We start from the raw sequence: 67,973 nt of genomic DNA, 5'->3' as shown, positions 1-67,973 counted from the left end.
ACAGAACACACACACACACACACAGTGTAACTTTATGTGACGCGTTGTCTGACTTGGGGGTGGCTTTGAGCCAACCATACACTTTATATTACAATTTATGTATCCTTCCTGTCCATGATTTACAACAATAACTGTAGGGCAAAAGTTACAATATGATACTAATAACACTGTTATGTACTGATACTATGACTAGTTACCAAGATACAGAGCATGATGAACATAACATGATAATGATAGTGAAGCCTGGAAGGGTTCATATCATAACTTGTGTGTTCGTGCGTATGTTACCCCGTGAGAGTTACCATGGGCCTCCATGTGCCCAGGTGGGATGGTCAAAGTATTACACTATAAGTGTGTCAAATGAGGAGTGACTGATCCACGTGTAATTTAAGGCTTTTGAAATATGTAGTTAAATTAAACACGATTTTTCATATAGTTACGCGAATGATGGGAAGCATCGTGGTCTGGCACACACACACAAGCGCTGTAAACGTTGTGTGGAGTCACTGGGTGGTTTGGAAGTATTTATTTCCATTCATACTTTCGTAACTACAACCTATGGTAATTTTTCTTCGTGTTCATATATAATGAAGATAATGCAGAGTATAACATGCCATATACAATACTTATACATAATGTCATCTATACAGCCGTACTATGACTGTGTTGCCTCGTGATAGTTAGAGTGGGCCCCCGTCCAGAAAGGACACTGTACTAACCTCCAACACAGACCCAGGTGGGCTAGAGATTATGGTTTCCGAGTGTACGTGAACCTGCTCCAGTGTTGGTCAAGTCTTGTCTTGAAATAGCTCGCACTCGTTGCCGTCACAGCACTATCTGGTAGATTGTTCCAAGAGTTTACAACCCTCACTCCGAAAAAGTTTGCCCTCACAGTTTTCTGGACTTGCGGCTTCTTCAATCTTGAGCTGTGACCCCTTGTGGGGCGAGCATCCGCCAGCTCCAAGTAAGGACACTAAACTGAGTAGTGCCCCCTGAGATGCTTATTGCCCCAGTTGGCACCAGTCACCATATAGTGTTGTCATTCAGATTTAACTGTTACCTAGTTCAGGATAAGGCCAGGCCAAGATGCAAATATTACAAGGGAAATTTCAATGGAATGAGGGAAGAGATGAGGGGTATCAACTGGCCTGACTCATTAAGGTACAAGAACGCAGACACTACGCTGAATATCATAACTAGTAAAGTGACCCATTTGATCGATAAATATATACCCAAGACCAAACCCAGTGCTTCTAGGAATACTAGGGGATCCCTACACATGAACCATGCAAAGGTCGACAAAATTTAGAAGAAAACCCAGAAATTCAAGACGTGGGTTGCGTCAAACGATGAGCAAGACAGGAGGTTGTATGCAAGAGCCAGAAACCAAGCAAAGATAGAGTGTAGAAGGGCTGAAAAGGAGTTCCAGAGGCTGGTTGCAAGCGAGGTCAAGTCAAACCCAAAGGCGTTTTACCTCTATGCAAAGTCGAAATTGAAAACCCGAGTAATGAGTATCAGACCTGAGGCTGGTGGATGGTAGTTACGCAAGATTCTGACCAGGATAAAGCTGAGGCATTGAACAGCTTCTTTTCCTCGGTGTTCACAAGAGAGGATGCAACTAACCTTTCTGCATTTGAGGACAGACAGTTCGACACAGCACTGACCCACATTGTGTTCACAGAGGAGGGTATTATAAATAAACTGTCCAGGCTAAAGGTCCATAAGAGTCCCGACCCTGACATGGTACATCCTAGAGTGCTAAGAGAGTTGTGCAACGAGCTTGCAGAGCCCCTGAAGATCCTGTTTTGTAAATGCCTGGATGAACAAATGGTCCCCAGTGAATGGAAAGTGGCTTATGTGAGTCCTATCTTCAAGAAGGGCGATCGTCATTCCAAGAACAACTTTTGACCAGTGAGTCTGACCAGCATAATACATAAAGTACTTGAGAGTATTATCAGAGATGCCGCAATGGAACATCTAATACGAAACAACCTTGTAAAGGATTGCCAACACGGTTTTATGCCGGGGCGCTCCTGCTTAACACAACTGCTCAAGGTACGAGGTGGTAATATCGACAATATTTACTAGGATTTTACCAAGGCTTTTGACAGTGTTCCCCATGAAAGGCTGAAAATCAAACTGGAAGGGTACGAAATTCGGGGAAATGTCCTAGCGTGCATAGAAGACTTTCTACATGACCGCAAGCAGTGTGTGGTGATTAATGGTACGAAATCGTCACCCGTACCTGTCAAGTGGGGTACCACAGGGCAGTGTATTGGGCCCGCTGTTGTTTGTTTGTTTCATAAATGACATGCCTGACGTTGTACACTCCTCCATACAAATGTTTGCCGATGACGCCAAGTTATTTAGGGAAATTAAGAACCAAGTGGACTGTGAAGAGCTGCAGAAGGACCTCTGTGGGCTCCAGGAATGGTCGAAGAAATGGCTGCTGAGATTCAATGTCATGAAGTGTAAGAGGATGCACCTGGGGCGTACCAACGGTAAGGAGGCGTATCATATGTCCCAACGGGATGAAGAACTGCACTAGTTGAGACTGAATGTGAGAAGGACCTCGGTGTGTATGTTGACAATGAGCGGAAGTTCTCGGGCCATTGCGAGAAGAAGGTAAACCAGGCAAATAAATTATTGGGTCTTATAAGAAGGTTTTTCAGATATCTAGATGGTCCGTCCCTCGTAACGATCTTCAGGAGTGAAGTGCTTCCCCATCTGGAGTACTGTCACCCCGTCTGGTCCCCGAGATATGCTAGGGACTGTCAGTTGGTTGAAAATGTTCAAAGGAGGGCCACCAGACTGGTGCCTGCACTTCAGCACCTGAGCTACCCTGAGAGATTGGAGTGCCTGAAATTGCCCAGCTTATACTACAGTCGGGCAAGAGGGGACCTAGTTGAGATGTGTAAGCATCTCAGGGGGCACTACTCAGTCGAATGTCCTTACTTGGAACTGGCGGACGCTCGCCCCACAAGGGGTCACAGCTCAAGATTGAAGAAGATGCAAGTCCAGAAAACTGTGAGGGCAAACTTTTTCGGAGTGAGGGTTGTAAACTCTTGGAACAATCTACCAGAGAGTGTTGTGACGGCACCGAGTGTGAGTTCTTTCAAGACAAGACTTGACCAACACTGGAGCGGGTTCAGGTACATTCAGGAGCCGGTGCATGCCCAGTATTTGCCAACAGTGCGTGACAGAGACGTGACCGATCGCCCGGGCGGCTAGCGAGCCGATCAGTGTCGAAGAGGATAAAAGTAAAAGTGAAGAAAATAGTTCTCCGTAACGAAAAAAAGAAGAAAAAAAGAAATAAAATAGAGCAACGCCGTGACTCGATCTCGGTCCTCTAGAATAGCAAATAGAAAGCATATCCACTGGACCGCAGGATTAGAGCCATTCGGATATAAATTTGACGTTTTACGTATTTTAACGTATGATCATGTTCGAAACTTCAAATGCTTCAATGAAGCATCAAAATGATTCAATGAAGCTTCGTGACGTCACTCTCAACCTTTATATATAAAGTCTCGACGAACTCATTTTCGATCCATTCTTCACTCACTGGCTGCCGCTGACAGGAAGGTAAGCTCGTCACCCCGCACCTCTTGTCTCCATTATATACGTGTAATTTTTTTCCCCGACTGTCTACAATCAAAATGGCCTAGAGAAATGTTTATTATTTTGGTTAGTGTTTAATATACTTAATTGTGGCGTAATAAATGCTGATTTAAATAACAAACTTGCCAGCCGCTTGTTGCAGTTCACATGCCTCCAAGAGACGTATCCCCAAGTTTCACTGGGCCGTAAGGCCTATGGTACCTACTTTGCAGCTTAAATAAGTACATTAATATGGTTTTGTATTATATTCAGTATTTCTTTAACGTCTAACCAGTAATTTCTTAATGTTTTAGAACTTTTAGCAAATATACCGCCAAATGAACTATGACAAACGAGCCGAAACTATAATCCGATGGCGGGTAACGAGCGTAAACTGTACATCAGTATTTACGTAATAATTAACCAGTAAGTGAGTACATTGACGAGATTGGGTTAGTTTGCTGTATTTATTTTTTAATTTCACATTTTCCCCCCTTGCTTCGAAGCCCAGCCTACTTTTGGCGGAGCCGGGTAGTCATAACTCAATAATTACGCATTTCCTTAACGTTCATCACCACCACTATATTCAGCATTAAAAACTACGCCGCTCTGACTAGGTTTAACAAAAATATAACGATGTTTTCGCGGTATTGCGATATAATATTTTTCACTGGCTAGTTCTTTGCTTACTCTTTAACTACGATTTCTGGGAGTTGAAACCGGATTTATTACGGGTTTTAGCCGGGCGAGGCGAGGCAGGGAGCCGGGTGAGGTCGAGGAGTTTCAGAATACAGTGTACTGTATATTAAATTCAGTAACATTAAGTGGACAACCATGGATTTTACCATCGGAAAAACACTTTGGCCAACAACCAAAAAGCACCAAAACTAACCTAACGTAACGTAGCTTAACCTGGAGGTTCGTTGGTTGTCTGCTTGTAAAAAAAAAAAAAGATCGGGTTCCTAAAGTAAATGTTAAGATGTATATAAAGACACCGTTAAAATGTATTGGTAAATAAGTCAGCAACCATCTAATTAACCTCTGGAAAATGTTAAAATATTTGGCTCGCCTGAAGATTCATTCCCCAGCTTATTTCAGCTGAAGATCAATTTAACCTAAGTCAATCTACGTATTACAATGTGTTTGGTGAATCTTTCTTTTTCACATCAAGGAATAACTACAGATTCAACTACAGTACAAAACCCTCTGTTATTGGTGTGGTGCAGTATGTGGTCAGTGTGGTGCAGTATGTGGTCAGTGTGGTGCAGTATGAGGACACAAGTGAAGTGTGGTGCAGTATGTGGGGACAACAGACCACGAGTGAAGCTTCTCACACTACACAGCAGTATTCCTTGAGGTAAATTTTAACGTTTTATGTGAAGGTGTGGGTGGGTGTAGCCTGCTATGGTGTCATTTAATGTTTAGTGAGGGGTTGTGGGTGGGTGTGGCTTCCTGTGGTGTCGTTTAATGTTTTTTGGGGGGTATGGCTTGGGTGGCCGGTAATAAAGTCACAGGAAAAAAGTCACAGAAAAACAGTCACAATTTTGGCAAGGAAAAAAAGTCACAATTAATTTATGGTGGCCGGTAATAAAGGTTAGGTTAGGTTAGGTTACTGAAACTGATTGACATATTAACCTTAAAAAATGTGAGAATTCGATAGTTAACTTTACTTTTTTTCCTGTGACTTTTTTTCCTGCGACTTTTTTACCTGGATTCGTGGCTTGTTGTGGTGTCATATAACGTTTTGCGAGAGGGTGTTGACACTTAGGGGGCATGAGGGAGGGAAGGCCTAGTCAGCTGTAATAAACCTTGTGTATAGTGCATGAAGCAGTGTAGAGATGTGTAGTACAGTATAGTGTAGCAGTACTGTATTGGTAAAGTAATTTGAGTAAACTAATGTGGAGGTAATGATTTATGTAAACAGTTGGGGGGACGGTTTAAGTACATGTGGTCTAGTGGTAGTTGAAAGTTTAATTTTCATTGTACGTAAATTTTAACTTTAAACATGTTGCAGGTGACAGCTGATGAACGTGAAGGCCAATGGAGAACTGACAGAACCTTGAGCAAGATATTAACACCCAGCATGTTACTTCAGCCTCATCAGTGAAGTTACTTGTACAGTATATCTTAGCTAGTATGGTTATCCAATAAACCACTCAACACTGCTCCTACACAGGGCAGTGGAGGCTGTGTGTGTGGGGGTGGGGGGCCTTGCTGACTGTGTTTGAGGCCTAATAGGTCTGTGTGTGGACCTAGTAATCAGTGTGTGAGGCCTGGCAGACACTGTTGGAAGACTGTGTGTTGAAGGGCTCTGGAGGACTATCTGTAGACACTGATATTAGAGTAAAATTAATATTAGTTGTAGTGACAGTATAAATATACAGAACTGTATGCCTATTGGTTATTAGAGAAAATTAGTAGTATAAAGTAAACGTAGCAAGTTATTGTGGGTGGGTTTCAACTAACTTTACTAACCAACTTAACCTAAGATAAACTATTCCAAAACATAAATTTAGTGTGTTTTATTAGTCACTTACGTTAATTTTGAAGGAAGATAAAATTGACTTTTGTAAGTAATTATTTGAAAAATTATGTACAGTCGACGACAGTTTAAGTACATGTAGTCTAGTGGTAGATGGATATTGTATGTTTAACATTCATTCTACATAAATAGTAACTTTAAACATGTTGCAGGTGACATCTGATGTATGTGAAGGCCAATGGAGAAGTGACAGAACCTTGAGCAACATTTAACACCCAGCATGTTACTTCAGCGTAACCAGTTAAGGTACCTATATATCTTAGCTATTGTGGTCATCCCATAAACCACTCAACACTGTTCTTCTACACTCGGCAGTGGAAGGTGTGTGGGGGTCCTGGCTGACTGTGTGATGGAGGTCTCTGGAGCACTGTGTGTGATGGAGGGCTCTGGAGCACTGTGTGTGACGGAGGGCTCTGGAGCACTGTGTGTGACGGAGGGCTCTGGAGCACTGTGTGTGACGGAGGGCTCTGGAGCACTGTGTGTGACGGAGGGCTCTGGAGCACTGTGTGTGACGGAGTGCTCTGGAGCACTGTGTGTGACGGAGGGCTCTGGAGCACTGTGTGTGACGGAGGGCTCTGGAGCACTGTGTGTGACGGAGGGGTGTGTGACAGCAGTGTGTGACGGAGGCTCTGGAGCACCAGGGGAGACGTGACAGAGGCTCTGGAGCTGTGTGTGACGGAGGGCTCTGAGCACTGTGTGTGACGGAGGGCTGGAGCACTGTGTGACGGGCTCTGGAGCACTGTGTGTGACTGGAGGGCTCTGGAGCACTGTGACAGGCTCTGAGCACTGTGTGACGGAGGGCTCTGGAGCACTGTGTGTGTGACGGAGGGCTCTGGAGCACTGTGTGTGTGACGGAGGGCTCTGGAGCACTGTGTGTGTGACGGAGGGCTCTGGAGCACTGTGTGTGTGACGGAGGGCTCTGGAGCACTGTGTGTGTGACGGAGGGCTCTGGAGCACTGTGTGTGTGACGGAGGGCTCTGGAGCACTGTGTGTGTGACGGAGGGCTCTGGAGCACTGTGTGTGACGGAGGGCTCTGGAGCACTGAGTGGACAGATTGATCTTCGAGTAAAATTAATATTAGTTGTAGTGAAAGTATAAATATACAGGACTACATGTCTATTGGTTATTAGAGAAAATTATTATTAGTAGTAGTAGTATAGTAGTAAATATAGCAAGTTGTTGTGGGTGGGTTTCAACTAACTTCACTAACCTTACTAAACCAGCCGTAGCCGGGGACGTTGAAGGCCCGGTCGGATTACACCGCCGATGACTCTCTCTCGTCTTGGAGGGGGAGCAACCACCGGTGTCCTGGCTGCCCTGCGAGAGGAGCAACCGCTGGTGTCTTGGCTGTCCTGCGGCGCCTCGACGGTGGGGGGTTTCCTCTCGTGGTGTGCAGAGGGTCGGTGACACACCTAACCCGTCTTGGAACACGGACCACGGAGTATAGCGTGTGTGGGAGTCGAGGGGCTCACTGAACCCGAAGGCGAGATGAAGGTAACGGACGCCTGGTTTGTCTTGGGTTGATCCTCAACCGGCTGCCTCTGGCCGTGCACGCGCGGCGTTTGCGGGGTTGAGACCCTTTCCCCCGCAGTGGGGAAAGGGTCTCCCCCGCGCATTGCCGCGGGAGCGCACACGTCGCCACCTCGGTTGGGTGGGTGGAGGGGCCCAAAGATGTTTGGGCGCGCCCCCGCACACGCCGTCGTCCAACAGGCGTGTTTCGCCTCGTAGTAGGTGACCGTGACCAAGCGCCCGTTACCCAGAGCATAGCACTTTGCGCCATATCGAGCAAAGGCCAGTCATTGAGGACAGGTCTACTAGCAACACAATAAACGACGAAAAGAGGCCTGGGATGATATTACTGCCTCATTCAACGCCAGCAACTCGGACCAACTCCCTCGCACAGCCAAGCAGCTCAAGAGGAGCTACGAACAATTAAAAAGGAAGTACAGTATATGCTTATTAATATACGGTGTTTTGCCATTAGGTTACTAAATTGAGTAGGATTAGAGTATTTAAGTGACGGGTCATGTGAGGAACCTCGCCTCCTACCGAAGTAGACAGAAGGAAAGCTCCCATCTCGCCTCCCCGTTTTCCCTTCCTTTATTTCTTTGAGTTGTATATGAAAATTTTTTTTGTCTACTTTCATAAATTATATATGTCTATGCTTATTGATTGATTTTTTCTCCTAAGAGTTATCTGATAAAAAAGTGAATTTATAAGGAAGGTACTGATATGGAGGGTAGAACAGTAAAAAGGTGCGTCTGCCATACTTTGTTAGGTTCTCTTGTTTGAAATCTTTAATGCCAATCTTTACCCTGACTATATACAAGCTATATGGTATCAGAACAATTGCCCCCCCTCCCTCCCATGGGACAATTACCCCCTGAACAATTACACCTCCCCCCTGAACAATTACACCTCCCCCTTGCCAGTGAACAACTGACACAAGCATGGAAAACTAAGAATTAGTGATATATTTTCATGTTTTATTTGTAGTAATAATTATATACACAAAATGACAACTCATGATTTATGGTTAAGTGGAAAAAAATGTAGATCGGTCATATTAAATATTTGGTTAGGTAAGTTAGTTAAAGTTAGGGTAGGTAAGGTTAGGCTACTAGGCTATTTTAAGTTAGTAAGGTTATTTCCATGTTTTGTGACAGCTATTCACAGGCAATGGGGGCAATTGTCCTAGAGCCAAGCTATGTAACATATAACTATATGACAACATTTTACGACCATGACTTGCATCAAGAAAAATGGGCAAGTCTGTGGCTGGTGCCCCCACACACTTGGCAAGGCCAAATATTCTGGCAAGATAAGTTTCAAACAGGTCTATGTTCAGTTTCTGAAGAGTCACCTCAAAATACTTGTCAGAAGCATACGAGTCCTCTTATCATATCTATATATATCATCATATAAGATTTTTTTGGCAGATATGATTGTTGCCTAGTAGCCTACAGTATTTTAGGCCTACTTCAAAAAGTTTTTTCTATTTGTTTTCGATCTACTGATGTAAGTGCACAACAGCATCGTAAAGTATAACCATGTTTTCGTACTCAATTTTTAATGGCAGATTTACCTTTTTTAAACTATATACAGGCTCTTTAAATATTGCTGAATTGTAAAATCCAACAAAACCGTTATATATTTCTTTTGTGATGCATATATGCCCATAGGCATTGGTGATGAAAGCATTATAAAGTCAATGCTGTTGCTATTGCTATACAGCGTTAATTTCTTCTCTTTCTTTCAAACTATAAAAACAGATATAGAAGACCGAAAGATTGAGGACCGAGTTAGCAGTGGCTGATGATTTTTACGAGACCTTCCGCAGTCACCCAGTAAATGAAGAAATAATTCCTTCTAGAATGTGCAGATAGGTGAGAATATTTATTGATTTATACAGTTGTATGCATTCCCATTGATACCATTGCTCAATCTCCTTTGGCTATCTAAAAATTAAACGGCAGCAGTGACCTACAGCTAAATATTTTATCTGATATTTTTCTTGTCACTTTTTCCTTTACCTTATACTGACTTCTTGCAGTTTTGCCTGTTCCAACCCCAAGGGCCATCAACTGTGCCTCACCAGTCATTGCTCGTGCCTCGCCGGTCATTGCTCGTGCCTCGCCGGTCATTGCTCGTGCCTCGCCGGTCATTGCTCGTGCCTCGCCAGTCATTGCTCGTGCCTCGCCGGTCATTGCTCGTGCCTCGCCGGTCATTGCTCGTGCCTCGCCAGTCATTGCTCGTGCCTCACCAGTCATTGCTCGTGCCTCGCCGGTCATTGCTCGTGCCTCGCCGGTCATTGCTCGTGCCTCACCAGTCATTGCTCGTGCCTCGCCGGTGATTGCTCGCCTGCCGGTGACTGCCGGTGATTGCTCCTCGCCAGGTGTTGCTCGTGCCTCGCCGGTGATTGCTCGTGCCTCGCCGGTGATTGCTCGTGCCTCGCCGGTGATTGCTCGATGCCTGCGCCGGTGATTGCTCGTGCCTCGCCGGTAATTGCTCGTGCCTCGCCGGTATTGCCGTGCCTCGCCGGTGATTGATCGTGCCTCGCCGGTGACCTTATTGCTCGTGCCTCGCCGTGATTGCTCGTGCCTCGCCGGTGATTGCTCGTGCCTCGCCGGTGATTGCTCGTGCCTCGCCGGTGATTCTCGTGCCCGCCGGTGATTGCCGTGCCTCGCCGGTGATTGCTCGTGCCTCGCCGGTGATTGCTCGTGCCTCGCCGGTGATTGCTCGTGCCTCGCCTGCTCGATGCCTCGCCGGTGATTGCTCGTGCCTCGCCGGTGATTGCGTGCCTCGCCGGTGATTGCCTCGCCGGTGATTGCTCGTGCCTCACCAGTAATTGCTCGTGCCTCGCCGGTGATTGCTCGTGCCTCGTCGTCGGTGATTGCTCGTGCCTCGCCAGTAATTTGCTCGTGCTACAGTCATTGCTCGTGCCTCACCAGTCATTTGCTCGTGCCTCCCAGTCATTGCTCGTGCCTCGCCAGTCATTGCTCGTGCCTCACCAGTCATTGCTCGTGCCTCACCAGTCATGCCTGCCTCGTGCTCTCGCCAGTCATTGCTCGTGCTACAGTCATTGCTCGTGCCTCACCAGTCATTGCTCGTGCTTCGCCAGTCATTGCTCGTGCCTCACCAGTAATTGCTCGTGCCTCGCCGGTGATTGCTCGTGCCTCGTCGGTGATTGCTCGTGCTACAGTTATTGCTCGTGCCTCACCAGTCATTGCTCGTGCCTCGCCAGTCATTGCTCGTGCCTCACCAGTCATTGTTCCTGCCGTGCCACATTCTAATTGTATGATAACCGATTACCATTTCTTAATGACCAAAATTCGGACAACCTATAGTGAGTGATATTCTATTTTATTGTTATATGTGAATTATTTGTGTATGGGAAATTATATTTTGTCGCTGACTAGCCGACCCACGATTTCACCAGCCTGCCCTCATGTCTAGGCCAGCAACCAGCGCCGCCTTACATGACGGAGGTCAACTATTAAGCCACGCCTATCCCCGCTATATGAGACCTCACCTCGTGGTGACCTCTCTATTTCTACCTTCAGCAAGCAAAACCTTCTCCTCCGCCCAAGCCTGGCGGCTCCCGCTCCAGCCGACGACCATGGCAACCCACAAGCTGGTCCTCCTCTGAGCACCCTCACCAACCAGCTCTCTCTACTCAAAGCTTGTAACCATGCTGTCTTCCCAGCACCAAGCTGCATTGTACAATGTACATCCAATACAACATGTATACAGAGAGCACATTGTGAGTTTCCTTTCTCCATCCCATCCTGAGTGTGAACCAATATCACGTACCCCACAAATGGTGATCCCCGGAGACTCGCACTCACACAGGATGGAGGAGAAACCGACCCCACTCCCAGTCTTCAAGCAACATGGAAGACTGGCTTATCCACACAGAGGCAGCTCTCATCGGCTCTACAGCTACTGTCTCTACACCGCAGGTTAGACACCCTAGAGCAGCTCTGCTACTCTAAGCAGACAGCCGCTCCTCTTCCTGACAGCACTTCTGCGCTAGCGAGGCTCAAATATAAATATATATGGATAGATAGATAGATAGATATCAGTGTGTAATGATCACACTGTTAAATGAAGTAAAACCCCACTGGTATATTTCAGTCCAAATACTAGGACCCTCTTCAGGGTGCAGGGGAGGATGTTTTTGAAGAATCGAGGTGGTGCATAATTAAACTAAAGGAGAGAGACTTACTCATTGTTCGATGCACAGTATCTACAGATCTCCAATTTGAAACTAATTTACTTTTACATGTGTTTTTACTTTTATCCTCTTCACCACTGATCGGCTCGTTAGCCGCTTGGGCGATCAGTTACGTCTGTTACACATTGTTGGCAAGTACTGGGCATGCACCGGCTCCTGAATGTACCTGACCCTGCTCCGGTGTTGATTAAGTCTGGTCTTGAAAGAGCTCTCACTAGGTGCCGTCACAACACTCCCTGGCAGACTGTTCCAAGAGTTTACAACTCTCTCTCCAAAAAAGTTACCCCTCACAGTTTTCTGGATCTGCGGTTTCTTCAACCTTGAGCTGTGACCCCTTGTGGGGCGAGCGTCCGCCAGATCCAGGTAAGGACAGTCGACTGAGTAGTGCCCCTTGAGATGCTTATATGCCCTTCTGTAGTATAAGCTTGGCAAGTTCAGGCGCTCCAATCTCTCAGGGTAGTTGAGGTGCCGAAGTGAAGGCACCATTCTGGTGGCCCTCCTTTGAACATTTTCAACCAACTGACAGTCTCTACCATATCTCGGGGAGCTGACGGGGTGACAGTGCTCCAGATGGGGGGAAGCACTTTACTTTTGAAGATCGTTACGAGGGACGGACCGGCTAGATATCTGAACGACCTTTTTATAAGACCTAATAATTTATTTGCCTGTTTTACCTTCTCGCAATTGCCCGAGAACTTCAGCTCATTGTCAACATACGCACCAAGGTCCTTCTCACCTTCAGTTCCAAATAGTGCAACTTCATCATATTGGGACATAAGATAATCCTCCTTACCGTTGGTACGTACCAGGTGCATCCTCTTACACTTCATGACATTGAATCTCGGCAGCCATTTCTTCGACCATTCTTGGAGCCCACAGAGGTCCTTCTGCAGCTCTTCACAGTCCGCTTGGTTCTTGGTTTCCCGAAATAACTAAACAAAGGGAACTTAGGAGCCTTAATTAATAATGCAACGACACTCAACCCTTGCCTCCTAGTCATGTGGGACTTTTAGGTATGGTGACATCAACTGAAGAAATGAAACCAACATGTTAAAGATCCGACTCACTACAGAGGGTAACAAACACCAAACTTCTTGACCTCATCATAACTAGTATGGAGGGTATGGTGGCCAGGTTGGAACACTTAGATACAACACTGCACTTGAATTATTGGAGGGACCTTGAAGCTGTACAGTACATGGCATAAGGCAGAGAGAGTATTGGACTCGACCTTCTCTAGTATTGAAACATCGGAGGATTAATTCCATGTAAGACTCCATTTCTGTAGTACACATCCAGTAGTGAAAAAAAAACTTGCTCCTGGTATAAAATGAAGTCATTCTGCTGTGTACTACAAAATAAACACAAACTAATCCATGGATGAGTCAAAGTAACAATCTTTTATTTTTTAGATACAAAAATATTGCTATTAAAATTTTCTTCAATAACCCATTTACTTGGCATGATCTGGACCTCACCTTAATCTCAGCCTTGGCATATGGACTTGGGATTTCAATTTTTTACAGTAGAATGAAATATTTCCAAGTAAATTGTTCTATATACTGTATATACTTAGTTCACAAACCATTTATTCTTCATGTAGTTATTCCACTCTTTACACTAAAGTGAAATTCTAGCTAATAATAGATGTTCGGTGCTCACAAAGTAGCCTATCGTAAATAGTTGTTAGAGTGCACACATGACTCGACTAAGACATTTAGGTGGCAGAAGCATGCAGACCATTTTAAGGCTCAGGATAAAATATATCAGTCTTATTTTTTCCTGAACCAAGTGAAATATTTATTTTATGATGTGACATTCCAACACCAGTAGACTTGATGTTGTCATTAAATTATATTTGACCAATAGCCTTGTTTAAGCATTTAAAACTGTCTTAATTTCCAGGGTGCACAGTAGATGCAGCTTGTTGTACAAGTTGAGGATGATTCCTGACAATATCTTGTAACTCTTGCAAGATAGGGAGGAACTGGTTCAAAGGATCACCACGACTCTTCTGATCTTCTATACACTGCAGGCGATAGTTTCTGTGTGTTAACAAGATGTACATAAGTATTTTCTAATTAGAAATTGAGCACTGATGATGTGGCATATCATGAGTCATTCACCATTCTGTCTTGAATTACTACAGCAATTTCTTGAGGAACCTCTTCAAGGCTCTGGTTAAAGCTAGATGATGCCGATTTATTGCATCTGGCCACTCTTTCAGTGATATATGAGTTCTAACACTCCATCAAGTCTGGCTGATATAACCATGAGTTGCCCAAAGAAGTCATAATCGTAAAAAAATAAAATCATTTACTGTACAAACTCTTCCATGAATCCCCATCTAGGAATTTTTAAAAGGCTGCTCTCAATCACTGCCTAGGAATTTTCATAGGGCCTAACAAGCTTCAGATATTTCCTTTAATAATTGTTTTGTAACTTAAATCTTAATGTGTTATCATAACTCCTTTCTTGGGTAGATCAAGGGTGTACAGAAACCACAAAGATTGGGAATACAAGATAAATGATATGTAAAAGATGAAAGAAAAAGAAATACTCATCACACAATTGTTCATATCATTAACTTGCATATTATAGCTAGCGAATATTTATCAACACAAATTTAAAATGCTTCAAAACTATATCATTGAAATCTATTGTAAAATTTACATGGTTGAACCTACCTGAGGCAGTCAGCTATATCATTATCCAGTGTACAACAAAATTGCATCTCTTCCCCAGATCTGAGTCTTTCTTCTTTCTTGGGGTTATTGATATATGCATGAAGAATGGATCCTTTCTTGGATCCTGACAGAATGGGCCAGTACTTGGATCCTAACTTTGAGTGAATTTTGTCAACATAAGACCTCAAGCCTGGACAACTAAGGAACAAAGATTCAGTGAGGTAGACGAGTTCCAGGCGGGAAGTAAGGGAGTAGAGTTTGGCATCATCTACCACTTGCTGAAAAATACCAATAAAATTAGTCTCGCATATTATCATCATCATTGTTACTGCTTACTATATTTATAAATATTAGCCTATACTATGGTTATTTTAAGTGTTAAAGATAATTATTGAAAAGTTAATATATTATATTAATAGTAGTTTTCCAATCAGTTCATCATAACAGCCTACATTTAGTTTTTCTCAATTTCTGTTCTTATCTATCTGCAATTGTGTCCATATACAGTATTAATAAATAAAGATCTCAAAGGGGTAAAAACAAATATTCAGATGCAATCAAAAATAATTATTACATATTCTCATGATCACTTTCGACACGTTTAGTTTTGGCATTATATGGGGGATCAAAACCCTCTGGGCGTAATTGGTGAGGAATTTGAGGTAAAAGTAGGCCTCCATCTGGGGTCGTCTTGAGCCCTTTCTATTTATAATGGTGCTGGAGGCAACATCACGGGAATTTTAAGCCCCGTCCACACGATCAACAGTGCCCGGCCTGTGTGTCGTCGTACGCACGGAGGTGCTGGTTGGCAGCAGTCACACTTTGACGCTGGTACCTAGTAGGTGGTCGGCAGTAGCTGCTGCGGTACGATCACCATGGTGTGTCGCAGGACAGTTAAATCGAAGACTATAGCGCTGTGTATAATAATTGCTACAGTGTGCAAAAAGAAGAAAAAACAGAAAAGGGAGTGGTTATCTCAACGAAAAGTTAAGGGACGTCCTGGTACGATTTTACGTGAGCTGCAAGATGAACATGAGAAAGACTTCACTAACTACATGGGAATGGACCCCAACACTTTCTATAGACTTCTCGCTAAAATTGGAACCATACATAAAAAAAAAACAAGATCCCATTATGAGGCAGCATATCTCCAGAGGCTCGTCTAGAGGCTCCGCTCATATTTCTTTCAACTGGGTGCTCCTACACGTCGCTTCAGTATACAACGAGGATATCAAAACAAAGTTTGTCTACCATAATACCTGCAACTTGTCAAGCCATATACAGTATGAAGGTGAGATTTGTAGTATAGATAGTTTTTCAATTTTGACGGTCACGAGAGGTTCCCAAGGTGTAACATGTCTTATTATGTGATATAGTAGGGTTTCCGGTTTTTATCGATTATTAATTAAAATAGTTTTTGTAAAAGGGGATAACCCTCCATACACACGATACATGATGGACCTGTTTAGGACACAAGGTTGCTTCCAAAACGCTATACACAACTTTTATACACTGTATTTAACATAATTACATACTCCCTAGCGTATGTAGTCTTAAATTAAATATCTGAAGACCCACTCCAAACAATAAAGACATGTAAACCAAACCAACATGCATATTCGTCAATATAAATAAAATACTAGAGTATGTTTTAACAACAGTTATCACCGTTTGCCACTAATGAGGCATAGATAGTTATAATAAGTACGCGTATCCAACACCCTCATATGACCCTTACATAATAGTCGTTGAGGAGGAAAGCCTACCTAGTTTCCCCAGATAAGGGATCTCATAAATAAGTTTGAGCATGTATTTTATTTTCACCGCTCATCTGTCGAAGATCGTTAGCAACAACCTGACCAAAATCACTGTCTGCATCATTTATAATATTTTCGGAGGAAGATAATGACTGCAGGTGGTGGAGGGCCTCTCAGGATATAAGCATCGCCAGAAACCCTTTTGGTCGGTCGTTCACTTGACGGTGTGGGTGAGGGTTCACGAGTATTCGAATCTGCAGCCGAACGAGAGACAGTCGGCGTAGCCATACGAGAGACGGTGGGCGTGGCCGTGACAGTGGCTGGTGGATTATCATCAAGTCCCAGCAGTAGCGGATCGTTGAATATCTATAAATGAAAAAAAAAAATATACACAAGCCCTTTGTTAATAGTGACACACAAAAATATATACATATATATTACGTACAATACAGAGAGAGAGAGAGAGAACGCTTGCATACGTACCTCGTGATCAGAATGTACCTCAGACGTCTTCTGTAGTGTGAGTATCCATGTTTGACACATTGTCGAATTGTCACCATCAATGAGGAAATGCAGTGCATCAAAGCACCATACTTGTGGGAATATAAATGTCCTCCGTTCCAGCTCCAGACGTTTTTTTATTTTTGCATCTTTCTTAGTTCCCGTCTATGCTGATTTCGAAGTGATTGAATTTTTCTCTTCACATCACTTGTGGTAACTGTAGTCCCGCTTCTATTCATGTTCTCTGTAATCTGTCTCAGTGCCGCTGCACGTTTGTCCCTATCCCTGTACATGTCCACTTTGACATTCCATAGACAAGGGTGCTGACGATAGAGTTCAATCAACACCATGGTCTCTTCTCTAGACCAATGAATGTTTCCTTGGTCTGTGGCAGACGGAGGAACAGACATTTTCCAGTGGTGACTTGTGGCGAGACTGAAAAACTGGCAGCCAGGGTTCCAAGGTTAACTTCGTTTGTCTGGCAGGGTCGTCCATCCATACCCGGCAGCAAACGGTCAAACCACCAGGCAGACAGCCTTATCTGGTGGTTTCGCTCGACCACTGGCACAGGCACTCCGCTGGTTTGCCCTGGTCAATTTTGCCCGAACAACGGGCATTAAGCGAGTGCCCGTCGGGCAGTGCTCGATCGTGTGGACGGGGCTTTAGGACTAGTCTGCCTGGAGAATTTTTGTAGTGAAAAGTATCACTATGTATGTACTGTACACATGACTAAATAATTCTCTATTTACATTCATACCAAGCCTGTCATGTGCTGTAACTCCGAGGTAATTGACAATTTGGTTATTTTGTCATTTATCTTTATTTGTCTCAGGAATGTACCCCTTGATTTATGAAAGGTATTTACGGAACACCCTATATATATATTTCATGTAGATCCACAATGAAAACGTGGATAAGATAAATCTTAATAAAATCACACAGGGAAAAGGGAAACAATGGAGCACCTTAGCTTTCGTCTTTATTCAAGACAACTTCAGAGGCAACTGACGTTGCCTCAGAAGATGTCTTGAATAAAGGCGAAAGCTAAGGCGCTCCATTGTTTCCCTTTTCCCTGTGATTAAAAAAAAAAAATATATATATAAATATATATATATATATATATATATATATATATATATATATATATATATATATATATATATATATATATATATATATAAATAAAAGAGATGCTGTAGTGAACTCACCTGTGTGTCTGTGACTGCCAATCCAATCAAAACATTCATAATGACCAGAAAAATCAGGAAGAGGAAGAGAAGGAAGACAAGTAAGGTCGACGTGGAGAACAGGAACTTGCGAGAGAACTGCTCACTCTGGTCTGAGTATTCAAACTCCCCAGTTGCCATTACTATTACCTTCGGAAGTGTTGACCAGAAATTACTGAAGTCTGAATCCTGATAATAAAATAGGTGATATGAGTTGCGTTTATAAAATCAATTACAGTACTGCATTTACAGATATAAAAAAATAATAATATAAACAATCATATATTCTGAAAATTTAGACAAAATTATAAACAATGTAACCAAACAAACACCAAGTGATCAGAGTACCGTCATCATATCTGAGGCTTGACCACTGGTAGTAGATAGTGGGCAGCTATCAAACAGGGAGGTACTACCGCCTGGGAAGATATTGGAAGCATAATGTTTTGTCTAATGGTAGACCCTGCTGCCATATGGCATCACGAAAATTGTGACCAAGTCCCAGGTTGCTGATCTAACTTTCTGCCTCATTTACACACAATTGCAGGGCCTCAATTGTTTCTCTTAATATTGACAAAACATACATATATTGTTTCTCACTTTTGATCTTTTTTTCATTTTGTTTTTATGGTTTTATTATTTTATTATTTTGTAATGTAAATTTTATTTCTATGAATTATTACTATTATTATTATTATTACATTTTCGCCTCCCAGGCCCCGATGTGGGTCAGTGACCTGTGCCCGGGTGGGCTAATCCCCGTAAAAAAAATAAAATAAAATAAAATTAATAAATAAATAAATATATCCACTCGAAACGTTTCTGATAGTTTTTACTAATTCTCCAAAATTTTGTATCTCTGGGCACACAGTTTTTAATTTCATTCATCCATCTCAATCTCTGTCCTCCCCTGGCCCTCCTACCCTCAACCTGACCATTAGTATTTATGCTATTATCCCCTTATCCCTAATTATATGACCAAAGTATCTCATTTTTCTTTTTCTGTACATTTCAATTATTTCTCTCCAAGTATTTGCTAACCTTTGTACTTCTTCATTTGTTTTCATGTCAGTGTAGATTATTCTTACTATACAGTACACATACAACACCAAATTTTAAAGGCCTCTAATCTCCTTCTGGTGTCACCTGAAAGTGTCCACACTTCTGACCCATACAATAGTCCTTGCCATATGTATCCTTTCGGCAGCTTTTTTCTTAAATTGTTAATCTCCCTTTTCATAAGGCCTTTTAGATTAGTAAATGCTGTTTTTGCTTGAACTATTCTTGCTGTGATTTCTTTCGCACATCTACCACCACAGTTAATGTTATTCCCCAAATATACAAAATGTTCACTTGTTTAAGTTCCCTGTTGCCTACCATAATTTATATTTTAGGATTTATTTCCAAGTTGGAAATAAATTTCTTTGGACCTCTAAAGCCCTCTCACTCAAAATTTTCAAATCAAATATAGCTTCCAGGGGCGGATCCAGGAATATCAAAGGGTGCTGAGGAGGGGGGTTCCAAGAAATTGTGGACCATGGCGAGCACAGTGTGCCCACCCAGCTGTTTTATTTTTTTTTAATCTGACAAATATCTTGGGCATTTTGAGGCCATGTGCACTTTATATTAGGAGATATTCTGAGGTCAATAGTAATTACTTTTTACTATACAAAAAGCCTGAATACAATACTGCAGTAAAGAAAAAATTGCAATTTTCTGATGAAAAAGAGGGGTCCGAACCCCTAAGACCCCCCCTGGATCCACCCCTGGTTTCCCTATTTCCATTTCCCCTTCTATATCCATTTTGATCTTCAGCTATTGGTTGAAACAGCCGAAAGACAAAGTTGCCAGAATCCCCCCCCCAAAAAAAAATGATTTTCAGATAACTCTGTCTATTCTAAATTTAATTCTACTTAAAATGATGCTTAATAAAACTTTGCAGGCATGACTTTTTAGCTTATTGATCTAAACTGGGTGCACTCTTAGTCTTGACGGGTCCATCTTCTCCACACGTCCAACATCCTCTCTTCTCCACGTTCTTCTCTGTATTGCCCAGCTCTCGCTCTCGCTCTCGTTTCCGCTTGTAACAGTCCTCCTGTTTATGCACAATCTTTTCGCAATACCAACAGGTTTCTTTAAATCTCTGTCTCTTGTACTTGGCCCTTCCGCCCTGATGCTTGGTAAACTTGACCTCACATAAGATTCAAACTCCAGGGCTCTTGCCAAAGCTTCCTGTAGAGTTACAGGTTTGGAATGCTTCACCCGAATCTTGAGCTGCGTGCTGTTCAATGCGTCCGCAAACTAGTCCCTCAACAACACGGCGAGCAGATTAGGTGATGCTCCAGGGTACGCTCTATTAGCCATACTTTACAGGTCTTGAGCCAGCTGTTGCAGTGTTTCACCTCGATTACAGGTACGAATACGGAATCTGGCTCTGTAAACCTCATTTTGGTGCTTGCTTCCTTACCTTCGTTCCAATACCTTTACCAGTGACATGTAATTCCTACGCTCTTCTCCTGTCAACTGGCTGAGAACCTCCATAGCCGTGCCCTTAGGACTCGTGGCTAATTACACTGCACACTGCTTGTCGTCCCACCCGTTTTGTTCAACTAGTAACTTAAACTGTGCTTGGTATGCTTCCCATGAGACCTTGTGTTCTTCACTGGCACTTTTTGATAGTTCCCCATTTCACTTGACATAGATAGGGGTAATTCAGTTCAGCACTTCCCTTTTCCACACGCTCATCGTATTTTCCAGAATTTTCAACACTGCATTCCACTCGGAGCGTCCACAAATGATGTTTCACGTACACCGTCACAATTATAGTGGTCACTAGATCTTTGCTGATACCCTGCTGTTAGACAATTCTCCAGAGCTTCCATCCTGATACTGACTTTCTGTAGCTCACTGTTCACCTCTGTTAGCGCCCCTCGTACCTCTGTGATCTCACCACTCACTTTTTGTTTGTGGTGTTTCAATTTTTCACCCACTTCAACTTGACCCTCATGAAGCGCATCATTCCGTCTGCTACACATCGCTTGTAAAGTCTCATCCCGTTCCTAAATTTTTTTATCGATCTCTTCCTCCAGCTGCTGTAGTTGTTGAATCTATTCACATCTTCAGGGGTGAGTACAGACTGTACTCACCCCTGAAGATGTGTTGGGAACTTCGTGTTTTCTTCTTTCCTTGTGGTTATCAGCATATACCTAGATCACCTACAGTATTTATATATATATATATATATATATATATATATATATATATATATATATATATATATATATATATATATATATATATATATATATATATATATATATATATATATATATATATATATATATATATATATATATATATATCGCAATTTTACTAAATATTCATGTTCTATCATAGTATACTCTCCAAAGATAAATATAATTTTTCCTTCTTAGGGACGCTTGGCCATGTGTAGCCATGACAAGTGGGGTACAGGACAGTGTATTGGGCCCGCTGTTGTTTGTTTGCTTCATAAATGACATGTCAGAAGCTGTACATTTCTCCATACAAATGTTTGCGGATGATGCCAAGTTATTTAGGGAAATTAATAACCAAGCAGACTGAAGAGCTGCAGAAGGATCTCTGTGAGCATCAAGCATGTTCGAAGAAATGGCTGCTAAGACTAAATGTCACGAAGTGTGAGACGATGTCCCAACGGAACATTAATTGAGACAATGTGAAAAAGACCTCGGCCTGCATGTTTACAATGAAGTGAAGTTCTCGGGCCATTGTGAGAAGACGGTGAATCAGGCAACTAAATTATTTGATCTTATAAGAAGATCGTCCCTCATAACGGTCTTCAAGAGCGAGGTGCTTCCCCGCCCGGAATACTGTCACCCCGTCTGGTCCCCGAGATATGCTAGGGACTGTCAGTTGATAGAAAATGTCCAAAGGAGGGCCACCAGGCTGGTGCCAGCACTTCGGCACCTCAGCTACCCTGAGAGATTAGAGTGCCTGCAATTGCCTAGTTTATACTACAGACGGGCAAGGGAAGACCTAATTGAGATGTATAAACATCTCAAAGGGCACTGCTCAGTCGAGTGTCCTTACCCGGAGCTGGCAGAACGCTCGCTCCACATGGGGTCACAGCTCAAGGTTGAAGAAGCCGCTAGTCCAGAAAACTGTGATGGCTAACTTTTTCGGAGTGAGAGTTATGAACTCTTGGAACAATCTACCAGAACGTGTTATGACGGTACCGAGTGTGAGCTCTTCCAAGACCAGACTGGGACAAACACGGGTGCAGGTTCAGATATATTCAGGAGCCAGTGCATGCCCAGTAGTTGCCAACATCGCCCAAGCAGCTAACGAGCCGATCAGTGAGGATAAAAGTATTAGACAGCGGACCAATCGGAGGCCTCAAAGCATTGTAAGAGTGACGCGCTTTCTTCTATATACTTTCCTTGCTTTATACCCATCCCAGGTATTTGAAAGTGGTTCGATCGACCTCCCCCCCCCCCCGCCACGACAAGGTAACGCAAATTCGGGCACTAGATGGAGTTGTAGGTGGGAAAACAAAGCAATGGATGCATAAAAAAAAAGCCTACTCTATGTTAAGATACTTCTTGTTCAATATCCTGCTAATCAATTTGGGAGGAATAGAAGTACACACGGTACAGGTGGATAAGTACTGTATATGCAGTGGAGTGTAGAATAGATAACAAATTCTTATTATACTTAAAGTAACGCAACAAAATTATCAGAATAATAAACATGATAAGTAAATGACTATTTAAAACTGTTAAAGGTAATGACTTGAATTTACCTGACCATCAGTAGTAGGCTGTAGGATGATGTTGAAGCTTATAGTGAAAGCTAGGATGAGGGCACCATACAAGAAGATGAACTTCAAGAAGTTCCAGGAGGTATGTCGAACCATTGTAATGTAGATGGCAAGGGGGTAATATCGGCCAAGAATAAGCACAAACTCGTACCTGTAATTTATGCAATTAGAGTACAGTAAATGTATTTGTACATATATATATATATATATATATATATATATATATATATATATATATATATATATATATATATATATATATATATATATATATATATATATATATATATATATATATATATATATATATATATATATATATATATATATATATATATCCACCGAACATTGCCCGTTAAAGTACCTGTAAAAGAGAGACAGTGAAGCAACATTGCGACGAAGGGAAAGGGAAGAAAGATTTTCAACTAAAGGAGAGTTAATAAGACGAAATGCCTTTGATTCCACCCTATCTAACAGTTGGACAGAAGAAGAGCCACCCCAGATATGAGAGCAGTACTCCAAGTTAGGACGAATGAATCCCTTATATACTTGAAGCAAGTGCTCAGGAGTGAGGTAGCTATGGCATTTGTACAGCATTCCCAGCTTTCGGGGGGCAGCCTTAGCAATGTTGTGCATGTGTGGTTTCCATGACATATTAGAGGAAATGGTGAGGCTTAGCAGATCTATTTTAGAACTTGGAAGAACGATTGCGTCCTGAAATGTGATTGGTGGGAGATCATTTAATTTGGAAAGTGTAATTGGTAAATACTGAGTTTTATTACGACTGAATTTAACCATTTTTTTTATCTCCCCATTCGGAGATTCTGCACAGATCCGCATTGATAGATGAAATGATATCAGCTCTAGAAACAGATCTAGTTTGAGAATTAGGGGGAAGGGAAAATGTGAAGAGCGAAGAGTAGAATCATCAGTGTAAGAATGGATATAATTAGTCGTAGTGTGAAATACAGTAGAGTATATCTATGGCTTAATACACTGCAGAATGTTAATTTAACATATATGACTCCTACATTGCCCAATTATAAACATTTTACAAAACAACTAACAATGAGCTCATAGATGAAATCAACTTACCAGGCAACAATTATAGCCCAAGCAGCAAGGTGGCGGGTGACGTCGGCGCCAAGTGTTGTGCACCACAGAACGACCACAACCACAACTAAAAATATTTCTAAGTAGTTCTCAATATTCTTAAGGTAGACTTCCCTGGTGTAGAAAACTTGGAACACCTCCCTTATAATCATGTATATAGTGATTGGGATAAGGAATCCCATGAACCAATGCACTGTTGTTTGTTGACTTAATATCTGTTCTTCCAGATCCAGAGTAGTATTGGAAGATCCAGAATTGCCAGCCGTTTTTGCCTGAGCTTCAAGTACACGCAAATCTTTCAAACAATAAACATATTCTGTAAGCATAATGACAAAGAAGAAGTAAAGTCCTAGATTGAGAAGGTAAAGAGGTAGAGCCTTCCGCCACTTTGCATACAACAGACACTGTACGAGTGGATGTTTTATGGTTTGTCGGTGCCTTTTACTCCTTTTAATGTCCATCAGTGCTTCTACTTCATTAGTACTTTTTACCTCTTTCTTTATATCATCATTGACTGGAGGTAAGAGAAAATGAAAGTTCAGTTTCAATATGTAATCCTCATCTAGGACATTTTCTCGTTCACCTTCTGCTGGCTGGTGTGTAATACAGCCATCCATAGCTTGTTCCAGGGTTGCTGGAAGAAGTGAATCCAGGATATTACCTTGGGTCTTACTCTTACCTGCTATTATTTGGCGAGCACCAAGGAATGACCCCTTACACAAAAACTTACTCATGGCCTCCTGATTTTTGAAAGATGCAGCCACATGCAGTACAGTCTTACCCATCCATTCCTGGTTGACACTTAAGAGAACATCGTCTTGCATTAATCTTCGTAAACAATCTATGTGACTAATGTCAGAAGTTACTTTATGTTTTTTACCGTTCTCCATCAGTTTTTGGACAATACTAACACTATATTCTCTGAGATCTACTGAATCGTTATCCCCTTTCATATGATCAATGATACGATTGAATATAGGTAAGTGCCCTAGGTCAGCAGCACGATGAATGGGCAGTTCATGTGTTATTTCAGGTGCCCAAGCATTTGCACCAAAATCAACTAATGTTTTAACTAGTGAATTATTGCTTCTGTCAACAGCATAGAAAAGTAGAGTTTGTTTACCAAGTCGACCACTGACTATAGCACGAGCATCTTCAGCAGATTCCTTCTGCAAGAATGCCCGTATATTCTGTATATCACTTCTCTTTAATACCATATCAAGGAATTCTGATGCTGCAGGTCTTTTTGGGGCAGGGCAGGGATCACCACCCACCAGGATAGAAGGAAGGGCTCTTTTGCTTTGTAGAATTTCCTCAATAGTGCCATCCCCTCCAGTTTCCTGAAGAGAAGCACCAGCATTTACCATTTTTTTACAAAATTTGATAAGACCACCTCTTCTAGGAGCCCCGTCTCCTTGAGGTAACCTTGATGCAGCTATTCCTAATGGTGTGAGGTCTTCGAGAGGGTCATGAGGTTCCAAATCGATTTTGTATTTTTTATCTAAAAGTAAGTCTGTTATTTTATCTAAGATTTCTTCATCTTTAAAATTTCTAACCCCTTCAGATATGGCAGAAGCCAAAATGTGTAGCGCAGTCTGACCATTATTATTACGAGCGTTAATATGAGCTCCAGCATTGAGGAGCTTTTCAACAACTTCCGCCTGTGCTTCAGAGACTGCCACCAAGAGTGGTGTTCTTCCATCATGATCTGGGGCATCAAGAACATCTTTAGGTGGATTGGCATCTAATAAAACCTGAATTGAGGTTGTCTGACGGGCTGCTTGGTCATTACCAAGTGACTGTAGCTCCATTGCTGTCACAAATTGTGTCTTCTGGTTCTCAACGTCTGCCACCATGACAATGCCTGTGGAAAACAACTTATTATAATATTTGTTTATAAATTAATAAAATTATGACAAATGTTCACTGTTCATCAGCCTTGACATTTTTGATGATGAAATTTTCATTTATAGAGATTTGTACGAGTAAAATCAATGAAATACTTTATTATATTATCGGAACTGTTGAGGACCTGTATGGTGAAGTATAACCTCTTAACTCCTGCCTTTTCTTATTGCTTTAAAATCTTCTTATATATAAATACCACTCTAATGTTGTAGTTTGATAATTAAACAAATATATTATGGAAATAATAATCATTATGATTCACTATATTTTAACTAGAAATGCTTAAAATCTTAAAGAAAAAAGAATGGAAAAAATGGAGCACCTTAGCTTTCGTCTTTATTCAAGACATCTTCAGAGGCAACTGAATTACATGGGCAGAGAGAGGCTTAAGTACACAGGGTGACCTTACTAAACATGAGGTCAGGTCATCAACATGACATCCACTAATTCGCACTAAGGCTCGTCTAAATTAAGGTAATACACCCTGTATATTTTTATTTCACATTTTTATCCCTGATTTTAGCTTTGTACGTAGGTCTCTCGTCATTTTTGTCAGTTTTAAATTGGAGTGCTGTTTCTTTAAATTTTGTGGAAGGTAAATTTTCGTATAATGTTACGTATTTATTGTATATCACCTGTAATTTTAAAACTTGTTAAAAACTTTTTGTTTTCTAGGCTCTGATGATGGAAAATTATTTTTCCGAAACGTTAGTGATTAAAGAAACCCAACTTAGTCAAGATTTTAAAATATCATTACCAGAGTGAATTTAAGCGTTTTCTTTACCCATGGACCTGCCATCTTACGAAAATATTCCAACCGACCACTCGTCCATTATCATCCTCAACATCATCGTTTCATGACCGTTCTCTACGCTTGCATGGGTTAATCGAGATCAGCTGATAGCATAGTGTCCTAGTTACCACCAGGTAAATTTGAAACTAAGTTTTATGGCTGAATACCCTTTTTATCACCAACTCAATTTTACAGTGGGAAATGGGCCTTAGCTATATGGAGTACTGTACTTCCATGCACCCATGTTGGTGAGTACTGAATGAAGTTTTCTTGTGCTCCCCAAAGTTGTGTTTGGCCAAGTGTCTTCTGTAATGTTTATTATCCCTCTACCATGCAACACTAACATGCTCATCATCACACCACACCACTATCATCCTACACAGTACAACACACCATGCCACTACAGTAGATTATATATACAAAATTAGCAATGAGTGAAGTTATACGTGACAATGAAGGACTAAATGTTAATGGTAAAGAAATATTAAATAACACTATACAGATGATAATGCTCTTATCACAGATAGTGAAGAGGCATTACAAAAACTTGTTAACACATTAGTGGAAAGGGGTGAAAAATATGGTCTGAGAGTTAATGCCGAAAAGATCAAAGTAATGGTTGTTTCCAAATTGAAAATAAATCCTAAAATAAAAAATTATAGCAAGCAACGGGGAACTTAAATGAGTGGAAAATTGTGTGTACAAATATTTAAGAAGAGACATCAGCTGTATGGAAGAAATCAAAACAAGAATATGGCAAGCAAAAACAGCATTTAATGGTCAAAAAGACCTAAGGAAATGGGACATACTTCAATAGGAGAAAAAGGCTGCTGAAAGGCTTTATATGGCAAGGACTGGTGTATGGGTCAGTGACTTTCTGCAGACACCGGAATGAGGTTAGAGGCCTTTGAAATGTAGTGTTATAGGCAAATGCTATGAATAAGCGACACTGACAAGAAAACAAATAAAGAACTAAGATTAGCAATAACTTCAAGAGAATGCAGTACTTGAAATGTATAGATAAAGAAAAACGAGATACTTTGGTCATATAATTGGGGATGAGGAGATAATAACAGCAATAGTAATGGGCAAAGTTAAGGGTAGGAGGGCCAGGAGAAGGCAGAGACTGGAATGGACGAATGAAATAACAAACTGGGTCCCCAGAGAGATACAAAGCCTTGGAGGATTGGTAAAAACAGCCCGAGAACGTTTAGAGTTGAGGACTGTGGTCGCCAACCCTCAGACATGACGGTATTCTGATATATATATATATATAAGTAAATCATGATCCAGGTATATGCTGATAACTTCGTGTTTTCTTCTTTCCTTGTGGTTATCAGCATATACCTAGATCACGCGGTGATTTACTTGCATATATATATATATATATATATATATATATATATATATATATATATATATATATATATATATATATATATATATATATATATATATATATATATATATATATATATATATATATATATATTACCGTGTTGGGTGTTACTGGAAGGAGATGGAGGTTTCTACTTGGGGAATGGGAGGCCCTGCCGTTCTGTTTATACTAATAGTTTCCAAACTTGCAGGGAAGTGTGTGAAAAACATATAGAAAAATTTTCTTTATTAAAAATTTTCCAATGACGTAAATACGAATTAAGAGTAACCTCCTCGTCCACACGCTTTACACTTTCATATACGCATTGCCCTATTTTCTTTTTTTTATATAAGTTCACCGTTTGGCTCAATTACAAGTTGCGTAAATGTGGAAGCGTTAAATAGACTGACCTTGTGTTGTAGTGTGAAGAGAAACTGATGTCCGCCATCTTGGACGACGTGCTTACTTTTGATTTCTCGGTGCAACTTGTGACACTCCTCATATTTCTATTGTTGGTCCTTACTGAACTTATACTGCGTGTTTTATCATTAAAATCTTAACAAACTGACCACATTTTCTTTATTAACGTATAATTTGTACGTTGGTTAATATTCGCACCACACCTGAGCTTAACTATCAGGGTAACAACACGGCAGTGATCACCTGTCTGTCCATCAGCTGACAAACAATTTACTATTTACTATCTTAGACATTGCAGTACTACAGCATTCTATGACTTACCTGATTTTTATTTTCCAATATTTCCCAGCCAACGTCCTTTTTTATTCGGGCAAATATCTAAACAGTGGATTATTAAAAAATAAATAAATAATGCCACTTTACACGACAACTATCTGGAGCATAAAATTAACCATCTGTAGCGTGGGTGTGATGCAGTAGCTCAGCACCCATCGACCACTGATTCTCCTTACCCTCATTATGCAGTATGAGTAGTATACTAACTTCATATCCTCAGTACTGAAGTAAAGGAAACACGAACCCACGAAATAAGATGAGAACTCCCGGCCTACCCGCTCGTTTCTGCAGCGCCACTGAGTAATTGTTACTACCGGACGGACGCAAGATTTGAGGGTGCGATGGTGCCAAGTCGGTTTCCTCTGGCACTGTGTATAAGACTAAGCAGATCTGGCAGCTCTGTTTCTGCTGTCATATCTGGATTTGTTAAGGTTGGCGCCAACAGAAATGAACTCTCAACATGTTGAAACCTGACCAACACTTGAGCTAAATCTCTCGTTAACAATACACTAACGACGGGTTCCACTTTTTTAATAGATTCTAACGAGGAATATTCCTCGTTAGTCAAGAGTGTGGGGGTGTACTGTACATAACTGGTTGACTTATACTAAAACACAACAATGACCTTAACGTATGGCATCCAAATTACAATGAGATTCAGCCTTACAACAATACACTTCTTATTACTAAACAAAAAGTTATGATGAAATTAGGGATTGCGTGAAGATTAGGCACCCTAGCTTATTTCACCTGATGATTCAACGGCCGTAGGCTGCGTTCACACCAAACGAGTCGAGTCGAGTTATCAGTCAATTGACTCGTTTCCGTTCACACAGAAAGGGTCAAAATGAGTCACGTTGTGACGTCAGTTTCTTGTCAGATGTCAAGCGGTAAGGAGTCTGGACAAACATTCGCTCGCAGCCTTACATTCTCTGTTGTGGATTCAGCGGCGTAGGAGGAAGAAGAACCGAGTATGGGTGCATGAACTCTACAGTACACTAAAAGACCAGATTTTGATGCCTTTGGTCATTTGTTTCCAAACCTGCTATATCACCCAGACAAATTCTACCGTTTATTCAGAATGATAACCGGAAAACTTCAAGAAGCTGGTTAATATGACAGGAATATGTGTAAAGAAAATGGGCACAAACTACTGTACAGACATAGTGAAGAACAAATTGAGGCAAGCAATTAAGGCACCACTACCAGCAGTAACCAAGTCGCATTATTGGTGCCACAAAGATTTTTTTTCTTTTGTGTGTATGCTTTCTCAAGGACTGAAATTGTGCATACAATCCACCATTCATAGGGAGATACAGTATACGCAGTGATAGCACATATATATATTCGTAGAGAACTGAAAAGGAGAATATAAGTAAATAATAGTTAAAAAAAACAAAAAAAAGAAGCCTGGCTGTCTAGAAGGGCATGTTATTGCCGCCCCCAAAGAAAGTTATTTTTTTCTTCTGTGTTTCTACAGGACTGAGTGGGCATATGATCCGCCTTTCATAGCAAGGTACAGTGTACTGTACATAGGGCTAGCACATACTGTAGACACCAACAACTCGTCGAGGAGAATCTGAAAATAACAGAAGACAACTCACTGTTTTGGGAGGCAACACCGACGTATGGGAGTGCCGAAGAGGTTAATGACCAGCAGGAGGCAACTAAGTCATTATTTTCTTTTTCTTTTTAAATAACATTGGATAACCACAAGGGCATGATCATTCCCACATCTCATTTCTCTAAGACTTCAATTAGTAAATGTGATTATAAAGAAAATCATCCCACTGAGGGGTAAGTTTCTTGGTCAGAAATAAATTGTATTAGTCCGGTGGGTGGCACTAATAACTGCCTATACCCAGGCAGCGAGCCTGCGGGGCTTTTAAAGGAAACTTAACGCTAAAGCCCTGCTACCAGGACACAGATTAGAAGCAATTATCATAGTAATAATAAATATCAATATTATTGTTATTAGTAAGCCGACGATAGAAGTTCATCACATGACATGGTAAACTGGTGATTAATGGCACGAAATCGTCATCTGTACCTGTAACAAGTGGGGTACCGCAGGGTAGTGTATTGGGCCCGCTGTTGTTTGTTTGTTTCATAAATGATATGCCTGACGTTGTACACTCCTCCATACAAATGTTTGCCGATGATGGCAAGTTATTTCGGGAAATTAAGAACCAAGCGGACTGTGAAGAGCTGCAGAAGGACCTCTGTGGGCTCCAGGAATGGTCGAAGGAATGGCTGCTGAGATTCAATGTCACGAAGTGTAAGAGGATGCACCTGGGGCGTACCAACGGTAAGGAGGCGTACCATATGTCCCAACGGGATGAAGAAAATGTACTAGTTGAGACTGTGTGTGAGAAGGACCTAGGTGTGTATGTTGACAATGAGCTGAAGTTCTCGGGCCATTGTGAGAAGAAGGTAAATCAGGCAAATAAATTATTGGGTCTTATAAGAAGGTCGTTCAGATATCTAGACGGTCCGTCCCTCGTGACGATCTTCAGGAGTGAAGTGCTTCCCCATCTGGAGTACTGTCACCCCATCTGGTCCCCGAGATATGATAGGGACTGTCAGTTGGTTGAAAATGTTCAAAGGAGGGCCACCAAACTGGTGCCTGCACTTCGGCACCTCAGCTACCCTGAGAGATTGGAGCGCCTGAACTTGCCTAGCTTATACTACAGACGGGCAAGGGGGGACCTAGTTGAGGTTTATAAGCATCTCAGGGGGCACTACTCAGTTGAGTGTCCTTACTTGGAGCTGGCGGACGCTCGCCCCACAAGGGGTCACAGCTCAAGATTGAAGAAGCCGCAAGTCCAGAAAACCGTGAGGGCAAACTTTTTCGGAGTGAGGGTTGCAAACTCTTGGAACAATCTACCAGAGAGTGTTGTGACGGCACCGAGTGTGAGCTCTTTCAAGAGAAGACTTGACCAACACTGGAGCGGGTTCAGGTACATTCAGGAGCCGGTGCATGCCCAGTATTTGCCAACAGTGCGTGACAGAGACGTGACCGATCGCCCGGGCGGCTAGCGAGCCGATCTTTTGGTGAAGAATATAAATGAAAAGAGACGTGACCGATCGCCCAAGCGGCTAACAAGCCGATCAGTGGCGAAGAGGATAAAAGTAAAAGTAAGGCTGAGTAGATTTGTACAGCGTCTGCACCTCCTTCCTCCCCAACAGCAACAACCATGAAGGGTATGGAATCAGGGGATGAAGCGGCACCAGGAAGTCGACATGCAATTACTGCAGGGCGACATAAATTTACATAAATTTATTTGTCAGTGGCCCAAGGTTAAAAATGCTTTGAAAACCTTTGATCTAGATGTATGATAGTTATTTTGTGGGTCCCTTATTTTTGACCTGACCTGACTAGTCACGTCACCCCCCTTCTCTTAAGCTCTACGTGTGTGTTGGTGTGGGCTGTGGGGATTAGTGGATGACATCATTATGACCTGACCTCATGTTTTTAAGGTCACCCTGTATATTTAAGCCTCTCTCTGTCCATGTAATCCAGTTGCCTCTGAAGATGTCTTGAATAAAGACGAAAGCTAAGGTGCTCCGTTGTTTCCATTTTCCCGTGTGATTTTATCAAGATATATATATATATATATATATATATATATATATATATATATATATATATATATAGAGTGACACCGTTTTTTTTCCAAATATTCACTTCCGCTCCTTTACTAACCTGTAATACAGTACTGTAGTATGAACATTTATGTGATTTAGAATTGATTTACAGATTTACATTACAATACAATACCTCAAATATACTAGGAATATATTTCACCTTTAAGAGGATAAACTTAACTGACATCATTTTATTACACAAACAAATATAAGGTCACCAATATTTTTCTATTATGTAAGGTAAAACTTGGCAGAAAAGAAATCTAGTTTTCAAATAAAATTTCAAAGTTTGTATTGTCGTCAGTAGGATTAGTTAAAATGGTATATACAGGTATTTGATTATTAAGATTTCACACACATTACAAATCATATACCGGTTACCTGTAGGTGCGTACTTGATCGATGTCTTGCCCTTGCAGAGTCCCATCATAAAATGAAAAATGGAAGAATTGTAACTTTCCTACTTTTCATTGTTTTTGTGTTTTCAATCTGACTACGAATCTACATCAACAAGCTACCTCTATGGCGTTGTCATTATACGCTCTTTACACGAACACTAAGACAAATATTTCATAGGAATTAATGTTTCCAAGGAATATATCCCTCGAACCGATTTGTGGCGAAGAGGATAAAGTAGTCAGTTTAAACTACCAACAGAGACGTAACCGATCGCCCAAGCGGCTAACGTTTTTTAGGAAAGTCTTCGAGGTAGTAGATAATGACGAAAATTACGATGTTATTTACTTAGACTTTAGCAAAGCATTTGACAGAGTACCGCATCAGAGGCTTCTGAGAAAAATTAAGGCTCATGGTATCGAGGGGAAAGTTTTAAATTGGATAAAATCATGGCTCACCGATAGAACGCAGAGGGTCAGCGTAGATGGTGTTAAATCTGAGTGGGGCCGTGTAACCAGTGGGGTTCCCCAGGGGTCAGTACTAGGCCCACTCTTGTTCATAATCTACATAAACGATTTAGATACTGGGATCAGCAGTGACATAAGCAAGTTTGCGGATGACACCAAAATTGGGCGGCAAATTAATTCAGGGCAGGATGCAAATGCATTACAGGAGGATCTAAATAAACTGCAGGGGTGGTCTGAAAAATGGCAAATGAAATTCAACACCAGCAAGTGCAGCGTACTTAATATTGGAAGAACAAAGACTTATAATGTATACAGCCTTAACAACATCAACCTAGAGAAGTCGACTTGTGAAAGAGACCTAGGGGTACTTGTAAGCCCGGACCTACGGCCTAGAAAACAGTGCGTTAATGTTCGAAATAAGGCAAACAGAGTATTGGGTTTTATATCTAGAAGTGTAAGTAACAAGAGTGCAGAGGTCTTATTGCAACTATATCTTGCGCTAGTTAGGCCGCACCTCGATTATGCGGTTCAGTTCTGGTGCCCGTATTATAGAATGGATATAAATTCACTAGAGTCGGTGCAGCGAAGAATGACAAAAATGATTCCGGGACTTAGAAACCTTCAATATCAGGATAGGTTAAAGAAACTTAACTTGCATTCCCTAGAAAGACGAAGAGTGCGGGGAGATATGATAGAAGTATTTAAGTGGGTGAAAGGAATCAATAAAGGGGATATAGATAAAGTTCTTATAATATCCGAGCAGGATAGGACTCGGAGCAACGGATTCAAGTTGGATAAGTTTAGGTTTAGGAGGGAGATAGGAAGAAACTGGTTCACAAATAGGGTGGTGGACGAGTGGAACAAGCTTAGCAACTTTGTAGTAAGTGCTGGAACTCTGGAAAGTTTCAAAAGGAGGCTAGATAGATTCATGGATGATAGAGAGTGGTAATAACTCTTGGCAGGAGCTGCCATGCACAGGCCAACTGGCCTATTGCAGACTCCTTATTTTCTTATGTTCTTATAAGTGGCGAAGAAGGTAAAAGTAAAAAAAAGTAAAAGTTAACCGCGCGATACGAACATCTAGTTTTACGACTAAGGAAGTTTTCAAGCATATCGCAAATTTGATTTTGATGCGAATACATTGTATTTTAGCTAATAGCTTCTTGTAGAATTCATATTTATCTGAGACGTAAAAAGCTTTTTGCTCAGCAGTTCGCTTCTATTCGTGGTAGTTTAGTAACACTAGACTGATGTACATTGTGCGCCACGGCAGATTAGGCGGTGCCAAATGGTGTAAAACTCCTTCGTGTAATAGTGAAAGCTACTGATTCAAAATGGTAGAAAAAATATAAATTACTAATGGTTTCTAATTTTTGAAAAGTGTAGTAACAAGATAGTTGAATAAGTGAATAGAATAGCTAAATATTAAATAATTCAGATTTATTGGCAACGATAATGTCAATAAGCGCATGCGCACAAGAACGCGTCAGACACCCAGAAGGAAGACAACGTTTGAATGGTGGAGTTGTAGACATGTGAAGGCATTTTGGGAGCTACGTCAAAATGAGAACTAGAAGAGGAACATTTGGGGAAGGTAATATTATATCGAGTACTTATGAGGTTGACAGAAATAATTTGATAGTTGTGATATGTAAAGGAAACGTTTTTGACCGTAAAACAAACAATTTCTAGTGTTCCAAGCTGTGTTTTGGTAGTACAGGAACACCTAGTATTTGACCCTGCATTATTGTTGGACACCAGAATTTCCATCAGACTGTATGGTAAAAGGATCAGATTTGGGTAAAACACACTATAAGGTAAATTTGCATTAGTGCACACAACTCTGTTAGAAAGTCAAAACTGTTTTTATAGTGTATTTTTGTGTTTTGATTGGGTTTGACCTTGAATTCTGTCGGAAATTGCTTGTTTTTTTTTTAGTTATCGGGGGTTTTGGGTGGGCCGTTTTCCGACAAAAAATATGGCCAAGCGAATACAAAAAAAAAACCCCAGAAAAACTGGCATGTAATCCAAACCTAACCTGACCTAACCTAACCTAATCCAACCCAACCCACCATATGACGGAATCACTTATGTCTTACCTTATTGGCCTGGTTCTGGTTCGCCGTTGGATTCTGAGATTAGTTCAGGTTGGTCTTGAAGATATTTACGTTCGTTCTTACACTTAGGACACTTTACTGAGGTTGGGAGAACACCATGAGATCTAAAAAATTATGGGTGATGACAACTTGTACCCAAGCAAATCGTACCCATTAGAACATGTCAAGTCGTACCCAATTTACGAGACAGCTTGTACCCACACACACACACACGGTCCGACTAATTACCCAAATGTAGCCGCAATGAAGTCAAATAATGGTCCTACATGAATAAATCGGACTGCCAACCATTTCTCGACTTGTATTTGGTGTCACAAAGTCACAAAAAATAGGAAAACTTAATTTAAACTGAGTTAATAGATTGCATGCTTGCACCGAGGGAGCGAGTAATTACCCAAATGAACCCAAATGTAGTCGCAATGAAGTCAAATGATGTTCCTACAAGCGTAAATCTGGCTGTGAATCACTTCTCGATTATTATTTGGTGTCATAAAGTCACAAAAAAATTTTAAACTTAATTTAATCTGAGTTGTGTTAGGTTATGTTAGGTTAGGTACATGCATTCGATCTATTAACTCAGATTAAATTAAGTTTACCAATTTTTTGTGACTTCGTGACACCAAATATTAGTCGAGAAGTGATTGGCAGTCCGATTTATTCATGTAGGACCATTATTTGACTTCATTGCGGCTACATTTGGGTAATAGTGTGAATATTGGTTGACACATAATCAAGTTACGTTACTCATACTGGTTTTGTTTCCGTGTGGTCGTGACTTTTTAAACAAATCTGTCCAGAGTATCAATAACATACAATAACATAAATAATTGTACTGTATATACGTTGGCTATTATTCTAACTCTTCGTTCTTTTATATCCTTATTACTTCTATATTTCATTCTTGACGTTGATATGTCTGAAGAAATTCCTGATGATTTCACAATGTCATCCTATAAGGTCAGGTTCTAACAGGTTCTGTGTATTATCAAGTTCGTCTTTCAGAATTGACCTTACCTACAAAATTTAATTTAACAGCTACTGTTACAACATACAACCAGATCTAACCTAAAATAATAGTTACCTATCTTCTACACGCAGTGGTCCCCAATCTACTCGTGTGGTCCGGGGACTGTTGGCAGTTAGAAAGTAGGATATTATACAGACACTCCCTGGGTTACGAAATGCTCGGATTACAGAAATTCGAGGATACAGAATGCCTCCCATAAGTCCTATTATAAAAAATTTCGGGTTGTGCAAGAGTTTCTGTAATTACGGAAGGTAACTAGTACAGTACGGCGTAACAACTATTTGCGCATCCCCTTGTGAGACGCCATCTGTGATTCATAACAGTACCTGTTTACCTTATGGAAGGGTTATTTTTGGTTTACAGAAAGTTCAGCTTACAGATGAGGTCCAGGAACAGAACCTTTCCATAAACCTTGGAGTGTCTGTACTTCCATTAAAAAAGTAAATAACATTCATATTTTCTTAATATATGAAAATAAATATTAATTAAGATTTGCTTGGAACTGAGATGGTTATGTTTTAAAGCAAAGACCAGATCATTCTTAAAGTATTTTTCTGTCGTATTTATAGTATTCATAGGAGAGTTACAGTCTAGTTATTGTTATTCTAGTGTAATATTCGTTGAAATTTTCTCTGTTCAGAATAGTTCTGTAATGCTTTATCTTAAAATCCACAGTTCCAGCACAAGTGTCAACAACTTCAGCAGCAAATTGTGGTGGTAGAAAGGAGCCACCAAGTGATGTGTTAAACAACAGAAACACAAAGAATGGAGAGGAGCCACCAAGTGATGTGTTAAACAACAGAAATACAAGAAATAAAAAGGAACCTCCAAGTGATGTGTTAAACAACAGAAATACAAGAAATAAAAAGGAACCTCCAAGTGATGTGTTAAACAACAGAAATACAAGAAATAAAAAGGAACCTCCAAGTGATGTGTTAAACAACAGAAATACAAGAAATAAAAAGGAACCTCCAAGTGATGTGTTAAACAACAGAAATACAAGAAATAAAAAGGAACCTCCAAGTGATGTGTTAAACAACAGAAATACAAGAAATAAAAAGGAACCTCCAAGTGATGTGTTAAACAACAGAAATACAAGAAATAAAAAGGAACCTCCAAGTGATGTGTTAAACAACAGAAATACAAGAAATAAAAAGGAACCTCCAAGTGATGTGTTAAACAACAGAAATACAAGAAATAAAAAGGAACCTCCAAGTGATGTGTTAAACAACAGAAATACAAGAAATAAAAAGGAACCTCCAAGTGATGTGTTAAACAACAGAAATACAAGAAATAAAAAGGAATAAGTGATGTGTTAAACAATAGAAACACAAGAAATAAAAAGGAGCCACCAAGTGATGTGTTAAACAACAGAAATACAAGAAATAAAAAGGAGCCACCAAGTGATGTGTTAAACAAGAGAAACACAAGAAATAAAAAGGAGCCATCAAGTAATGTGTTAAACAACAGAAATACAAAAAATGGAGAGGAGCCACCAAGTGATGCGTTAAACAAGAGAAACACAAGAAATAAAAAGGAGCCACCAAGTGATGTGTTAAACAACAGAAATACAAGAAATAAAAAGGAGCCACCAAGTGATGTGTTAAACAACAGAAATACAAGAAATGGAGAGGAGCCACCAAGTGATGTGTTAAACAACAGAAATACAAGAAATAAAAAGGAGCCATCAAGTGATGTGTTAAACAACAGAAATACAAGAAATGGAGAGGAGCCACCAAGTGATGTGTTAAACAACAGAAATACAAGAAATGGAGAGGTGATACACAAGAAATAAAAAGGAGCATCAAGTGAAATGTGTTAAAACAACAGAAATACAAGAAATGGAGAGGAGAAATGTTAAACAAGAGAACACAAGAAATAAAAGGAGCCACCCACAACAGAAATACAAGAAATGTGATGTGTTAAACAAGAAACACAAGAAATAAAAAGGAGCCACCAAGTGATGTGTTAAACAACAGAAATACAAGAAATGGAGAGGAGCCACCAAGTGATGTGTTAAACAAGAGAGGAACACCAGAAATAAATGGAGAGGAGCCACCAAGTGATGTGTTAAACAAGAGAAACACAAGAAATAAAAAGGAGCCACCAAGTGATGTGTTAAACAACAGAAATACAAGAAATGGAGAGGAGCCACCAAGTGATGTGTTAAACAAGAGAAACACAAGAAATAAAAAGGAGCCACCAAGTGATGTGTTAAACAACAGAAATACAAGAAATGGAGAGGAGCCACCAAGTGATGTGTTAAACAAAAGAAACACAAGAAATAAAAAGGAGCCACCAAGTGATGTGTTAAACAAGAGAAACACAAGAAATAAAAAGGAGCCACTAAAGGAGCAGAACAATAGAAAATCTGCCAATGAAAATGCACCATCAAATGGTGTCCAGAAAGAGCAGATAACTGTGAAGGGAAGAGAACCTCTTGATGGTGTGCACAACAAAGAAAAATTACCGATATGGGCTGTGGAGAAAAAGCCTAAGAGAACCCCTGGAAAAAGAAAGTCTTTGAGGGTTGCAAGCAAAGATGTCTTTGAATTTAATTTTATCCCATCTGAAGAAGTAGCCAAGAAAAAGCGGGTAACTAGAACGAGAACCAAAGTGAGGCGCACAAAATTTAGACCGAGGACAAAGTTGGCACTATTAACAACTGACCCAAATTGGAAGAGAGTTATGTCCACTTTCTTGATAAAGCCTGTGAATGCCCCCACCTCCAGGAGAGACAGTGAATCCACAGGAAACCATAATGGGTCGAGTGACAACACTGTTTTTTGTAATGACAGAACAGATGGTGAATCCACAGGAACCAGTGTTGCAGCAGAAGATAATTTTGATAATGACTTTGATATTCATGATAGTGAAGAGTTTACTGGTACTCATGATAGTGAAGAGTTTACTGATACTCCTGAAAGTGAAGTTACTGAAGAATATGAGTTTGAAACTGCAAGTTCATTTGTTGCTCCACAGCAAGAACCATTGAGATTGGTCCCAATGACATCAGCCAGTGTATTACCTACTCCAGCTATATCCAAACACATTTCTAAGCTAATTGGAGGTTCATCTACTCCTAGAGCCAAAAATATGTTAAAATCTAGTGTTGAGCCTCTTGAGGAGCAGGTTCCAATGACGTTGAAAGAGGATATTGCTATTTGTTTTGGCTTTGAAGACAGTGAGCATGATTTTGAAAAGAGTAGCCTAAATTTGTCACCTGTGAGACGGTCGGGATTGTCATCGTGCCTGGAAGTAACTGGCACATCAGAAGTTCATATGGAATGTCGCCCATCAAGTCGACCATCACGTTTCTCATGGGGCCCACTTCGACCAGGATATACAAGCTATGTATCTAATATTTGTTCATCAAGTGTATTTGCTGATGGCCATAATGTGTCGTCTGTGTCAAGGTTTTCAGGTGCAGTGTATGCCAAAAAACCTACACTAAAAAAAACTAAGTATGGTAAAAATTTTGTTTTGCAAAAAGAAGATAAAGAAAATCTTCATTGCAGTCAAGTAAGTCCAAGAAAAAGCCAGCGAAAGACGAATAAATCGAGTCTTCTTGCAGCTGAAAATGAGGATTGTACTGGTGAAGGTGGTGACATATCAGTATTGTTTGATGAAGATGAGGTGATGGAGGATCATCTAAAAGGTAAAGAAAAGCAGATTAAGCCAACTTTGAAGGACAGCTCCCCAAAATTGTCTCCGTATCTGTCCAAAGAAAATGAGTATCAGTCACCAGAAAAGTCTTTTTCTAAGGTAAGTTCAAAAGCAGTCACTTCTTCACTGTTACTGAGATATATTGTTAATGGTATGCTTCTTTCTATTTAAACTATTAGATCATCAGATTTATACAGGTGGATCTCAACATCTGCAACCTTGATGTCTGTGGTTTCAACTTTTTGCTGTGACCTAATAATGTATACGTTCTGTACTACTTTAATATCTGCTGAGGGAGTTATTTGTGCTCTCAGATGTGATTTATCACAGTAATTTTTCTCTCTTATGTATCCCAGTTGTTTTATGTTAGAAATTTTTACTTAGAAATGTGGGGTATACGATAAAAATATTTTGGTTTGATAAGTTTTCTTTGGCAGTTCTTTATGTTTATTGAGAGTAACGACAACTCAAGATTTGACGCCATCTTGAATCCACTCTTTCTCTTTCTCTCCTGTACTGTGTATATATATATATATATACTGTATATATATATATATATATATATATATATATATATATATATATATATATATATATATATATATATATATATATATATATATATATATATATATATATATATATATATATATATATATATATATATATATATATATATATATATATATATATATATATATATATATATATATGACATCGAATGTCTGTAAGTTTCCATTACAAAATTATAGAGTATTGATAAACCACATATCCACAAATTTTATATATTTGTAATTACTATCTGTCTATCAATCTATCTGACTGTTTATCCATCTATCTATCTATCTATTTGACTGTCTATCTATCTATCTATCTATAGATAGATAGATAGATAGTATTAATTGCAAATATATAAAATTTGTGGATATTTGGTTTGGCAATACAGTACAGTACTTGTACTCTATAATTTTGTCATGGAAACTTACAGACATTCAATGTCTTATCACTTGGTTGCATGTCACAGTATGTGTGATAAGATTGAACATAGCTTTTCATATGTTCTTCTGTAGAAGAGCCAGGGAGGCTTTGCATAAATGGAGATTTCTAACACTTGGGAACACTGGTGAGAGAAAAGAGTCGGTACTGCAGTCCATTTGAGCTTCCGTTTGCCATCTACTCGCTTGTTCTCAAATTGATCACCCTCAAAGTGTTCCTGCAGTGTTATGACAATTAGAAGGCTGTTGCAGGTAATATTTCAGTCAGGTAAGAATAACACAAGAATACAGCTTATATAAAACACAAATTACTGACGACTGGAGATACAGAGTTTCGACAACACTGACAGTTGACCTCTGTCAACATCCTCACTCTTCTTCGACAGAGAGAGCACAGTAAAGAATGACATTGTCAGCAGATGCATTGCCAAACTGTGCTGGTCACTGATCCTTCAGGTGGACTGCTGAATCTGGGTGGTAAGATGAGTTCAGCTTAACGAGGTCACTAATTCTGGTGTTGGGTGGGATAAGGGCCGCGGGGCCCGGGGCGGTCTCACCAGTTGCTATACCCTAGGGATGGCTCTGCCTATTGTTAGTGTATGTGAGTGCGTGGTGTCTCCCCACACCATACCCATCGCGGCTCCACCCACACAATTCTTTTGCTGTGATTAATAATTAATTCTTTAAAAATATATTTTGTTAATTTGCATGTTTTTTCAATTGTATTGGAGTAAAGGTATTAGAAAACCATACTTAAGTGAAAGTATTAAAACAAATTTTTACTGTAATTTTTAAAAAGGTAAATACAGTAACCAAAAATTTTACTCGAGTACAGTACTCAAGTAAAATTATTTTGGTACTTTACAACTCTGGGTTTTGTGAAATCTTCAGTTACATACCTCAGGGTATACAGGGAATCCCTTGTTCCACTTATTCCCTGTATCATATACCCCTGTACAGTAGTGTACTGTACTGTATTACACTAAGCAGTATCTTTTTCCTTATTTTAGAAATTATGTACAGTAAGTCCTCCTCCAAAACAAATTCAGTTATACACGCAAAACTAAATGTGACTAATGTATGTGCCGAGCACAGAAAATTCAAATTTACACAGTTCGTTAACACGTTAACGTAGCATGGCTCCCTCTTGCATCTTCCGCACTGTCTCTTGTAAGCTGTAGTTGGGCAATGAGCTGTGCTGTCCATATTGATACACTTTTTGCTCCTTTTTTTTTGAGGGTGGGGGGGGGGAGACAAACCCTTAAATAGTATGGCTCCTAAACATACGTTATCTCCAAATGATGGTGGAGTAAAGAAAAGTGGTAAAGTGATGACAGAAAATAAAATTAAAAAATTTTATGTTACAAAGTGGCCATGGGTGCAGCAGCGGTAGTCCGTCTGCTTCACCTGTTGTTAACTTGTAATGAAATAACATTTTGGAAAAGCATTACAATACAGTACTTTAATGTGGGTTTGACATAGAGAAAATATAATATAAAACTAAAATAAGAAAAATAAAGAGCCTTGGTGTGTACAGTGAATGTGTTGAGGTGGTGGGTTATGGCTATACTGTATGTAACTGTGGCTGCACTCCCTGTCGATGTGATGTCACGGCATACACACGGACAGCAATGGCGCAGTGGCAGCCACAAATCTGGCAGTCAGCTGATAAGAATTTTTGCGGTGGCATTCTCCAATTCTTATTATTCTCATTAAATATTAAGTTCCTTGAAAGCGGATTCTCCTAACAAGCCTGCTTTGCCATTAGTCTGGTCCCAGATCTAATTTTTCCAGGAATGTAACCCTTGCAAATGTTGAGCTCCACCTGTACAGTATTGTACTGTATAACTCATGAAAATAATTTATTAGCTAGCTGTTTCAAGATTGGATTAAAGGATCATCAGTTTGTTGAATCTGAACTTTTTTTGTATGACTCTTTCAGCCCCCAAGAAAATCTTATGACAAGAATGCCTTAGAAGAAGCACGTCGGAAGTTCTTAAGGGACTTTGGTGGAGGCACTGCCACGGAAACTGAAACCGAAGAGGTGAGTTTGTATTTAATTAAGCTTTTATTGTAATTTCTTTTCATTGTTTAAAAAATAACTGCAAATACGTGTGCAGACAAAGGAGAGGTATAGAGATTTCAAAATAATGTTCTACAGGAGAATTCACTGTATACAAACCACTGAGGATCACTGTACATGACTGTCACATCTTGTACACTTAACAAGTTGATACATGTGTTTTTAATTTTGCAGATTTTTTTTTGTATAAATTATATAATTACCCCTGGTTTTGTGGTGTGCGCTATATTTAAATTAGTTTACCCAGGACACCATATGATGTTTGAGAGGAAAATGCATAAAGGATGGTGGACATCATATGAAGTTTAGGTTTTATCATAGCAATTGTTTGGGTGTGCTTTTGGCTGTGATGTTTGGTTGCTAGTCACTCCAGAGCCGGAAAACCATGTACCTGTATATATATTGATGCATTATGGGTTGTCTTACTCGCGTTGTTGGGATGCCGGAGGTGGCAAACACTGGCCTTTTTATATTTTCCAGGCGAAAAATCACAAAACTTTTAAAATGCTGAGTAAATTCTCTAAGATGTGCTTGGACTTGGCAGTAAAACAAAACACAAGGCTCTTGAAGATTTCGTAATACTGTATGGGCCATGAAAACATTTATGAAAAAAACAGGATTATAAAATTTCCATTATGTTTTTCTTTACTCATAAATCGTATTTACTATAAATACCATATCCGATCAAACAAACAGAACAATTACCAAGAGGGGTAACGAAGATCAGCTATTAGCTACAATGCCACCAGTGATGTTAACAGATGCAAATGTGAAAAGAGAGTTATCTGTAATTTTCATTTGTATCGGGTACTGTATTGTAGAATTAAAAATAAATGTTGCAGGTATGCCATTAATAGGTTGTAATGCTTGTGAGAGTTCAGAGTTTTTGGGTAGTAGGCAGCTGCCAAACTTGGGAATGGGACAACTGGCCGCCGCCATCTGGCCGCAGCCCAACTGGCCGCGGGAAACTCGCCGCGGCCGACTGGCCGCCGCGGACTGGGGGTAAACTGCAAACGCCTATTTTTGCGCTCTCAAAGGTTAGGTTAGGTTGTCAACAAAAAGTTCCATATGGCGGCCAGTCGGCCGCGGCGAGTTGTCCTAGACCCGCCAAACTTGGAGGTACTGCTGCCTGGGAAGATATTGGAAACATAATGTATTGTCTAATGGTAGACCCTGCTGCTGTATGGCATCACGAAAATTGTGACCAAGTCTCAGGTTGCTGATCTGTCTGCTGCATTTACATACAATTGCAGGGTCTCAATTGTTTGTCTTGCTATTGACAACACAACATACATATATTGTTTCTCTCTTTTGATCTTTTTTTTTCATTTTTGTATTTCTTTATTATTATTACAGTGTTGTTCTTATCATTATTATTTTATTATTTTGTTTCCAATTTTTATTTTTTATTATAAATTTTATTTACTATGAATTATTATTATTATTATTACATTTTCGTCCCCCAGGCCCCGATGTGGGTCAGTGACCTGTGCCCAGGTGGGTTAATCCCCGTAAAAAAAAATTACTGTTTAGCTATCTCTGTAGAATTGGATGTCTACCATATGGACATGAATCATCTTGGATTATCATCATCAGTACAGTAGTTATAAATTGAGCTTTTTATATGTACAATAGGGGGCAGGGAAAAAACACTTTTATTTGAGTTGCAGGCTGCACTTTTCAGGCATCGTTTGTATGGCTGTAACAAACACCTGTGCAAAATTTCATGCCATTTCATGCATACTTACCCTGCCGCATCGCGAACGACTTTTTGTCAACTTTTAGTGTATACCAAAAATTATGTGTTGTTTAATGTTTTCCAGGATAATGATAAATTTTACATGGGTGACATCGATTTAATTCACATGTTATTTTACAGGTACACCGTATAGAAAATCATTACAAGTTCATATTGAAATTCTTTTTTGTGCGGAACCTTGGCATCATTTTCCTAGACAATAATCTTTGCCTAATATATCCATCTCTCGATTCGTATCCCGTCACTTCAGTGCAAGCTTCAGTCATCACTTTTATGCCTCTCTCGACCGCCTGAGTGCTGTTTGGCCACTTGGGCACCACTAATGGTGTCTCAAGAATGTCATTAACCTGTAGATTTGACAGAGAAGCAATGTAAGGAGGCTCAGTCTTGAGTTCATTCCTCCAGTTAATCATGGAATGATAGTTTTTGCTTGCCACTTTAGTTTCGGAGTCACCACCTTTCTCATGTTGACTACAGGAGGCACATCCTCATTCCCATCTCCATCTTTACCCTCCTCATCAGTATAGTTTAACAAATTCTCGTCAACAGCAGCATCAGAATCTTCCTCCTCCTCTTCAGATCTGCCAGTGCATTCTTCCTTTTGCTGATTCTCCTCTCAAATTTTTCTTATCATTGAGACAGCTTTTTCTCTAACAGTCATGTCCTCATCTGCACACATACCAAGAAGAAGTTGATCTGTGTGGGCGAAGTATGCATTTCTCTGGACAGCCTTCTTCACTATCGTCTCCTCCTCACTATTCAGGTGTTTCATATATAGCAGGGACTGGAATACATTCCTTGAGCCGTGTGTTACGTAAGGGTGTATCTTATGTAAAACCACATTGGGGCACTGAACTTTATTATTGTAATGACAATTCTTTTCAACTCATGGCTGGGTCTTGATGTTGCTACATACAGCCTGAGGATTCTACTCCATAAGGTGTTCCACCTTGACACACAGGGAGGACCTGGCTCAATAGCAGCCAAGTCATCTTCAACAACACCTGTGATAACTCCTTTACAAATCCTATACAGGTATTTCTGATCCCAGGACAGATCTTTCTCCACTTCATCATTAAACACAGGGAAATCAGGGAAACTGACTGGCTGGAAGGCGACAACTGGAAGCTCAGACAAAGACTCCTTGATCTGCTTTCCAATGGGACCACGCCAATGCTCAGGACCACTTGGTTTACCATCATAGTGATAAAAAACTGCGCGGAAAGGCAGCTCATTTCCGTGAAGCTGACATATGAAATAATGGAGCGGGTGACCAAGTAACATTTCAAGATGATGAATGATTCCATTTTCTGATCCTACATTTACATTGGTTCCATCACAACCAACACACACAATGGGCTGCTGGGTTAGATTTTTCTCCACCAGAAACTCGTGAATAGTTTTGGCAATCTGCTTTCCGTGTCCAGTCTTGGGAGTCACATGTGTGAGATATTCATTGCCAGGCTCAACCATGATGACATAATGATCTTTCACCATCATCCTCGAACTCCATTTCTCGGTCTTCTCATTCTTTATCATCACACGAGTGGCGGTCTTCTTACCATCAAAATAGAGTGACGTCAAATTATCTAAACTAGCCATCTCAATTTCTTGCCTCTTAAATCAATATAGACATAGCACCATACTCATCTGCAACAAGACAACTTAAATGAAATAAGAGATATGAAAAAAAAGTTGATAAACACTGAACAGAACATTGCACCGCCAAAGCGGCTGTTTGGCTAGTACTGTAGGTAAATTTAAAAATTTCAGTAGAAAATGCGGCAGACTAAACCTCGACATATCAGCTTCAAATTTGGCATGAAGTCTTAGATATGTATAAGGAACAATGCCTGAAGAGTGCAGCTTTGAGCAAAATTTCACTGCCCCCTAATGTACAATAATTATTTTGTAATTAATTAAAACTAGTAATAATGTGTTTAAGTAAGTACAGGTTGACAACCCTTTATCCGAAATTCTTCTGAAAACCGAGTCTTTTGTGGAGCATTTTTTTTTTTTTTTTTTTATATATACAGGTTTTAGCCCACCCAGGCACAGGTCACTGACCCACATCGGGACCTGGGAGGTGAAAATGTAATAGTAATAATAATTATAATAATTATTCACAGTAAATAAAAAAAATTAATAAAAAATATACAAAAATGAAATAATAATGATAACAATAATAATAATAATAAAATAATAATAATTAATAATAATAACAATAATAATAATAATAAAGAAATACAAGAATGAAAAAAGATCAAAAGTGAGAAACACGACCTAGACCTATGAATTATTATTACTATTATTATTACTATTATTATTATTATTATTATTATTATTATATTTTAGCCCCCCCCAGGCCCCAATGTGGGTCAGTGACCTGTGTCCGGGTGGTCTGATCCCTGTAAAAAAAAAAAGTAACCTAACCTAACCATTTTGAGATCCGAAAAATTACGAAATCCGAAATGCATCTGGCCCCAAGGATTTCGGATAAGGGATTGTCAACCTGTACTGTAATAACATATTTATAATTCTGGAGTTGGGTTAGGTAGAATTTAGCCTACTGAAGACAGCAACTGGGGGATTCATGCAACTTCACATATAGGATGCAGGATGATTTTTTTTAGCCATTTTTCAGACAAAAAAGTGCATCTTATATGCCGTAAAATATAGAAGTTTGTTTTTCTGCTGGCCCTCTCCATTGTGCACTGCAGTGTGTGGTCTTTTGCATTTAAAACTACCCTGTATGGTTGTTAACACGACAAACCGCAGTCAACGGAAGATGTTGATTAAAACTCCCTGCATTAATCTCTTAGTCTGGAATTTTTCTGGTTATGAAAAAATTTTCTCAGAAGTTCCTGAAGTTGCCCATTACATCATCTCTAGAACCGGGAAAAATATCCCTCATCCCCGGAATTTTTCGGGTATTGGGAAAATTTTATCGAAATTTTCCAGTAAATGTGCCCCTCGGAAAATTGGAGAGTTCCAGGTTTGAGGGATTCCGGCTGACAGATATTATTATTGGTTATTATGATGGCCTTTTACTTCACCAAATCAAGAGGTCAAAGTGCCATAGCATAACACCCAGTACACACATGACTTATATTCTAAATGCATCATGCAACAGTTTTGGCTGAAGTTCTGATGAAATTTGTCAAGGTAAGGCTTGAAAAACTGTTGTTTAAAATCTGTGTTGTTATGTAATGATGTTCTGACAGTATGTTATTATATTTAGTTCATGCATTGAAATACCCCAAATTTGATGCACCCCTATCAGTTATGTGTATAGATGAGGATGTTTGTTGTTGACTGGCGAAACTGGGGCTGTCAGAGTGATTGATTAATGAAGAGTTGAATCATCTCAGTAACAATAAATGAAATTGCTTGTCACAGAAAGATCATTCATTTGAAATAGGAAAAGAGGTGGTGCAAATGTGGAACCCTATGAACCCCAGAATTGATAGTGATAAACAAGAACTACAGAACATGCAATTTGGTACTGGACATTGAAGTAGGAAATATAAGGAGCTAGTTAGAAGAGGCAATAGGAGGGCAGCATGAAAATACACATCTAGTTGTACAATTACATCCGACTCTCCTTGTAACTTAGTAAGAATCATCATATTCTGTCAAAATTGTGCAAAAGCTTATTTGGGGGCCACAGGATTAAAAGTCAAGGCCAAGAGTTTTACCCTTGTATGTGACCTTGTATATCATGTAATTTCATACTTTGCTTCTGACATAAAGGATGAAGCTGTAATAAAGAAGAAACAGAAGAGGAAGAAGCCATTGAAGTCTAAGAGTGCCTCCAAGAAAGTGAAGACAAAAACCAATTTATCTCAGAACTCAACTGGTATTCTTTCAAATATATCAGCAAGAACAAATACCTTAAAGAATAATGGAAATTCTGCTATTGTGAGTACTGTACAGTTTTGTTTTAAGCAGTTATTTACATGTTTTTAATTCGGCTGATTATTTATTAGGTTCAGTGAATTAACGCTAAACAAGGGATACCTGCAAATTGAAGATTTGTTCACCTTGATTGAGTCCCACCTGCACAAGGGTACTTGGACAAAGCATTCCTCTTGGGCTGTGTATTTATTCATGGAACTTTTAAGGTGCAACTTGTCGGACACATGGGTTAATTCAAACATGGATCTAAAAAAAAAACCCATGACCAAAACCATTTTTAATACTGTAATCAGAAAGTCCATATTAGCATAAGGCAAATTAAAGAGGTTCAAGTGTACTGTTACCTATTACATGTATACAGATAGTGTTACTGTACTTATACCAAATACAGTGGTACAGATAACCGATTTCATCAATCTCATAATATTTCATAAGTTAACCTACTAAAACCTAGCATTGCCCAATGACTAGTTACTTGCTTCACTGTACTTCCTTCAAGTGCATAGTTTTTCATTTGTCTCCACCTTTTATATTTTTCAAATAACCCATCATATCTCTTCTGTTCAACCCTGTTTTTCATAGTTCTGATCAGAGTTGACTAGTAATAAGACAATTAGTTGACTGGAGTATTCTGAAGGAGTATCAGTACAGAGGCAAGAGCATGGGACAGACTTGTGCTCTGCATGGACAGACTGGTAAGACTGCCAGGTGAGCCACAGGACCTACCCACGTTGATATGGTTTACTACCCTGACGGTAATTTGGATGGCGCGGTAGTTTGCCAGGTGCTGGACAATACAAAGTAATGGTAACAGCACATACATACATGCATATGGTCTCACGTAATTGATACAACATATGTAGGCTTTATACATATATTGTACATAGGGTAGTCCAAATTATAGGGTGAAAATTTGAAATTTGTCTGAACCAAGCAAGCACATGGTGCCCTCATTGCACTTCATGTACACTCGTGTAGCTTTTTATAAAATTTGAAGAAAATTGGATGATGTTTAGGGGTCCCGCAAAATGTTTAGTTATTTTAGTCTCAAAAATTCTAGCTCACCTCAGGGACGATTACAAGGAACTCCTTGTCCTGTCATACACCTTCTTGTGGGAAATTCCAGAGGGAGGTGTGAAGATCAGGGCACCTGGGGCCTTCCACCAAGCCAGATGGATGGCAAAGGCCATTTATGCTCTTAAGATATTCCTCTTCAGAGAGCAGTTCACCCTCACTGCTCACAAAATGCGAGACCCCTGAATATTGAGATAAGGAACTGAAATTTTGCCTGAAGACATGTTTGGGGTAAAGGTATTAGGGTGACATGTGTCTAAATTAAAATTCCAACTTCTAATTTTTGGACCACCCTACTGTACACCTAGCTAACTGAACACTTTCCAAGTTCCGTATATTCCTCCATACAGTACTGCATTATGATAATTGCAGTCATGTTCTCTTACACGAATGTATCTTTATTCCTTGTTCTTGATTTTATATGCCGTTCATTTCATTCATGTGCTTTAACTCCCACTATAATAATGATTGTTCACCCCTCATCTGAATCAGATTTATAATCTTTATGCAGATATGGCTATTTACACTGTAAAAATCCTGTCTTTATAATTCTTGTGCGAAACAAAAATGACACCACAAATGAAGGTTTTTGATAAAGGCCCATGGGGCATACTGTTATTCACCAATCATATTGCAACAAAGTAATTTTATATTTTGAATGAAATAACTAAATTAGGCCAGCCATAAGAGGTAGGAAATGTCTCACAATCATGCCTACCAACCCTAGCAAGACAACACGATTGTTCAGTTCCCGTTTCTTCAAGAGTCCTTCCTGAAAAATACTTTTTTTTTCCAATTGTAAGCCACAATTGTTTATTCATAGGGATCACTAAATCTGCATGCAAATGTTCTGCTTATTTAGGTTTCAAAATATTAATTTCTGTTACTTGTCCCAAGAATCAGAGACTTTATTTCTTACCCTTCAGTGAAACAAACCTCAAAAACAATATCTTTCCATATTTGGATCACTAGGATACAGGTCCTCTTTCAGTTTTATTTATTAGGTATGAATTGTGGTGTACAGTACAGTAAGGTCGGGATATATCACGAGATAGGGTCCAAGAATGTTTGCTATACCTGTATATATAATTACATGGGGAAATAGACTCGGGAACAACAGACTGTTTCAATATCAATGAACACCAGATTCAGGAACACCAGTCTCGGCAGCTGACGCACCATCTCAGGAACACCAGAAGACTTGGCAGCAGACGCCACACTGCCACCATCACTTGACAATCCGACACCTACATAAATGAACAAACCAAAAATATTAGTTAAAATATTAAATCTTTTCCATTCTCTTCACTTCACTTTTCAAGTCACTAGCAACCCATTTACACTCACCTTAGAAGTCGTAATCTGCAGCAGAGTCAGCTGCTTACTCGTCACTCACTCAGAAAGACTGAGCGGGCGACCAGGGCGAGCGTGAATGTGTGAGTGAGCAGCTACGGTGGCGCCGCTGGTGAGCAAATAGCACATTTGTTTGTCATGGCGGTACATTTGAAATATTTCCTGCCCAATTTCCCTCGCGAAATGAATAAATTTATCACTATATACTGTACTGTATTGGAAAATATCGATAATTTTGGTAGTCGCGATATAAAAAAATCATTATAAAAATCACAATATACCCTGACCCTACTGTACCTGTACAGTTTTTGTTTAAATAAAGCATTTTTGCACAATAATTAAGAAATTGACAGTGACAAGTTGGATTGGAAGTAAAGCAAATATTGTCTGAGTTTTTAAGATTATCTATCTGAACTGGTCACCATTTTGCAACACACACACACAAACGTTTTTTGCTTGTACAAAGTGTAGAGCTTAGGTTACACCTTTGGCATCTTAAGTTGTTAATGATGTTAACAAATGTTAGCTAGCATTGTCATATTTTTTTAATCCTCCAATTTATTGTATATTGTATTTAAAATACTTTATTATTATGCACAGTAAGTGTGCTACTCTTTCTTCAGACATTACTTGTTTTAACTTACATAGTTTTAACATCCTTTTTCAGGAGCAGTCATTACATGAATGGGCATCTCACTTGAACAGCCATTTTAGTGAAGTGGATGACAGTATTTTGGTAACTGACTGAAATGAAATTGAAGTGTCAGTGTAATGAGAGAGCAGATAAATCAACCTCTGCAAGAATTTGGTGGTTGTACATGTACAGTATACATTACTTCTGCACAGTGCTGAGAACTGCAGGAACAATATGAATTGATTACCGTATAATATAGATCCCAATTAGTGACGTTGAAAATTTTCATTTGTGTGAAGCTCTTTCAGCTTGATACACCAGATGTATCATCATGGTCATTAATCTGCAAGTACAGCCCGCCCCCTAAATTCGTGGGGGTTAGGTTCTCAAAATGGCCGTGAATTGCCAAATCTGTGAATAACATTTGCGGACCGAGGTGGGAGGGGCTTACAAAGAAATGTGTATTCCCTTTTTGTGTGTTCCCTTAGGACAATTATTTCTTTCACCTGTAGTTTTGTATGTGTGTGTGTGTGTGTAATAATGATAATAATAATAATAATAATAAATAATAATAATAAATAATAATTAATGGTTTATTGAAATAGTTCTGCAGCACGAAGGCTGAAAATATTCATTGGACATAAATGACTTATTACATACATTGGTGATTTAACAAAAGCTTTCATTTGAGAAAGTTAAAGGAACATACAGTGAACGTACAATTAATGTCTACAGTGGAGGTCACGTAGATCATTTGCACTGAGGTGTTGAACAGCAGACATGTAGTGTAGTAACTCCCTTGCGTGGTGTAGTAGTTCCCTCACATATGGTGTTATGAGGGGCCTCACGTGGTGTAGTAATCCCTCAGAGATGGTGTTATGAGGGGCCTCACAAGGTGTAGTAATTCCCTCACAGATGGTGTTATGAGGGGCTTGACATGGTATAGTAATTCCCTCACAGATGGTGTTACGAGGAACCTCACCTGATGCTGTAGCAACTCATTTACTACGTGGTGTCGTAGCATCATCGGTACATCACGTGGTCTGGTGTCACAGGACCTCACTCACTCAAGTGAGTGAGGTGTGGTCCCAGGCTTCCCTATCGTGGACGGATTAACACATAGCTGGTGTTGTTGAGTCTCACGGGCAGTTATCACTGGGTACCTGGGACCTCACTGTGTAAACTTGTGAAGGTTAGCTTGGGTAGCACTGTTCACCACTATTCAACACTGGTTCTATTCCTTTCCTAAATGAAATAGTAACTTATGGCGAGAACTTGTTGATATTCCGGTGGGGAGGAGGGGTTCAGGAGAGGGAGTTGGTATGGGCCAACATAACAGTTGACCTGGCTGCTGCCAGAGCAGCGCCAGGTACGTCTTGACCCTTCGGTGGTCAAGGATGAAGTGTGTGTGTGTGTGTGTAGACACACACACACACACATACAAATAAATAATAATTGAAAAATCCTCTTGAAAATAATTCAGAAACAAATTTATTAAAAACGTGACAGTCTACCCTCAAGTCCGTGCTCTATTAAGAAAGTACTGTAATAGAGCACGGACTTGAGGGTAGACTCATATTTTTAATAAATTTGTTTCTTATTATTTGTGAGAGTATTTTCCCATTAATATTTATTTGTATGTCTACACACACACACACACACACATATATTTACAATACAGGTGAAGAAAATTACTGTCTCAAGAATGAATGGCTCCCTGTCCCAGCCGCAAAAATTACGGCAACTTTAAAACTACCCACAGACATTCTTGGGTACATCCAGGGTGTCATCCACAAATAACCGAGAACCGCGAAGTATAAATCTGTGAAACTAGGGGGGGGGCCTGTACTGTACAATTAATTTTCTTTATATGTAAATTTTTTGGGGTTATGAATCTATTTTGCCTATGAATTAAGGTAATTTGTGGCCAGACTTTTGATTCATTCATTATTTTCTACAGTCTGAAATTAATAGTGACTAAATTAAATTTGAGTAACTTGTTCAAATACTGCACTTTTGAAATAGGCATATTGTAATATAGAAAACATTATTGTTCATGGTAAACTAATTTTATAAATATTTGTGTAAAAGCAAATCCAGGAACTTTACACTGGATTTAATTTTGTATTTTATTTTTTTAAATATATACTACAGGTAGTTCTGCTATAACGCGATAATTGTGTTCTTGTAAAATATCGTGTTATAGAAAATCGTGTAATAGAAATAACAGGGCTTATGGAGAAAATAGGGTTAGGTGCAGATTACTCAAAATCGAAAAAATTTAGTAGTTAGCCTAACACAAAGGATAGCACAGTCTAAATAAATGTTACATTCATATCTAATAATGAAATCATACAGTAAATGTAACACTTTACTTGATGGGGGAGAAGGGTGATTTTGAGGTTGATAAAATTGATCTTCTCTTCAAGTGTTATTTCCTTTCTTTTACGATCATCACCGGGAATTCTGTCACCAGAACGCTTCTTGTTGATATTCTTCTTTACTATATTCACAGTTAATACAGTGGGGTATGCTATAACGAACGGATCCTACTACGAATATTCCTATAACGAACGGTTTTACCTATAAAATTGAGAATGCTATAACGAACGAAACTCCTACAACGAACATTATTTAAATTTTTTTCTTCTAATTTATTGTTTTTTATTACAAATATTAATGATATTCTTTATTTCAGGGGTTTAGATGCATATTTATGCACTTTTTACAATTTTTACAATTTTATATTATATTTTTCAGTGTTAAGTTGTTGTATTTGGGGGCCTGGAACGGATTAATCCTATAACGAACGAATGCTATAACGAACAAGGTTCTAGAACCAATTAGATTCGTTATAGCATACCCCACTGTACCACAAAATTGGAGAAATAGTAAGCAAAAATCGCGTTATAGCAAACAAGTGTTCGCGTTATACAAATATCGTTCCTAATTCATAAATCGCGTTAGAGCAAATTCGCGTTATCAAAACACGCGTTATAGCAGAACTCACTGTATGTACTAAATATTTCACATAGGGTGTGACATTCCAAACTCTGCTTACTCCGGTGTGAAGAGTGAACCACATGTTAATATGCTGGGCATGGAAAGGAGTACTTGTGTATACAGTACCTTATATAAAAGATTCGTACCCATCATATAGATTTTGGGGAGACAGTGTTTTCTTGAGTGGGAGCAACTCCGAATAATTTTGTAGGCATTGCTCAACTTCTGGCTAAAATCACATTTTCAGACCTTTATTACAAGCATTACAGGTCGGTTTGCATGTACAATAAGTATAATAACTTGCCAATTGAATGTGGTTGAATAGATTTTAAGGGTTGGTAGGTTGGTAACAGTTTGAACATGAAGTAACAAAAGAAGTAATGATACTGTATAATCATATGTTTCATATTGGGTAGATGTATTACAATTATAAAGCTTAGTTGTTTTTAGATAATGAATTAGATTTACTTTGCTGAAACTGTGTAAGGACATATTTACAGTGCTTCAAGTTTGTTAAGACTTGATCATAATGCCCTTTAAATTTAAGAAGTACATGATAAATTACATATATTTAATTACTGTATTTAAGGTTTTTGAAGTTTTGTATAATTTGATTTTATGTTACTGTACATTAGCTTCTGAAAATTCATAATTTACTTATATAGTTTCTCTTCGTCTTCTTTGTAATGATTAGTTTCATTCATTAAAACAGTCTTTTGAGTTGTTAGTAAAAAAGATAGCACGTGTTCATTACAATTCTGCACCAATATTTTTTGGGGTACTTATGTATACTTACAACATTCTTAGCTGGCTATTTGATATTGAATAATCAAACAATACACTGCCTTCACACACTAAACTCACTTGTATTTACTCCATGCTTAATTTTCCTTACACACACACACACATCGAGGTATTTACTGTATATATCAGTATCACTTTTTATCCATGGATTTTCTTCTGTCACACATATACTTACACTTCTGTATTATCAAAGTGCTTCCCTCCTGTACACATCCTCCCTAACCCCACTTTTGTACAGTACTTGACTCTTACACACATACTATAGACTCCACCTGTTTACAAATTCACCTCACGTGCATGTCTGTCCTCTTGCATCTCATACACATGCACACTTAATACTACTTTACTTCACTTCCATATAATTCACACATCCGTCATCCGTCCCATCATTCATAGTGTAATATTAGAGTTTTATTAAATTTTTTCTTCTGAGAACAATAGATTAAAGTTTTATTTAATTTTATATCTTTGGAGAACAACAAGTGGTATTGATCTCTGTATGAACAAGAATTTTTAGTTATATGTTCTAGGGTTTTTTTTTTTTATTACTAGACAGAGGTTTCCAAACTTTTTCACATGATCCCCCTCTCGCAAGATCAAATAACATGTAATTATTTTATCCATGTACCTTGTGCATTTGGGGGAGATAAAAATATACTAAGAAAAAAGTTTTTACACAATATTATTAAAAAAAAATTAATAAAGAAAATAGGAATGTCAATACTGTACTGTACAAGGTATATATTTTTCACGTGGTCTCTCCCCCCCCCTCCCCAGTTTGGGGACCACTGTACTAGAAGGTAAATAGCTTAAGAAAACTCTTTTTTTATACTGAACAAACTTGTTTACATGCTATGCTAATTATTAATAGGCATGATGTATTGTGAAAGAGTATTAATAATAAGGAATCTTAAGAGGGTCCAAAATAATTTCATAGTTGGCATCATCCTGCTTTTGGAGCCTATATTTGTGTGAGGTAAAGATGTTTGTAGCGACTCAGTGTCAAGTCAACTTTACATTCCTAAACATGTCTAAATATGCAGGTGTGTTTGGGGGATACATAGAGCCCCAATACCTCTTAGTACACCTGAATTGTTGTACACATTAAAGTTGAAGGATTCGAAGTTGGCATGACACTAATTTCTGACCCATACACACCATCTTTTTTACAAGGAAGTACTAAAACCAGTGTTGTGTTGCTTTTGAACCCATTGGCAAACCAGAGTTGGAGTCCAAAATCAGGCTCATATGCCAGGGAAAACACTGACAATGGTTAAGAATGAGGCACAAGACTACAGTACAGCAGCTGAGTTAGTAATCCTGTGGACCCAACCTACAAGACTTTAACTTGATCTGTGGTCAGTAAGGGTTGAGCAGTGTTAGTGATAATGTGCAATGAGCCTTCAATATTGTGCAGAGGCCCTATACTCGTACTTCTTTGTCCTTCCTGCTGTAGGACTGTCGCCAGCCTGCAAAATGTAGAAGATTGCTTATAGTGTTAGTTTATAGCTTAGCTGTTACTGTATACCAAATTCCTGAACAAAGCTTACCATTGCCATCTGGTAAGATTCCTGTTTTGAAATGGAAGGTTTGCATAGACAGCAATTTTACCAAGAATATCCTTGTTTTTTATAACAATAAATGTAGAATGGGAAATGTCGATCTTTACCTGGTACATTAATTATTATTTTTTTACCCTTTCTTAAAATTAAGGTTAATATATCTTCATTGAATTTTTAAAACCATAATCATCACCTTTAACAGCCATTTTATACATTAGTGTGACATAACTGTGATCACCTGATGGCATGGTGTCCAAGTTGCCATCTGGCAAATTTGAAGCAAGTTTTACAAGTGGATGTCCGTTGCATCACCAACTCACCTTTACAGAGTGGGAACTAAGTATTATTTGTATTACTTCCACATGCCCTTTTAGTTCACAAGGCAAGTTTGCTACTCCCTCGGATAATCACTGATTCCCTACCTATCTTTAAAAAAAAAATGGGGGGGGGGTGTTGCTCCAGCAAATAAGATTAGAATTGGCCTAGGGACCATCAGGTCCTTGATGGCTGTTTTCTGAGCTTGACCAAACTGCAGTGTCCCTCATAATTATCAGAGTACCATTCTCATATGTGAGGGTTGGCAATCACAGTTCTTCACTCTGAATGTTTTGGGGCTGGTTTTACCAATCCTCCGAGAATTTCTCTCTGGGGACCCAGTTTTCGGTATCATTTAACAATCCAAGTCTCTGCCTTCCCCTGGCCCTCGTACCTTCAACTTTGCCCATTGATATTTATGTTATCTCTTTGTTCCTAATTATATGACCAAAGTATCTCGGTTTTTCTTTTTCTACACTTCAATTATTTTCCTAAAGATTTTGCTTATCTTAGCACTGTACTTGATTATTTTGTTTTCCTGTCAAGAGTTGCTTATTCTTAACATTCGCCTATAACACCACATTTCAAAGGCCTCTTACCTCTTACCTCTTACTGGTACCTGCTGAAAGTGTCTTCTCATTTGGCCCATACAACAGTCCTTGTCATATAAAGTCTTTTTTCTGAACTTTAAGTTAAATTCCCTTTTCATTCGATCTTTTAGATTATTGAATTATGTTTTTGCTTGCTCTATTCTTTTGATTTTCTTTGTACATTACCATCACAGCTAATTTTTCTTCCCAAATACACAAAATTTTCCACTTGGTTCAGTTCCCTGTTACCTACCATAATTTCTATTAGGATTTACCTTTTTCACGTATCTGTTGACAAGTTTTTGTAATGCCTCTTCCTTGTCTGTGATAAGAGCAGTATTATCTACATAGCATATATTTGATATGACTTTGCAATTAACTTCTAGTCCTTCATTGTCTCTTACAACTTCTCTGATTAAGAATTCTGAATATAGATTATACAATGTTAAAGTCAGAACACAACCCTGTTTAACTGAACCAATTAGAAGTTCATTATTTACTAACACTACAGCCTCCTATTGTCAGTAAAGATTTGTTAGAATTCTTAAATCTCCTTCATTAATGTCTATTCTTTCCAAGATTTCTATGTTTATTGTGCTTAACCTTACAGAAAACCTTTTTAAAATCAACAAAGTAGTTATGTAAATTTCTTTGGACTTCTAAAGCACTTTCACTCAAAATTCTCAAACCAAATACTGCACTGTATAATTTCTCTAGTTCCTTTTTCCTTTCTAAATCCATTTTACACTACTTCAGGTAACTCACCCTGTGTTCTAAACTTTATTCTACTTAAAATTATGTTTAATAAAACTTTGTAGGTATGACATAAGCTTATTGTTCTAAACTGGGTGCACTTTAAGGTTCCTGGCTTTTTTAAATCATTGGGTAGGTCTTTTTTTTTTATTAAATATTAACAGTTACATATTTTAGTTTAACATCTTATCCCATTCTTGTCCATTTGTTTTATAAATTCTGCTGGATGCTGATCAACCCCACAAGTTTTATCATTTTTCATTTTGCTCACAGCTGCCTCAACTTCGGTATCCAGAATTGGCAATTCAATCTTTATTTCCTTTTCGTTTCTTACCTCTGCTCCATCCTTATTATTGTATAGTTCCTCTGCATACTCTGCCCATCTCTCTTTTACTTCTGCCTTAAACTGGATCTTATTATTTTTATTTTAATAGTCCCACCACATTTATTTCCTTTTTTCTGGTTCATTTACTGGTATTTAATCTTTCTGTAATTTCCCTATAATTATGCCTTCTGTCATCTTGTATTTTCTTTCTACATTACCTTTCTTGACCTGTCTGCATTCCTTGAATTTCTTCGCTTTTTTTTTTGTAAGCCTTACTTCATTGTCTCGTATTTCTTTGTCTATCTTTTTATTAAAAGTTCATTTGTCGTCCATTCACTTTTATTCCTCCTGTGTCCTATAAGTTTTTCCCCCAATCTATAACTTTACTTCTTTGTAATTATTAAGTTGTTGTTCTGGTCCTTGATCATCAAAAATACTCTCTAGCAATACTGAAAACCTATTTTCTTTTTCAATTTTATATTCTACCCTTGCCCCTGTTTTGAGCTTAACTAAATCCCATTTGATTTTGTTCATAGTTTTTCATTTTTGTAGTTTTAGCCTCACTAAACACATTACTGGGACATGATCTGACCCTGGATGAGTCTTGGTATGGGTTATTGAATTTCTGATTTAAAATATAATAGTGTACTGTATACAGCCACTAAAAACAGGTGAGTTCTTCCCCCTATCTCCCTCCAAGTACCCTTCTTAAAAACATAAACAAAGTCTATTAGTTGACTGATTTTCCTTTAATCTTTCTTCTATGGAAATTAACCCTTACGTAAAAGTAATCGGTCTTCAGAATCAGTTGACAACACCACCTTACAGCAACAACATACATTGCTATTCAAATTACCAAATGTTTCTTGATAACCGTAAGACTAATAGCGACTGCTAAAATCGTCTCCATACATCTTTGAAGAATATGTCATGTATCACCAAAATATTTTCTGAAAATTTTTAATGTGATTTAAATCCACAAGGTAGTACAATATATGTTTCATTGTCACCAGCTACCTTCACTGGTGGTCAATAGATTTAACTTAGACTTAAGGACGCGCCACTAACAAAGTTGCAGTATAAACTCTTTGTAGATGTTCCAACATTCCAACCCAACAACTACTGCAATAAAACAATTGTTAAGACATTAGTTTTTCAACATGAAATTTACTGGTTTAGCAATTTCACTTACAAAATTCTTACAGTTGTGACAACGTTTAGATCACTAGCGGGGGGCGGGGGCGGCACTTTTGGGTCTACTCATCACCCATATCTGCAGCTACTGGAGACGTTAATCCATCCCTTTGTATCGGCGGCAAGTTAATCCTTGTCGTGTCTGACCTAACACCTGACCCACATCATCACGGTCACGTCATGAGCTACACCCATGCTATGCGCCCCCCGCCACACACACAACCTGTAACCTGTTGAGGATTAAGGAAACAACTTCAAACAAGTACGCCAGTGAGCTCATGTGGTGTGGGTCAGGTGTTAGGTCAGACACGACGAGGATTAACTTGCCGCCGATACAAAGGGAAGGATTAACGTCTCCAGTAGCTGCAAAACCATGCAGTCTCGGGTCATATCAGTTCATGTACAGCCGACCAATCCACCAGTTACAAGCAATTCACTTCAGTTCTGCACAAGTCTCCATCGTGACAAGACGAGGGGAGGCTAGACGACTTTTAAGTTCTCTTGTGTTTTCGATCCAGTTATTTACTTCGTTGGAAGACATAATACTATAAGGTAAGAAATATTAAAGTATTGGTTAAAAAATATTGATGTGACTTTTGCTGCGGTACTGAGATTAAATATTAAGATTTTGTTTCACAGCATTGCGATTTTATACTAAGACACTATCCTCACTGGGGTACAGACAAAAGCCCCCCCGACAAAATGTTTTCTTCGCTGGACAGAGTGATCCAAGAAATAACTTTGAGATTTCAACAGCTTCATGAACTTGCTGAGAAATATGCCTTCCTTACCCCATGAATCTTTTGGATGATAAATATGAGTGTCAAATAGATCACGATCACGACGACATTGATAAAGAGGAGTTCCTCGTTGAGAGAAAAAGACTTCAGCATTTTGTTGCTGTTGCTGCTATAACTATTAAAGACAGAATACAGACGTGGAAAGAAGGCCCCCTTGAACTTTTGCAGTTTATTCAAAAGTATAACCTTGGGAACTCGGTTCCAAATATAGTAATAATGCTGAGGATTTTCCTCACAATTGCTGTTAGTGTTGCTACCTGTGAGAGGAGTTTTTCGAAACAAACTGATCAAGAATTACTTAAGATCTACTATGTGCACCTTGCGGTTGAGAAATCTTGCCATACTGTCTATAGAGCGACAATTGACAGATGAAATAGTTTTTGACAATGTCATTGAAGAATTTGCCAACTAAAAACACCTATATGTCGTTTTTGCTTTTTGTTTAACTGTTACTTATAAAGTTTAAGTATATTTGGGGTGTATTTAAAGCATACTATATTTGAGTATGTGAAAGTACAGTAATATTATAATGGTACACAAACTATTTAATATATATATATATATATATATATATATATATATATATATATATATATATATATATATATATATATATATATATATATAAGAGTGAGTCACTGCAATATGTATTTTTTGTGGGGGCACACACTCTAGCTACGCCACTGGTTTAGATCATTCTTCTGTACTTGTAATTACCTTTGTTTCTGAACACATGAGACTGAAAAGAAGCCACCAATAAAATTGTTATGTCCCAGCAGCGTACAAAGGGACCGGCAGCGAGTTAGTAACTGGAATGACGACGTTGAGCCCTGCAACCGGTAGTGAGGCGATGATCAAACCGGCGTAACCCGACCCTGGTGGCGTGTCCGGTCTCTTGAAGGGATAGGTCCTGGGCCCCTTGCTGACGTATCACTGTTGCTGCTCTCCCACTCCCAAGTCAGCTAAGCCACGTGCACACTCAGTCCAGCTCACCTTCCTCATGTCAAGAGAGCAGACATGAATCCCTCTGTCTGAAATAAAGGTAACCAAGAATTCACCCTCTGCTGCATTAGTGGTTATTGATGAGTGGTTGAATGAGGAGACTGAAACGTTTGAACGAGTCGGTGTAGATTTTTTGTCAGTCAGATTAATTCAGTTCAATCAATCAAGAAAGACGTTCATGAAGTTATCTGGGGTAGACGAAATACGAGTCTCACATATATAATGCACCCGGCAAGGCGCGACATGCATTTAGTAAACATTAGTTTCTTTAAGGTCTCGATTTGCCAAGCATGTCTGCTGAGATAACTCATTAATTTGCTCATAAAAGCAGAGTGGCTAATCCATCTAATAGTAATAGAAAACGGAGGTAAGGCTGATCTTGAACGATAATAAAACCCATAAACTCACCTGTCTGGTATCTATGAGCATCAACTAAAACAGGTACCAACTCTTTAGAAAACTGCTGGGATCCTCTTCTCGCCGTGGGCCAACACTAATCAGGAGTCAGAATCTCAATGGTTCGTACGATTTTTCTCGAAACAAAAATGTGCCGAATTTGTTGACGTAGCTGAAACACAAAACTAACATAAACCGTGAACTAAAATTTCCTTCACAATCAAAAGGTAGAAAACCTTATGAGAAGAATTATCTACCTTAATTTGAGCTTCTAACTGATGTTAAGTGGACATAATATTTATCTAGTTTAGATAGTCTCAATATATTATGTATGATATTTTGTTTGTTTGTTTTTAACTTAAATTATAATATTAGATGTAATTCTTATTTCTTCACTTACAATGAATATTAATCGTATAAACTTTTGGAGCTGTTATGTACAGTAGACCTTACCGGCGACACCCAACCTACTGCACTCGGTGTCTCATGTAATTCTTGTACGGGATAATATTATGGTCGTTGGGTGGAGTAGGAATGTTGCTCAACAAGGTTTTGTCTCTGTAAAGCTATGACACATGGCGTTGGACATTCATTTTCTATTTAGTTTTCAGGTAAAAGGTTTCCTGTTATAGATGTACTGTACTAATACATCTCTGCGATAAATCATGATCATTGTTATTGATTATGTCTTGTCATAGTAATCATTTTATAATTATTACTTTTATTATTTCATTATTACTGTTAGCATTGTAATTATTACTCCTACCATCATCATAACCATTATCTACTGTTATTACTATTATTATTAATATTATTATAAGCCTTATTGCTGTTTTTATCAATAATACTACAGTGTTATCATTATAAGTATCGCTCTTATTGCAATTACTATTATCAATACTGCTACCATCATTAAACTGTTACTATATATATAATAATAACTGTTCCAACATTTTTCTGTGGAATATTGTCCGCAACTGTACTGTACCTGCTCACTTATACGCATTATATACTTACCAGGTCCTTTTGAGCCAGATTATAATCACTCTTCAACTACGGTCACTCAGTTGCCTCAGTGGCTGTCATTCAACCCACGGAACTTGGGATTGTATAAGTGAATCATGCATCCGCTCCATGTTACTGTACCATTATGATCTGGGATGTGTTTTTTATATAAAGTTATAACTACAAAAACGACGACAAAGATGCCGGGGTTTTGTAGAAGCTACTGATACATACCTAAATGTAATGTGTGTGTGTGTGTGTGTGTTAATGCCTGGGGATTATATTCTTTTCTGGCGTCTATAGAAGTGACCAAATGTAGGGGAAGAGAGACCGGAGGGGGTTATGTGGGAAAGGAGGAAGAGCAAAATAAAGTGGTTGGAAAATGAGAAGTACGAAAGGAGAGAAGGGGGAAGGGATAATCATGCAGGAGAGCCAGAAGGAAGGGTAAGGGAGGGAAGGAATGTATTGGGTGGTATGTAGGGGAAGCTGGAGAGGAAAAGGAGTGAGTGTTGGGACCGTTTCTGGGTGTCCAAGAGGTGGGAGGTGTTGATGGCTGGGTTATACGAGTACATGTAGCGTTAATGAGGGGAGGAGTGGTGGACATATTTTGAGGTGGATTGACAGGCTGTAACTTTTAGTGTTGGACGAATATTGTAACGGAGGTGCTTGCAGTTCCTGGTATTAACGGGTTAGAGGTATTTAGAGGGATGTGTGAGAGGCTGTGACTTCTGGTGGTTGACGGGGGAAGGTGTTGAAGAGGGATGGGATGGGAGGATAGTATAATGAGGTAATCGGTGGAGGTGATAAAGTTGTCTGAGAGGGTGAAGGTGTCTCTGTCATAAATGGAGAGGGAGATGAATGCAATTAGGATAAACTAAATTAAAACAACGCAGCTCAAAGTAAGAAAATCCCCAATATTATACTATACCTGATCGTCAGTTCCGCCACAGCAAGAAAGTTTGTTGATAGGTCTTAACCACCACATCTAATTGAGTCACTTGAGTTATAATGACATAAAGACGTGGCTTCAAATAGCGTTGAAATATATCAGAGATTCTATGGCAAGTCTCTATCGATTTTTAGATAAGAAAATAAACAGACTTGCCTATAGAAGGTTTTAAGACAACACGGAAGTAATATTGATGGGAGGTAGTTGCCGGGGTGTTGTGTTCTTAAACCTTGCAGTAGACGAGGGGTAGTAACATGTGAGTCGTTAGTGTGTGTGTGTGTCTGTCTGCCTACCTGTCTGTCTTCTCTGTCAAACAAGGTAGGTCAGCTCCATATATCCCGCACGACAGACGCTCAGCTGACAACCCCTGCCACACACACGCCCACCACGGTGTTGAGGACATAGGTGGAGGTCCTAGGGGGCATAGGGAAGGGTTAAGGACTCGAGGAACACGGGACAGATTGTGAGGAAAAGGAGTGAGATTCTTGGGCCATGAGGAAGATCTTTAGGCCAAGAAGGGTCGAGGGCCAAGAGGAATGTCCTGGGACCAAGAGGAAAGTCCTAAGTCCAAGAGGGTGATCGTAAGGTGTCGTGTGTGTGTTTGTGTGTAAGAAAGGGGTGTAAGTTGGGTGTCGTGGGTGTTGTTGTGACCGCACTCTTACGGCCGACTGTCATTTCCTGCCTTATACGGGCTTGTTGCTCTTAGATCACACGCCTTGTGACTTGTTCAGCACCATACATGCTCATTAGTATTATTCTCTCTATCTTTCCTGTTCCTCTCTCTCTCTCTCTCTCTCTCTCTCTCTCTCTCTCTCTCTAGGATGAATCAGAAGAGAGAAACATGGATATAAATGGGAATTTATTTATCACCTTCTTACTAGTGAATTAAGTTTATTATTAAGGAGTTTTACTGGTGTCATCTGTGAGCAAGAAACTAATAATTTCAATTGACCTAAAGACTTATATCCTTAATAGTCGTAAGTTGTACAATAATTGTTTCGCATTTGTTTACTGCACGGCATACAAGATTTCCGGTGGTGATTTTTTTTTTTTTGAGGACTGGTAAAGACAAGGTGAATCTGCCGCTGGTTGAACTCTCTCTCTCTCTCTCTCTCTCATGCATTTTTGTAGCCGCCTAGAAACAGAGGCACTATCTTCCTACCGTACGGTCAACCTAACCTGTTCTCTCCCACGCCCTCCCCTGCTCTCCTCTCCGCCCTTCCCACCGTCCATCAGGGTGTATGGCACACTACCTCACCCTTCTGTTGCCAAGATCTTCTTTCACCACAATTAATAAATGGCTTTCCCACTAAAACCTGTGTGTGTGGGGGGGGCTTTATTTTGTGGCGACAACCTTCACGATCAAGTTTTGTCTCATGAGTCATCGTTTGCCGTAGAGCGAGACAGACACAGGGAGAGGGAATACCTGAATAGGTTCTTGTTTAACCTTGAAAACTACGTCTGTATTCATTAGGATAAAAGTTGCTGCTGTGTTATCTCGTTACCTTTTAATGTCTTTGAAATCTTCGAAGTAGAAAGTGGACAAGAACGTGGACTTTTCACAATGATTTAGTAAAACCTTACAACCACCTGAAAGAGTTTAGAGTACTCGGACTGTACTCCTTTGAACGAAGACACGAAACACATACAATTTGCATATGGTAATATGCAAAGGCCTGCTTAACAATCTGTACACTGTAAAAAAAATCCCGACGATAAAGAGGGCTGGCGTAAAAAAACAAACAAAAACAGTAGAGTTTTCAATTTGTTATCAAGAAATAAAAGTGACGCTGCAGGGGGTGGGGAGAGGAGGCAAATAACTTAAAGAGGGAACATGACAAGCTTCTTTACGAGGTTCTAGATCAACCCGACTATTGTGGCCATGCAGACTACACCTGGGACTGTGTTTACAAAGGGTCATAAGTTAGACAGATCTTTATTGGATATCCGAGAAAGCCTCTAACTGGCTTTTCTTGATCTTTAACACAAAGACATCTGATAAATTAGTTAGTTTAACAAATTTATTGACAAAGCTTGGAGTACAGTTTGCCTATTCTGAGTAATTCAGTCAGGTCTTGACACAGGGTGGTATCACTTCTCACTGCCACTCAGGACAGAGGCTCGTACATAAAGAAATACATCATATTCATTAACAGTATATATAGGTCTTCTGATAAAAGTAAAAAAAAAAAAAAATAAATAAATAACATCAAACTTCACTAAGCATCTACCGTCAGTAGCTACGTTTTTTATACTCAATTACGAGTGAAAAATTACCACATCTGAGATTGGGATCTTGGATAACTATACGTTGCCACCTAGGGAGGTCTCGCTCGTACACCACACAGCAGAGAGAGCAGAAGCAGCAGCCCTTCGGAATCGACGTCAGGGTAAACGCCAGGTGTTGTATAACGCTGTGCCGCCTCTTCGCCCTCATCTACACACATCTCCATACGTTTTGACGGTGTCCTGGGGGTACTGCTTGATTTACTATCACTCTCGCCAATCCCTTTTGGAAACACCCTCGTCCCTCATCTTTCCGGACTCCCATGATGCCTCCGCCCATCCCTTGCCCAGACTGTCATGGCGGCCCCTCCCTCCCTTCCCTCCAGCCTCTCCTTCCCCGAGTGTTAAGGCCAGGGAAGGTTTCAAGGCCAGTCCGTCTTCACCGCTGACCGCCAAGTCACCTTAACCGTAAAAAAAAAAAGACCATCACCACATCCTTCCCCTCCACCTACCTTCCTTCCCTCCTCCCCATCCCCTGTCATAACGAGGTCCCTTCCCGCTCTTCTCTGCCCCGACACGACCCGACCAGCCAGGACCCTTCCCGACCCGACTAAACACTTCCCGATCAGCCAAGTTCCTTTCCGACTCCATCAAACACTTCCCAGCCCTTACCCGACCAAACACTGTATGAGCTGCCCCGATTTGCCCTGATAGTTTGTAACCCTTCCTGATCCGAAAAGACACTTGCCGAAGACACTTTCCCGACTCTTCCCGACCCGACCAAACACTTCACAACAAGCGAAAATCCGACTAAGCACCTTCTAACATGACGAGGCACTTTCCGACCTCTTACGACCCGACCAGACACTTCCCGGTACGACCAGACACTTTCCAATCCTCCATGACCAGACCAGACATTATCCACACACATACACACACACATACATCCACAGTTGACAGGTGAAAGTCGACAGCAGATTGCCTCTCTGTCACTCTTATATTCATTCATTATATTCAAACTTTCATATTGTTATCATTTCTATTTCTCTCTGTTCTTCGTCTTGTATTTTATTCCTCCCTATTATTTGTTTTCTT

At 39.5% G+C, this 67,973-nt stretch overlaps 3 protein-coding genes across 3 annotated transcripts; 2 read left to right on the top strand and 1 right to left on the bottom strand.

Annotated features, from left to right (window-relative positions):
* Positions 1-13,651: 13,651 nt before the first annotated feature.
* On the bottom strand, positions 13,652-29,165 carry LOC121861484 (transient receptor potential channel pyrexia-like). The gene is made up of 6 exons (XM_042359269.1): positions 29,062-29,165; positions 23,965-25,846; positions 22,852-23,020; positions 18,033-18,239; positions 14,567-14,844; positions 13,652-13,924 (listed from the first exon to the last, which is right to left on the bottom strand). Exons 2-6 carry the CDS (start codon positions 25,836-25,838, stop codon positions 13,774-13,776), a joined length of 2,679 nt encoding a protein of 892 aa, XP_042215203.1. The 5' UTR covers positions 25,839-25,846; positions 29,062-29,165; the 3' UTR covers positions 13,652-13,773.
* Positions 29,166-34,814: 5,649 nt separating this feature from the next.
* Positions 34,815-37,779, top strand: LOC121861353 (probable serine/threonine-protein kinase dyrk1). Its single transcript, XM_042359002.1, has 2 exons — positions 34,815-34,922; positions 37,148-37,779. The coding sequence occupies exons 1-2, from the start codon at positions 34,892-34,894 to the stop codon at positions 37,777-37,779; spliced, it is 663 nt and encodes a 220-aa protein (XP_042214936.1). The 5' UTR covers positions 34,815-34,891.
* LOC121861483 lies at positions 37,778-52,539 on the top strand. Its single transcript, XM_042359268.1, has 5 exons — positions 37,778-38,249; positions 38,525-40,237; positions 43,076-43,177; positions 48,729-48,896; positions 51,988-52,539. The coding sequence occupies exons 2-5, from the start codon at positions 39,161-39,163 to the stop codon at positions 52,066-52,068; spliced, it is 1,428 nt and encodes a 475-aa protein (XP_042215202.1). The 5' UTR covers positions 37,778-38,249; positions 38,525-39,160; the 3' UTR covers positions 52,069-52,539.
* The last annotated feature ends 15,434 nt before the right edge of the window (positions 52,540-67,973 follow it).

The sequence above is a fragment of the Homarus americanus genome, unplaced genomic scaffold (genome assembly GCF_018991925.1).
Source record: "Homarus americanus isolate GMGI-L3 unplaced genomic scaffold, GMGI_Hamer_2.0 scaffold24260, whole genome shotgun sequence".
In the NCBI taxonomy this organism is placed as follows: domain Eukaryota; kingdom Metazoa; phylum Arthropoda; class Malacostraca; order Decapoda; family Nephropidae; genus Homarus; species Homarus americanus.
Note: the sequence above shows the minus strand (reverse complement) of the source record. Positions and strands in the feature narration are given on the sequence as shown.

Bases quoted from the DNA above. Each gene is read 5' to 3' on its own strand.
- LOC121861484 (XM_042359269.1), bottom strand. From the start codon at position 25,838: ATGGTGGCAGACGTTGAGAACCAGAAGACACAATTTGTGACAGCAATG. The intron at 23,021-23,964 runs GTAAGTTGATTT...CATAAATTACAG, and splicing joins TGGGCTATAATTGTTGCCTG to GTACGAGTTTGTGCTTATTC. The intron at 18,240-22,851 runs GTAAATTCAAGT...TTTTATTATCAG, and splicing joins AGCCTACTACTGATGGTCAG to GATTCAGACTTCAGTAATTT.
- LOC121861353 (XM_042359002.1), top strand. From the start codon at position 34,892: ATGAGAACTAGAAGAGGAACATTTGGGGAAG. The intron at 34,923-37,147 runs GTAATATTATAT...TAAAATCCACAG, and splicing joins AAGAGGAACATTTGGGGAAG to TTCCAGCACAAGTGTCAACA.
- LOC121861483 (XM_042359268.1), top strand. From the start codon at position 39,161: ATGTCCACTTTCTTGATAAAGCCTGTGAATGCCCCCACCTCCAGGAGA. The intron at 43,178-48,728 runs GTGAGTTTGTAT...TCTGACATAAAG, and splicing joins CGGAAACTGAAACCGAAGAG to GATGAAGCTGTAATAAAGAA. The intron at 48,897-51,987 runs GTGAGTACTGTA...ATCCTTTTTCAG, and splicing joins ATAATGGAAATTCTGCTATT to GAGCAGTCATTACATGAATG.